The following is a 72089-nucleotide window of genomic DNA, read 5'->3' as shown; positions in this document are numbered from 1 at the left end:
TAGATAAGAGTTCTGACACCATAGGTTTGATAAAAATAAATATGATAGGAAAACTAATAATCTAAGATTTAGAATATGGAACATAAGAACTCTCACTGGTAAATCAATGGAGGTTGTAAATACAATAATTAGGAGAAGAATTAGTATTTTGTGTGTACAATAGATAACATAGGTAAGCGAGGAAATAAAACTGATAGAGAACTCAGATTTTAAGTTATAGTACACAGAAAGAGTAAAGTAAGAAATAGAATGGGTATTGTTATAGATAGTCTGTTAAAGGATGAAGTTGTAGTAGTTAGAAAATAGAAAAAATTATAGCCTTTAAAATGATAGTGACGAAAGAAACTAGGAACATAATTAGCGTATATGCACTGCAAGTAGGATTAAATGAAGCTAAAAAATCAAGGTTTTGAGATGACTTGAATGAAATATTACAAAATATTCCGTCAAATGAAATAATTTTAATAGGAGGTGATCTAAATAGACATATTGGAGTGAAAAATGAGAAATATGAGAGGGTACATAGGGGTTATGGGTTTGGAACGAGAAATAAGGAAGGAAAAACTATATTAGATTTTGTGATAGCATATGGTCTTATATTAGTTAATACGTTTTTTAATAAAAGAGAAGAACACTTAGTCACGTTCAAAAATAAAAATAATAAATCATAAATTAACTTTTTTATGATTAGGAATGTAACGACCCGCCTCCCACTGACTAGGCTGTGAGGCCGATCGTTACATTAATCTGTGCTAACTATTCCATGACCATTATTGAATCTAAGTGCGGAAGCTGTACTAATTAAAATTTTACTAAACTATCATCATTTCTTGGTTCTACATGTGCTAAGGGGTGTAATCTAAACTATTCATGACATATATTACATCCCCCAATGGTCAAGGAACTTAACTAAGAGTTTCTTGCTGATATCAGGCCTCCCAATCGATCCACGGATCGATTGGAATGGCCGGATCGATCCATTGATCGATCCAGGTGGCTACTGTATGTGAGGCTTAGGTTGGATCGATCCAGTGATCGATCCAGCACACTACTGTGCTCGGGCAATATTCTGGATCGATCGGCTGATCGATCCAGACTGGCCAATCGATCCAGTGATCGATCCCAGAGCCTTCTGTTCGCGACCGAATTTGCTGGATCGATCGGCTGATCGATCCAGAGGCCTACTGTTCGCCGTACGAACTTCTCAATCGATCGGCTAATCGATTGAGAAGCCTCCAATCAATCAGCCGATCGATTGAGGTTTCTGATTTCATACCAGAAGTCTGATTTCAGCACTGTTTTGTGCCTCAATCACACATACAAGTTCTAAAATGACTGGAAAACATTCTAACATCACATAACTAAGGTTCTAAGCATGGTAGAGTGCATAATTTACTAGTTCATGGCATTTAAACATACTAAAGTGCGAAACATGGTAAAATGCTAAAAAGTTCCAATGATTTAAACAAAACTTGCTAGATCCCTAAGATCTTTATTCCAAGTTCCATCCACACACATCTTTGCAGCATTGTCCTCCAGCCTCCGCTAGTCCATCTTCCCTTTACCTTTATCTACAGTATAAGGAAAATAGTATCTGTAAGCTTGAGAGCTTAGTAAGAAACCATCTACCTCACAAAACATGCATACGATGCTAGTTATGCTTTGAAAACATGCTATTTGAAAAGAACATACTGAATATGCTAAACATGGCATGGCATACAACACATAGAAATAAAACTGATCATAGCAATAGAACTAATCATAAACTATCATGTTGCATCAACAGAAAACTAAACTGATATAAAACTGAGCTAAGCTAATACTAATATGATGCTAAAGCTGACTGAACTCACATGACTAATTTGTGATGTTTGAAAACTATATTCATAAGTAGATTAAAATAATAATCAAGCTGCTGTTTGGGCCCGGCAACTGTACTTTGCTGTGCGCGCATCCCCAACTAGACCCGGGTTTGCAAGTCCCGAATTTAGTAGGGTTACTAGGTTAGCTAAACCTAGGGACGACTATGGGAGTCCAACCCAATGGATATCTAATCCAGTACAGTGCCACTGAGAAAGTAAAATACTGAACATAAGCTAATAAATTCTTGTCTTACTTTTACTATGTAACGACCCAATTTTCTCTATTTCAAGTTCTAAAAGTCCATAAAAATATTTGGAAATACTTTTAAAATATTCTAGAGATTTTTAGAAATTTTTAGAGTATTTTTACGTAATTTTTGGAGGTCGTTTAGTAGGGTTACAAAAAGAAAGAAGTTTTTAAAAAAAAAAAGTTGTAGAAGCTAGGTTTCGAACCCAGCTCCTCGGACCCAAGCAAAACCAGCCCAACCAGCTGAGCTACACGGTTTTGTTAAAATTATATATTTAGAAATAAATTTATAGCATAGTTAATGATTAGGAAATAAATTTGGAAAAAATGCGTGGCTAAGGGATTGAAGCCGAGACCTCTTGCTTTGGTTAAAAGTCAATTAACCAGCTGTGCCAGCGAGTTTTTTTTGTTAATTAAGGAAAGAACGAGTTATATTTAAAGTATAGTTAGTAATAGAAAACCTAGTTATAAAGGGAATTAGGTTTTGGATTTTCGGAAAAATCAAACATTTTCTCTCAAAATTCTTCTCCTCCTTCTCGCGACGGCGCGCGGCGGTGCTCTCGGGCGAAAGAAGCGACGGAACTAGGGATCGTCTCCGGCGCCGGCTAAGGTTTCCGAGAGGTTTTCTTCACCTCCTTGAGGTCGGCTCATCGAGGGGAGCACGCGGGCGCAGAAGGATCGCCGGATTTGAAGCTTCATCCAAATCCTAGATCTCTTTCTCGGTTGTAAGCCCAAGCAAACCACGGTGAGTTGCTTCTCACCTGCAGTAGGAGTAGTTCCACGAGCTTTGATTCTTCTTTGTTTGTTTTTGGGCACGCTGTACAGAATTGGAATTTCTAGAGGTTTGAGAATAGTTTCGAGTTTTGTTTTGGTGTTTCCTTCGAGTTTTGAAACATGCTATATTGTGGATGTTAGGAGCTTAGTTTTTCTTTCCTTGTCTCGGCACATGCTGAGATGGGGTTGCTAGGGTTTAGTTTTACCTTTCTTGCATTTGATATATGCTGTTTTGGAGCTTGCTAGGGATTTAGTTCCTTCTTTATTTTCGGAGCATGCTATACAGGATTGTTGTTGCTAGTGGGCTAAGTGGTAGTACCGAAATTTACTTGTTGCTTTGTATTGCTGTTGTAGCCTGCTTAAAGAATTCGGTCCTATGCATGTACAGATTTGTTTATCTCGGTTGCTGTTAAATAATTTAGTGAGAATGCATTAGGAAATAATGTTTTTGAGAATTGCTCATTTGTTGCTCGTTATGTATCAGAACGCATGAAGAAAGGTTGTTGAGTATTGCTCTTAATTGCTAACTATGTATCAGAATGCTTTTAGAAATAATTTTGAATTTTTCTAACAATAATATGAGCATGATCAGTTCCCTTTGCCATTAGATGTGCACGGTGATACTTTCTAGTCTCTTTTGCTATTAGAATATTTTGAGCATGCAATTATTAGTTTCTTTGCTATTACATAAGCATGAGTTTCTGTCTTTAAGAACTATAAGCAAGAAAGACTGAGGTCTAGACTTGATTTCAATTCCAGAAGATTGAATATCAAAAGCGCACACAAGGTGTTTGCTTAAATGCCAAGTAAGGGCAAGTATAAAGAAGTTATAGTTAAAAAGAAAGTATTTTACTTTTAAAGGGCATGTACCGGACACAAGATCCAAGGGATGGGCTCCAAGTTGCCCCTAGGCACATGGCCTAGAAGTATCTTAGTAGTTTCGGGATTAGCTACCTCGATTCTTATTAAGAATGCGCGCAAAGTGGTACAATGTCGGGCCCAAAAGAAGTTTATTATTATTTTGAAGTATTAAAGTATAAGTTTTGAAACAAATGAAGCAAGCTTCAAATATGTTTAGAATTAGAAAGTTTAGTTTCTTGTTATTTGAAGCCTGCAGTAGTAGTTTCAGTTGTTTTCCTTGCTACTAGATTATTCAGCATGTTTAGCTTTACATGTTTAGTAGTTTTACATGTTTAGTAGCTTTACATGTTTAGTATTTCAGTTAGTATGATTCCTTTATTGGATTTTGAGCATGATTAGCTATACATGTTTAGTATTTCAGATAGTATGATTCCTTTGCTATTTATGAGCATGAGTAGCTTTACATGTTAGCATTCAGTTTTAGCATGTTTTTATTTATATACATGCATATCGAGTTTTTGTGAGTAGATAGCGCTCACTAAGCTTTATGCTTATAGACTGCACTTCCTCCTACTGCAGATAAAGGAAAGGAAAAGATTTAGCAAGGAAGACGACAAGGTGGTGGTGATGAAGGTGTGTGATGGCTGGACTATGGGGAGATCAAGAGTTTGCTAAGGAATTGTTAAGACTTTTCTGTTTAGAGTTCTTTAGTTTTCTTTAAATGCTATTATGAGTCAAGATTGTAATTAAGTTTATTCCGCATTTGTAGTTGGGTTCTATTGATGGAGTGATATTGTTGTTTGTTATTATTAGGGTAGTTTCCTCCTTTTATTTGTGATATTATACCTGCGTGGTTGTGAAGATATATGTTCCAGCCGCCTGTGGCTGAGTATAGTTTGTTTGTATTGATGATTTAGTCATCGGTACAGGGGAGACTCTGCCGAAATTTTTCGGTAGGGTTTTCCTAGAGATCTTTAATGAACCGGTTAAGTAGAGTTAGTAGATAAGTAACGGTCACTCTTAGAGAGTAGTAGTAGTAGTAAGAAGGGTGGTCGTTACAGTTGGTATCAGAGCAGTTCCCATTCTCCAGCATCACACACACATCAGCATCATCCTTGCCGTCTCCAAGTAAGAAAGTATTTAAGTTCTTTCTTTATTCCTTTCCTTTATTATTATTTGCAGTATAGAGTGATTGCTTATAAGTGCTTAAGTAAGATAAGAGTTTTTGCTGTTTTCTTTCTTCATATACAAATATGTATGTTTAGAAAGGATAGAGAAATGTTTAGAAGTACCTACTCATAGGTGTTGAAAGTCAAGAATCATGTATAAGTAAGATATATCTAGAAAGTATAGTGATAATTTTAAGTTTTCTTTTCCTCTGCCTGACTTGATGGCAAGAAGAGGACGTCCCCGTACCGTTCGTACTGAGGACCGAGTTCAGGAGAACGAAGAGCCTAGAACCCCTGGGCCTATTCTCTCTGCAGTTGTTGCTCAACTTCAGAGACAAGTAGCGAGCAGCAGCAAGTGATTGCCAATCTAATGGTCAATCAGAAGTCAGCTCCTCCCCCTCCCCCAACCATTTCTGTGGAGACCCCAGTGGTGACTGAAGTCCCATCAGTTGCCTTGGAAGTCGCCACAACACCTAGAAGACAAGAAGCATACCTCATCCAGTGGCTGAAACTGAAACCAGAAAGCTTCTCAGGCACGACTGAGCCCTGGGATGCCAGGCTTGGTTCAAAACACTGGAGAGCACCATGGAGCTTCTTGACTGGCCAGAAGCCGAGAAAGTCAAGTGTGCCTCCTTCTGCCTGACTGGAGACGCACGCATGTGGTGGGAGAGAGTAAAGAGCAAGAGGGCAATCAATCAGATGAGATGGATTGATTTTGAGACAGAATTCTACCACGAGTTCTTTCGCCAAAAGATCACCAATAAGCACTACGAGGAGTTTATGGAGTTCAGACAGGGGGATCTGACAGTGGAGGAAGCAGTTAAAAGATTCAACAGGCTAGCTCGTCTCTGCCCAGAACTAGTAAGTACAGAGAAGGAGCGAGTCAGACTAATGCTCAGAATGCTGAATCCTGTGATAACACCTAATGTGAGTAGTGAAACTCACCGACCATAGATTGGTGAAGAGCTGGTCAGCAGGGCATTAGTGAGCACTATCTGAACAGCAATAAGGCACAATAAACGCAACACAAGCCAGTCAAAATAGAAGACAAGACAGTGGGGAAACAGAGACCCCAGTCAAGTAATCAGAACTGGAAGGATAAAGATAACAAAAAAGACCCAAGCAAGAAAACGTTCGGGTAGTCTGTGAATATTCAGAGGTATTTCTAGAAGAGTTACCTGGACTACCTCCCAACAGGGAAGTGGAGCTTGAGATTGAATTGGTTCCTGGTACCGGTCCAATTTCAAAAGCTCCGTATCGCATGTCTCTAGCAGAGCTAAAAGAGTTACAAGAGCAACTTCAGGAGCTACTTGACAAAGGCTTCATCCGCCCTAGTCACTCACCTTGGGGAGCTCCTGTGTTGTTTGTCAAGAAGAAGGATGGATCTATGCGGATGTGCATAGATTATAGGGCTCTGAATCAAGTGACCATCAAGAACAAGTATTCACTGCCCAGAATCGACGACTTATTTGATCAATTGAGAGGGGCAACAATGTTCTCCAAGATAGACATGCCTTTTGGTGTGACTAATGCACCAACGATTTTAATGGACTTGATGAACAGGGTGTTAGAGAATACCTTGACAAATTTGTCATCGTATTCATTGACAACATTCTAGTCTATTCAAGGACCTCAGAGGAACATGACACGCACTTGAGGATAGTATTGCAGACCTTTCAGCAAAAGCAGCTGTATATTAAATTCTCAAAGTGCGAATTCTAGTTAGATCAGGTGGCGTTTTTAGGCCACATAATTTCTAAAGAAGGTATTCAAGTGGATCCAGCCAAAGTAGAAGCGGTCAGCAACTGGAGGAGACCCAAGAATGCCAGGGAGATCAGAAGCTTCCTTGGTTTAGCTGGGTATTACAGGAAATTCGTGGAAGACTTTTCCAGAATAGCCTCTCCACTTACAGCCCTCACCAGAAAGAACAGGAAGTTTGAATGGTCAGACAAATGTGAGCAGAGTTTCCAAGAGCTGAAAAAGAGACTGACCAGTGCTCCTATTCTGACTGTTCCAGAAAGTGACAAGAGTTTTGACATCTACAGTGATGCTTCCAAGATAGGCCTAGGAGCTGTACTCATGCAAGAAGAAAAAGTTATAATTTATGCTTCCAGACAACTCAAAGATTATGAGAAGAACTACCCCACTCATGATCTTGAGCTGACAGCTGTGGTCTTTGCACTGAAACTCTGGCGACATTACCTGTATGGAGTCCAGTGCAGAGTCTTCACAGACCATCAGAGTATTAAGTACTTCTTCACTCAGAAGGACTTAAACATGAGACAGCGTAGGTGGCTGGAGTTGGTCAAAGATTATGACTCCGAAATCCTCTACCATCCAGGCAAAGCTAATAAAGTGGCAGATGCACTAAGCAGAAAATCCAGTGCATCCCTGATGTCTTTGTCATCATTAGCCCTACCACTGCAGAAGGAGTTGTCAGATTTTGGTATGGAAATTATTTATAGGCAATTCTCTGTATTGACTCTAGAGTCAACCCTGCTTGGGGATATACAGAAGAAGCAAAGTGAAGATCCTGATATTCAAAAGATCAAGCAAGGGATACAGAAAGAAGAAAATTTAGAGTTTTGAGTAACAGACAGTGGAATTCTTTATCAGGGGAGTCGCCTTTGTGTTCCTAATGACGAAGAGTTGAGAAAGAAGATTATAGAAGAAGCTCATAGTACACCCTACTCCATGCATCCTGGTTCTACCAAGATGTATCAAGACGTGAAACAGAGATTCTGGTGGTCTGGACTCAAAAGAGATGTAGCTAAATATGTCAGTACTTGCCTGACATGTCAGAGGGTCAAAGCAGAACACCAGAGACCAGGAGGAGTTCTACAGCCTCTTTCTATACCAGAGTGAAAGTGGGAAGACATATCCATGGACTTCATAACAGGTCTCCCAAGAACCACAAATGGATATGATGCGATATGGGTGATAGTGGACAGATTGACTAAGTCTGCTCATTTTCTAGCCATCAGGGTGTCTCACTCTATAGAGCAGTTGGCACAGCTGTATGTTAAAGAGGTGATCAGACTTCACGGAGTTCCTAAATCTATTGTTTCTGATAGAGATGGGCGCTTCACCTCTCACTTTTGGGAGTGTGTTCAGAATGCACTAGGCACTAAACTAAAGTTCAGCACAGCTTTCCATCCACAGACTGATGGACAGACAGAGCGAGTAAATCAGATTCTAGAAGATATGCTCAGAGCTTGTGCACTAGATTTCAAGGGAAGTTGGTGCAAGTATCTGTGCTTAGCTGAGTTTGCCTACAACAATAGCTATCAGGCCACCATCAAGATGGCTCCTTATGAGGCATTGTATGGCAGGAAGTGCAGATCACCCATTTGTTGGCAAGAAGCAGGTGAAAGAAGAGAGATGGAAGTGGAACTGGGCATTCAGACAGAGCTGATAGATGAGACTACTCAGGCTATCCAGAAGATCAGACAGAGGATTGAGACTGCCCAGAGTAGACAGAAAAGTTATGCTGACACACGCCGTAGGCCACTTGAATTCCAACTAGGGGATTCAGTCTTTCTCAAGGTTGCTCCTATGAAGGGAGTGATGAGATTTGACAAGAAGGGAAAATTAAGTCCTCGTTATGTAGGACCTTACCTGATCACAGAAAGGATTGGGAAAGTAGCTTATAAGCTGGATTTACCACGGGACATGTCGGCAATACATAACGTATTTCATGTCTCTATGCTAAAGAGGTGTATTCACGACCCTAGTCAGGTGATTCAGCCTCAATCAGTGCAGATCCAAGAGGATCTTAGCTACGAGAGCAGACCTACACAGATAGTGGACAGAGCAGTCAAGAGATTAAGAAACAAAGAAGTGCCACTAGTGAAGGTCATCTGGCAGAACCAGAAGCACGAGGAAATCACTTGGGAGCGTGAGGACAGTATGAGACAGAAGTATCCAGAATTGTTCTAAGTTCGAGGACGAACTTTTTATAAGGTATGGGGAATTGTAACGACCCAATTTTCCCTATTTCAAGTTCTAAAAGTCCATAAAAATATTTGGAAATACTTTTAAAATATTCTAGAGATTTTTAGGAATTTTTAGAGTATTTTTACGTAATTTTTGGAGGTCGTTTAGTAGGGTTACAAAAAGAAAGAAGTTTTTAAAAAAAAAAAGTTGTAGAAGCTAGGTTTCGAACCCAGCTCCTCGGACCCAAGCAAAACCAGCCCAACCAGCTGAGCTACACGGTTTTGTTAAAATTATATATTTAGAAATAAGTTTATAGCATAGTTAATGATTAGGAAATAAATTTGGAAAAAATGCGCGGCTAAGGGATTGAAGCCAAGACCTCTTGCTTCGGTTAAAAGCCAATTAACCAGCTGTGCCAGCGAGTTTTTTTTGTTAATTAAGGAAAGAACGAGTTATATTTAAAGTATAGTTAGTAATAGAAAACCTAGTTATAAAGGGAATTAGGTTTTGGATTTTCGGAAAAATCAAACATTTTCTCTCAAAATTCTTCTCCTCCTTCTCGCGACGGCGCGCGGCGGTGCTCTCGGGTGAAAGAAGCGACGGAACTAGGGATCGTCTCCGGCGCCGGCTAAGGTTTCCGAGAGGTTTTCTTCACCTCCTTGAGGTCGGCTCGTCGAGGGGAGCACGCGGGCGCAGAAGGATCGCCGGATTTGAAGCTTCATCCAAACCCTAGATCTCTTTCTCGGTTGTAAGCCCAAGCAAACCACGGTGAGTTGCTTCTCACCTGCAGTAGGAGTAGTTCCGCGAGCTTTGATTCTTCTTTGTTTGTTTTTGGGCACGCTGTACAGAATTGGAATTTCTAGAGGTTTGAGAATAGTTTCGAGTTTTGTTTTGGTGTTTCCTTCGAGTTTTGAAACATGCTGTATTGTGGATGTTAGGAGCTTAGTTTTTCTTTCCTTGTCTCGGCACATGCTGAGATGGGGTTGCTAGGGTTTAGTTTTACCTTTCTTGCATTTGATATATGCTGTTTTGGAGCTTGCTAGGGATTTAGTTCCTTCTTTGTTTTCGGAGCATGCTATACAGGATTGTTGTTGCTAGTGGGCTAAGTGGTAGTACCGAAATTTACTTGCTGCTTTGTATTGCTGTTGTAGCCTGCTTAAAGAATTCGGTCCTATGCATGTACAGATTTGTTTATCTCGGTTGCTGTTAAATAATTTAGTGAGAATGCATTAGGAAATAATGTTTTTGAGAATTGCTCATTTGTTGCTCGTTATGTATCAGAACGCATGAAGAAAGGTTGTTGAGTATTGCTCTTAATTGCTAACTATGTATCAGAATGCTTTTAGAAATAATTTTGAATTTTTCTAACAATAATATGAGCATGATCAGTTCCCTTTGCCATTAGATGTGCACGGTGATACTTTCTAGTCTCTTTTGCTATTAGAATATTTTGAGCATGCAATTATTAGTTTCTTTGCTATTACATAAGCATGAGTTTCTGTCTTTAAGAACTATAAGCAAGAAGGACTGAGGTCTAGACTTGATTTCAATTCCAGAAGATTGAATATCAAAAGCGCACACAAGGTGTTTGCTTAAATGCCAAGTAAGGGCAAGTATAAAGAAGTTATAGTTAAAAAGAAAGTATTTTACTTTTAAAGGGCATGTACCGGACACAAGATCCAAGGGATGGGCTCCAAGTTGCCCCTAGGCACATGGCCTAGAAGTATCTTAGTAGTTTCGGGATTAGCTACCTCGATTCTTATTAAGAATGCGCGCAAAGTGGTACAATGCCGGGCCCAAAAGAAGTTTATTATTATTTTGAAGTATTAAAGTATAAGTTTTGAAACAAATGAAGCAAGCTTCAAATATGTTTAGAATTAGAAAGTTTAGTTTCTTGTTATTTGAAGCCTGCAGTAGTAGTTTCAGTTGTTTTCCTTGCTACTAGATTATTCAGCATGTTTAGCTTTACATGTTTAGTAGTTTTACATGTTTAGTAGCTTTACATGTTTAGTATTTCAGTTAGTATGATTCCTTTATTGGATTTTGAGCATGATTAGCTATACATGTTTAGTATTTCAGATAGTATGATTCCTTTGCTATTTATGAGCATGAGTAACTTTACATGTTAGCATTCAGTTTTAGCATGTTTTTATTTATATACATGCATATCGAGTTTTTTTGTGAGTAGATAGCGCTCACTAAGCTTTATGCTTATAGACTGCACTTCCTCCTACTGCAGATAAAGGAAAGGAAAAGATTTAGCAAGGAAGACGACAAGGTGGTGGTGATGAAGGTGTGTGATGGCTGGACTATGGGGAGATCAAGAGTTTGCTAAGGAATTGTTAAGACTTTTCTGTTTAGAGTTCTTTAGTTTTCTTTAAATGCTATTATGAGTCAAGATTGTAATTAAGTTTATTCCGCATTTGTAGTTGGGTTCTATTGATGGAGTGATATTGTTGTTTGTTATTATTAGGGTAGTTTCCTCCTTTTATTTGTGATATTATACCTGCGTGGTTGTGAAGATATATGTTCCAGCCGCCTGTGGCTGAGTATAGTTTGTTTGTATTGATGATTTAGTCATCGATACAGGGGAGACTCTGCCGAAATTTTTCGGTAGGGTTTTCCTAGAGATCTTTAATGAACCGGTTAAGTAGAGTTAGTAGATAAGTAACGGTCACTCTTAGAGAGTAGTTGTAGTAGTAAGAAGGGTGGTCGTTACATACTAGGTTGTCTAAACCCCGAACTAGGTTATCTAAACCTAGAGGCGACTGTGGGAGCCCACCCATTGGACGTCTAGTCCTGTAAAAGCTATAGCAAGACTATATGAGCTGTGTAATGCTCCTATTGCATTTAACTAAGCTATCACAATGCCTAAGTTGCATTTTAGCTGTGCTAGTAATTTAATCGAACACTTGGTATGCGCTAATTCGCATCCTTTGTGCCGAAAAGCTATATACTACTAACTAATTCATGGAATTCACACGGAAGCTACTTATACTACAGGTGAGGGGTTTCTTACCTCCTGTTCGTAATTTCTTACGATTCTAATCGCTAGGTTTTCAGGAGGAGAGATCTCTTCGACGATCTCCTCGCGTCTACGCGTTCCTCTCGCTGAGAGAAACGTCCTCGTCTCGGAGTCGTCGCCGGAAGGTGTCCTTGAAGCCCTAGGAGAGGAACCCTAGGTTTGTTCTTGTGGTTGGCGCCGAAAGAAGGAGAGGGAAAGGGGGCGGCGTGGCTAGGGTGAGAAGAAGGAAAAAATCACGTTCCAAAATAACTCTTCACTTATTAATTCCCTATTTATATTAAGTGGGTAATTTCACCCAACTCTAATATAAATTTAATTGATTCCCTTTTCCTTCAGCACAGCCCTGCTGGGTTCACTTGGTTACTAAAGATATCTATAAGTCGTAGGACCCATAGGTCTCGGGTTCAATTCCCGCATAGGCTATTTTCGTCTTCTATTTATTTTTGCTACTTCCGCTACTCTAAAAATTCCATAAAAATATTCTAAATTTCCAGAAAAATCATAGAATATTTCTAAAATAATTTTGAGAATTTTCGGGCGTTACAAGGAACAATGATATAAAGATTTGTATAAATTGTAAGGTCATCCCTAGAGAAAGCTTAACTACCCAACATATGTTAGTAGTGTTGAATATACGCCTTAAACATAGTATCAATAAAAAAGAAAATATATATTGTTGGATCGAAAGCGCTAGAGGGGGTGAATAGCACTCGTGGCTTTCACTTTCGTTTCAGAAGAATCAGAAATAAAACATGCAGCGAAAATAATAAAAACAAACACAAGAACACCAAGATTTACTTGGTTCGAAGTCTGGAGCGACTCCTACTCCAAGGCCCACGCTCGTTGAGCGTTTACTTTGGGCAATCACTATAAACACGGAAGTTCTTTACAATTTAAGTACAATATTAGAGCAATAGTAAAATTTATACCGATAACAAAAAATAATAAGTTTGAAGCTCCTGGTCATCGGGGTCTTGCTATAGCTTTTCTGGATCATCTTTTGAGCAGCACGGAGAAGATAGATTGCAATTTTGTTGTTGTACTAAGCTGCTGCTCAAGACATGCTTATAAAGCTCATGGAAGGCACCCTCAACAGCATGGAGGGCGCCCTCATCCCCACTGAAACCACAGCGTGAATGAGCTCTGACTTCTTCGCCGCTTATCCGCTCGAGTGCGCCCTCAACCTCCATGGAGGGTGCCCTCGCGCCAGTGTCTAGGGCGCCCTCAAGCTCCATGAGGGCGCCCTCGCTCCAAGCTGCGAGGCAGTCTCCGCATATGACCCGAGGCGCCTCCAAGCTCCATGGAGGGTGCCTCGGGTACTATTCATCCGAGGTAAAGTTGCCCAATTTGCTTCTTGCAAGATACGTTAGTCCAACAAACCAACTATACCCTACAAAATAAAATTAGCACAATATAGACATGTAAAATAAACTATTTGACAGTCATCGGACTGTCCGGTTCTGACTTCGAATTTTTAACCGAAAACCCTAGGTCAAACTGACGTCTATTGTTCCCTCACCGGGGAACCCATCCTCACCTACTCCACTCAGGAGAGTTTACCTGTTGCCAGTTGATCCTCCAAACCAACTTGACTTTTGCTCAGCACCCAAGGCTCCAGGACTTTCCGCTGGACGTCCGCTCTACGACCCGCCCAGTCTTTCACCTGGCTCATGACACTAGGACTTTCCACCTAGAATCCTCGACTCTAGAACTTTTGCCCGAAGCCCTCGACCCGCCAAGACTTCCCGCCTAGGGTTACCACCCCCTAGGACATAGTGTTACCTCCCCCTAGGATTTTCTACCTGTCTAACCGCAGCTAGGACTTTTGCCTAAGTACACTTAGGACTTTTCTGCAAGCTCATTCAAGCACATTAGATAACAAATAACCTTAACTTTGAACTCTTTGCCATTATCAAAACTTAGGTTCGATCGTCGGATGCTTCCCGCACCAACAATCTCCCCTTTTTTGATTATGAAAACAAAATTCAAAGTTAAATAAAACAACAAGTACTCAAAAAGTATAAATGCAATATCAAGAATCAAGTAATTGCAATAACTAGAACATGTTAAGTAATGTAGCAAATTGAACAAAATATTCTAGTTTTCGCTTTTATTTACTTTAACTTTCTTAATTTTCACTTTCCTCTCCCCCTTTGCCATATATCAAAAATATATAAAGTAGAGAAAGGGATGTAAAGAAAAGATAATCTGCTCCCCCTGAAAGACAGCTTGGAGTTGAAATATTAGACTTGAAACGGAAACTTTAGCAAAAATATTTTTCCTTTTTTGTTTGAATTTTTGAAAATGACTTATACATTTGAAAAACATCTAAGGAAGCTTTAAATCTGAATAAAGTACTTAAGTTTTTAAACGATGGAAAAGAGAAGTTTAAATAAGTACTTTACTTAAAAGATATTTAAGATTTTTGATAATACTAAAAAATTTGATCATAATTTTGATTTTAGCTTAAAGAATCTTAAAATCCAAGAAAAACTTTAGTAAGATGTAGTAAAAATTCCAAAATAATTTGAAAAAGATGTTTTTAAGCTGAGTCAAAAATAATTATTTCATAAATTAAAAATTCCAACATTTAGTAAAAAGTTGAGAAAAAATTATAAAAAGGTTTTCAATCACTAAGTAACATAATAATTTTTATTTCGAAAACTAAGTCAAAAGAAAATATCAACTTAGTTTTTAAAAATCCCTTGGTCACTCCCCCTTGATTAATGCCAAAATAATTTTGTTATAAAAATAAAAAAAAAATAGTCCTAGAGTCCAAGCATGAATAACCAAATTATTTACTTACAAACAACTGTTCAACCTTTAGTTACTAGCTGTTTACCAAGAGGTAATAGCTTTCACTTGGTTAGTCAAATTAAGTAAATATTCCAGTTAGTTTTTGACTAAACATGGATCACTTAATTTGATTGATATAAAGTTTATATTTATTGCCCAGACTTATGTCGATGCACAGACATAAGCATTCTGAAGTTCAGGCAGTACCCTATGCATCTCACATCATTCTAAGTATTTTTCATACATAAGCAAGGTAAACCTAGTGTACTTATAAGATGCTCTGGCTAAGAACTAGGGGTACATGCTTTCTAGGGGGTAAATTCCTAGGCTAAATCCAATATTTTGAAAAACTAATAAAATTGGGATTTTGGAAATATTTTTCCTAGAATTTTAAAACTAAGTAACAGATTGAAATAGTAGTAAAGTAAACCCAAGTCTATAAAGTATGTTCATCAAACAGACTAGAACAAACTGTCTAGAGATAGTATGACAAACATATACAAAGCATAGAGAAAATATATGGACTGATCAAGTCGGAGCATCATCAGTAGGTGGTGGTAATGAACACTCAGGGCCCTGCAGAGTCTGAAGAATCTGGTCAAATCTAAAAGTCACGTCATCCCGGAGAGTAGTCATCTCTCCCCGGAGTGTGCTGAAGCCATCCAAGACTGATTGTTATAAATGCATGGAGGACTCCTCGAGATGAGTGAGGTGATCCTCGACGGACAGTGAAGTCGAGGGTCGTGTTGAAGTCGAGGGTCGAGTAGAGGTCGAGGGCTATGCTGGAGGAGAATCCTCAAATAGATCTGCCTCTGTAAACTCTAACCACTCCTCTCCCTCGGCAGGGGCATAAAAATCACCTCCTGCTGGAGCAGCTGGCTGTGGCCCGCCTCTCCAGGCTAGGATCCCCTAAGCTGTAATATCTACATGCACTAGGGCTAACTGACGCTGTCTGAACCCATCATAAGGACTAAGGGAAGTAACCCTCCCCTAGGTCGTGTCTATCTCTAGGGTCGAAAACATATATGTCAAGACATGACAATAGGGCATATGGATCTCGAGCCTAGTGACGAGACCAGAGGCACGTATAATGTTATGGAACATATGTAAAGCTATATCTATGTCCAACCGCTGACAAAGGGCATATAAGAAGAAGGAATGAGAAGGGCGCATCTTCGAAACGTTTCAAGATGCGATCGGCAAAATGCAAGAAGTCAAGACTCAGTACATAATATAGTCCTGGACCCTAAGAGAGATTGACCTGAAGTCAGTCACTACATGTGGTCTCTCCTTCCCAAAAAGATACATATAGATAATATCTAGGGTGATATGGGAGTAGGGCTGTAAAGCCCGAAAAATTCCCGAATTTATTTTAGAATTATTCTATGATTTTTGTGGAATTTTTAGATATTTTTCCGGAATTTTACGAGTATCGGAAGTAGCAAAAAGAATTGGAAACGAAAACGGCCTAAGCGGGAATCGAACCCGAGACCTATGGTTTAAGGGATAATGTTAGTAACCAGTGAACCCAGCAGGGCCGTGCTGAGAGAAAGGAGAAACATTTATATTTATATTAGAGTTGGACCGGAATTACCACATGATATAAATAGGAGGTTTAAGTGGGTTGGTTTATTTCTAATTGGTTCGTGACCTTCTCCAAACCCTCACCGAGACCCTCTCCCTCTCCCGTTTCTTTCTCTCGGCGCAGCAAAACAAAGCAAGGGAAACCTAGGGTTCCTTCCCTAGGATCGTGTGTTCACTTTCCAGCGACAACACCCGTACGAAGTCGGTTCTTCTCCGCGAGAGGAACGCGAGGACGTAAGCGGTTCGTCGAACGGAGCAGTTTTCCGGAAAAACCTAGCGGATAAATCGTAAGAAAACCTTGCGATTGAGGTAAGAAACCCCTCACCTGCAGTATAATTGCTCTCGCTTGTTAGTTTTGGCATTAGTTCTGTAATTTTACAGTTTTCAGTTTTAGGGTGTGCTTTTAGTGCACACCAAGCGTTCGGTAGAATGCTCAGTTCCGAAGGATGCACCAATAGGCGTCCTAACAGCATGTAAAATGAATTAGAAATATTTTACTCAGTTTATTATCAGATATTACAGCTAATGGATCAGATATCCATTGGGTGGGCTCCCACAGTAGCCTCTAGGTTCAGATAACCTAGCTCTAGGTTCGGATAACCTAGAAAGAGCAAGTAAAATAAAAATTAGCTATTTTACTTTTATTCAGTTGGCACTGTACTTGGATCAGATATCCATGGGCTGGACTCCCACAGTCCCTAGGTTCGGATAACCTAGTAACCCGGATTCGGAACTTGCAATCCCGGTCTCGTAGGGATGCGCGCACAGTACAATTGCTGTGGCCCAAGAAGATGTTTAGTATTTTCATCTATTATATGTATAGTTTTCAAATTTGAAACCAATGATGAGAACACAAATTTAGCGTTCAGTTCGGTTCAGGTTCAGTTTACATGATTTGAGTTCGTGTACAGATTTAGATATATACATGACTAGTTCGATGCCATGCTCAGTTTATAAGCATGTTCGGTTTATATGTTATGCCATGCTTTGTGTGATACCATGCCATGCCATGCTTGCATGCTCAGTTTAGTTTCAAACCGCATGTTTTAAAAACATAATCGCATCGTTGCATGTTTTGTGAGGTAGATGGTTTCTTACTAAGCTTATTGGCTTACAGATACTACTTTTCTTATACTGCAGATACCGGTAAGAGAAAAGTGGATTAGCGGAGGCTGGAGGGCGATGCTACGATGATGTGTGTGTGCAAGGGGTCTGGAATAAAGATCCTTGGGATCTATACGTTTTTATTTCAGTTTAGCACTTATCATGTCTAGTTTGATACTTAGTCTTGTTACTAATTGTTCTAGCTTAGTAACTATGTTTTGTTAGCTTATCGTGTTTAGAACATTAGTACTTATATGCTAGAATGTATCTTCATTGTTTTAGAACTATTGTGTGATGTTTTGGCACGCCAAAGTGCTGAAATCGTAACTCGAGTGAAATCGACATCGACGGTGCCTGCACCGATCGTGGTTCGAAGTCAGCCCACCGGATCGGTCCACCGACCGATCCAATGAGATATAAGATGTTATCAGATCCTCCCGGATCGGTCACCGACCGATCCACCGATACAAGAGCCTCGAGGAAATTTCAGTGCATGGATCGGTCACCGACCGATCCAAAGATCGAACGAGGCATCTCGGCGCCTCCGGTGCATCGGTCCGCATCGATCCAGACACACCGGATCGGTCTGCCGACCGATCCAGCCTCTGCTGGATCGTTCCGTAGATCGATCCAGCAGGGCATAGAATCGCAGTAAGATTCATCGATCCGTGGATCGATCAGCAGCTAGCGGGGAAGTTAGTTTGAGTTCCTAGCTCAGATGGGAGGTCAAGCATTCTCCTTAGCACATGTACACCAATCGGAAAGGGTCTTGAATCCTTCCTTATAACAGCATGGGTGCATCAGTTATCAGATTAATAGAGTCAGTTAGTGAAAATTTTATTTTACCTAGTTTTCCGCACAGTACGGCACAGTAGTTTCAGTAGTTAATGTAGCGATCCGGCTCACAGCCTAGTACCCAGGAGTTGGGTCGTTACAAGGGCTCACCAAATGGCAAGTCCCTACTAGAGTGTAAGGAACTAGGGCGCTAAACACGCAAAAGCACAGCGGAAAACATCTAGTTCCTTTCCAATAGATTCATGCAAAAGGAAACCATATACTAAGTATTAATTATCTACATGAGAAAGTTATACCTTTGTTGCGTGCCCTTCGCAATCCCGATTCCAATATTTCTTTAGATGCGGATCTTAGCGCAATCAAGTGGTCGCACATCTATAGTATCTACACGAACAAGTCTCGTTTGTCTCACAAACTCACAAGGTGGAGAATGAAACAACCAAAGGTTGTGCTAGCAACCTTTCTTGGAGGTTTCGGCCAAGTGGAAGAGAGGAGGAGGAAGAAGAGCTAGAGCACCAAAAACTCATCATGAAAATGAATCCAAAAACCCCTTTTTATAGATTCATGAAGTTGCCTCATGCCTTAATGTCAATTGTCTTGATTGACATTAATATTTGTCTTCATCCAATGAATCCAATGCATGTGCAATTCAAATGGTTCACTCTTCATCCAATAAATTCAATGCATACAATGCATGCAATCCATGAGCAATTCAAATTGTTCACTCTTCATCCAATGCATGAGTAACTCAAGTTGTACACTCCTCTTTCTTCATGAATTCAAATTTCATGAAATCATATAATAAGTCCCATTATTCATTAATTAATTCATGAAATCATATAATGAGTCCAACTCATTAATTATTAATCCAATTGATTCAATGAGTCTAATTTGAATTGGACTCAATCCAATAGTTGGATTTAATTGAGTCTTACTCAATGAGTCCAATTTGAATTAGACTTAATCCAATGATTCATCATATGAATCCATCTCCATTGACTTGTTCTTTGTGTGTGACCCAATAAGTTCTCATAACGTTGGCAATGCATCCAAATCAACATTTAATACATAAGCAATGAGTGGCATCTAGCAAGGCATCATTGCTACTCAAGTGACGAGAATGTTGAGAACCGACTTAACCTTTCCGTGGCTATTATCTTGTATGACTCAATCCTTCTATCCTCGATATCTAGATTGATCAATGAGGCATAGACCGTGTCATCCTCTTATCAATCTTTATGTTTCTTGATCTCTAAGTAGGTGCACTCAATTAAATAAGCTCAATATCACATATTGACTTATTTAAGCATGGTCATGCATTCTTGTGTCCTACTAATCAAGGGGCGCATAGATATAACTTCCGTTATATGGAAGGGATAGATCCCATCTACATCACTCACATCCCTCCGCATAATTTATTGTATACCCAGCGATCGACTTTATAGTCCGCCATGTTACGGGTGATGTTTGACGATACCAAAGTATATAACTCCTTATGTAGGGAACCGTAGTGATTTCAGGTCTAAGGACTATTCATACTAATAGATACATGAGAATGTTTATGACACTCATATAACGATCCATGAAACATTCTCATGGTGGGTCATTCAGTATATATTCTCTAATATATACCCATGTATCAACCTGATATCTCATATCCATGACTTGTGAAATTAAGTCATCCGTTGACCTACATGCTAGTCTCAACGCATTAATATTGTCCTTGTATATTAATGCTTGACTAAGAATAGTTAAGAGTAGTGTTCTATGTATATCTATAATATCTCATTATCAATTCAACCAATTGATATGTTGTAAATTAGAACCTCCTACTTTAGAACATTATTATACTTATTCATTCGGCACTAAATTAAAATAAATATAATAACCAACTTCGCCTTTATTAATAATGAAATATGATACAAAAGGAGTCATTTACAATCATCTCATAATTGGTACTAGGGTTAATACTAACATAGAGTAGCATAAAAAGGAACATGTAGATGGCCTAAGTCCTAGACTAGTGCATAAAAGGGTGGGAGAAAACTGAAAATCCCTTCCACCAACTCTAGTGGAGTAAGTCAAATCATCTACTCTATCTAAATTATTATAAAACTGTGCACACATGTCATGATTAACTGGATGGATGTAGTAAACCAGCTTATCTAGCTGGAAGTGTTCAAACATCTGGATGATAGATGGACAAAATTTAGTAAAAAAGAATCTGCTTAAATAACGACATTTTAATGGAGTAAATTTATGTCTAATGAATTCTATCCTATGCCGCTCAGAAGGAAACCTAGCATCAGTGGATGGGGTACTACCAGAGGCAGCATCTACATTCCTTCTCTTCCTATTTTTACACAAGCAAACATATAACAAAAAATATTAAAAAAATACATATTGAAGCAATATAGCGAAATAAGGTATACCTAAGAGGCATTTTGAGGTTGAAAGGGAGAAAATCTGGTCGACGAGGGCTCCTTGGTATGAGTTGTTTCATGGTTGGACCATGAAAACATGAATAGAAAGTTCTCTGTTCGCTGGGAAAAACCGCGTTGAGGGTGCCCTCAACAGCATGTTGGGCGACCTCAATGGCTTATGGGGGGCGCCTACGACTGGTGGGAGGTGTCCTCTAAGGTTTCGACGGGAATTTTCTCTCCGCTCACAAGGGCGCTTCCTTTTACTGTGGAGACGCCTTCGTGAGGCGCCCTATACAAGTTTTAAAAAAAATTATCCATTTATTTATTATTTAGATTACTTGATTTATTAATTAAGTTTAATTTAAGCTAAATTGATTTATTAATTAATTTTATTAATTAAGTTAATATTGATTTATTAATTAAGTTGAAATTGATTAATTAATTTTATTTATTAAGTTAATATCGATTAATTAATTGAGTTAAAATTGATTAATTGATTTTATTTATTAGGTTAATATCGATTAATTAATTGAGTTAAAATTGATTTAGTTGATTTAATTAATTAAGTTAATATTGTTTTAATTTAATTCTAAATTTTACCTAGGTCAATCTCACCCATTTCTAAGTTATCAAGCAGGAAACCTTATGGATTTTATGAGATGGTTAATTTTATCTTTGATTTAAATTATGTCTAAGGATTAATTAACATTTGGGTTAGACTCAGGTTTTTCAATTGGTCAATTAAATATACATTTCAAATATTGGCTTCTAGGTTGTGGCAAGGCACTAGGCCTTCTTGGGTATGGGATCATCCACCACTTCTAGACAAAGCCTTTCAAAGAAATTGGATATTTAATTTTTCTTTTGAAATCCCTAGGTCTAACTAGTCGAGTGTAATTACGCCCAGGTCCTTATCTAGCCTAATCTAAGCATGTATAATAAAAGCAATCATCAAACAATTCTAGAAATGGTCTTCCTATTGGCTCCTCCTGAATTATAGCCTCGATATGGTTTATCAAGGTAATGAATTTGATCCTTGGGGACCCAATATTGTCCAAGTCCAACTTGATTAACCAAGTTCGACTTGGGGACCCATGCTTCGACTAATTTGCTATTTGTTCTGTTAACAAGGGATAAATAAGACTTGTATTTGCGCTTAGTTTTAAATCCAAGCCCGAATCTGTTGTAAACGGCTTGCTGTTTTCCAAGAATCAGATCAAGATTCTTGGAACCTAGAGTAAACCATTTCAATGTTTCCTTTAGTTCTTTAACTTGATCTTTCAGGCTAGAATTCTCTTCCTCAAGCTTTTGGATTTGAGTTGAGGTTCCGGTCTGATCGAGATCAGTCAAGGAGCTAGGGTTAGTCACTTCTTTAAGGGTTGTTACCTCTTTTGAAGTGACTTGACCCAGATATTAGATTTAGCTAACTTATGCAATAAATAATTAACTAAATTGTAAAGTTTATCTATTTGACAAGTACTTACAGCGGGTTAGACCCTTCGAAAATGAATACAAATCCATGGCTTTGCTTGGACTCAGCTTCCGATTTGCTCTCGGTCTCCGATTCATCGACTTGTTCCCGGGTTGTCAGTGCAAGAAAGCTCGTATGTTCGAGCTCTTCATCGGAATCTTCTGATGAGGACTCGTCCCATGTGACTTGTAATGCTTTCTTCTTCCTCTACTTCTTTGCTTCTTTTAGGTTTGGACAATTGGCCTTGACGTGTCCCTTTTGATTGCACCCATAGCAGGTTACTTCGAACTTTATCTTTGGACTTGTTTGTACCTTTTTGGACTGAACCACCTTCTTGATATCCTTCTTTGTGAGCCACTTCTTCTTTCTGTAGAGCTTGCGTACTAGGTTGACGAGTTCGGCTTCTATCTCGTCGTCGTCATTATCTGAGTCCGGTTCTTCTTCGGACTCGGGTTCGATCTAATGCTTCTTTCTTACCACCTTTGTCTTGCTTGTACCTGTAAATAATGCAACACCTTTCTCAGCCGGGGGTGCATTAGTCTGTTCGTGCAATTCAAATTCAGAGAAAAGTTCGTCTAACTTAATTTGAGAGAGAACCTTGGATACTTTGTAAACATCAACCATGGATGCCCACAAAGTGTTCCTCAGAAAGGCATTAAATGCGTACCTTATGACGTCGCGGTTCTCCACTTTCTGTCCGATCGCGTGGAGTCCGTTCAGCAGGTCTTGAATTCGCACGTGAAGTGGCTTGCTATCTCTCCTTCCTGCATTTTGAAGTTATATAATTTGTTAAAGAGTAGATCACGCTTACTTACCTTTGTGTCAGACGTGCCCTCGTGCAACTCGATAGTTTTTCCCACAACTCTTTCACGCTTGAGAATGGGTCGACTCGGTTCATCTCCTCCTTTGTTAGTCCACATTGGAGGGTGCAGGTTGCTTTAGCGTTGGCCTCGACCTTCTTGATTATGCTTGCGTCTTAGTTCTCGCATGTTACCGGTTTTCCTGAGCCGTCGAGTGGAAGTGTGATTCCAGTCTTGATGATCATCCACATCTCGAACTGAGTTTGGAGGTATAACTCCATTCGGCCCTTCCAGTAGCCGAAGTCCTCACCGGTTAAGAGCGGAGGGCGAGCTGTGCTGTAGCCTTCTTGATGGGCCATTATAGCAAAGGAAATCTCGCACACACAAAAAAAATAAAAAACTTGTTCCAAGACCTAGTCTTAAATTAGTAATGCGGGATTAAGAAATTAAAACACGAACTCGAGTGGTGTTGCACTAGCTTCGAGCAAAAATTTCATTTGCGAAAAAAAAACAGATTAGAAGGTAGCAATTATACTGATTCCGATTGACTCCAAAAAATCAGAAAATTACCACGAAAGAAAGAAAAATATTCCTTGAATGGTGGTTTCACCAATTCGAAGAGACCCCGCTCTGATACCAATTGTTGGATCGAAAGCGCTAGAGGGGGTGAATAGCACTCGTGGCTTTCACTTTTGATTCGGAAGAATCAGAAATAAAACATACAGCGGAAATAATAAAAATAAACACACGAACACCAAGATTTACTTGGTTCGGAGCCTGAAGCGACTCCTACTCCAAGGCCCACGCTCGTTGAGCATTTACTTTGGGCAATAATCACTATAAGCACGGAAGTTCTTTACAATTTAAGTACAATATTAGAGCAATAGTAAAATTTATACCGACAACAAAAAATAATAAGTTTGAAGCTCCTGGTCATCGGGGTCTTGCTATAGCTTTTCTGGATCATCTTTTGAGCAGCACAGAGAAAACAGATTACTGCTGCTCGAGACATGCTTATAAAGCTCATGGAGGGCGCCCTCAACAGCATGGAGGGTGCCCTCATCCCCGCCGAAACCGCAGCATGGATGAGCTTTAACTTCTTCACCGCTTATCCACCCGAGGGCGCCCTCGCGCCAGTGTCCAGGACGCCCTCAAGCTCCATGAGGGTGCCCTCACGCCAAGTTGTGAGGCAGTCTCCGCATACGACCCGAGGCGCCTCCAAGCTCCATAGAGGGCACCTCGAGTACTGTTCATCTGAGGCAAAGTTGTCCAATTTGCTTCCTGCAAGATATGTTAGTCCAACAAACCAACTATACCCTGTAAAACAAAGTTAGCACAATATAGACATGTAAAATAAAGTATTTGACAGTCATTGGACTGTCCGATTCTGACTTCGAATTTTCGACCGAAAACCCTAGGTCTAACCGACGCCTACTGTTCCCTCATCGGGGAACGCGTCCTCACCTACTCCACTCAAGAGAGTTTACCTATTGCCAATTGATCCTCTAGACCAACTGAATTTTTTCTCAGCGCCCGAGGCTCCAGGACTTTTCGCTGGGCATCCGCTCCACGACCCGCCCAATCTTTCACCTGGTTCGCGACACTAGGACTTTCCACCTAGAGTCCTCGACTCTAGGACTTTTGCCCAAGCCCTCGACCCGCCAAGACTTCCCACCTAGGGTTACCATCCCCTATGACCTAGGCTTACCTACCCTTAGGGTTTTTCACCTGCCTAACCGCAGCTAGGACTTTTGCCTAAATACACTTAAGACTTTCCTGCAAGCTTATTCAAACATGTTAGATAACAAATAACCTTAACTTTGAACCGTTTGTCATTATCAAAACTTAGGTTCGATCGTCATATGCTTCCCACACCAACATATACGACTCCTAGAATTAAGTGGTGGAAGTTAAAGGATGGGAAACAAAATATATTTAAGCAGAATGTAGGAGTACAAGTATTAGGTAAAATATATAGTATTTTAATACAACATAGGATAAGATGGTATCAAAGTTAAAAATAATAACTAAGAATGTACTCAGTAAATTAAAGAGACATGCACCACTAAGTAAAGAATCTTTATGGTGGATTGAAAAAGTACAAGAGAAAGTGAAGGAAAATGAATAACTTATAAAAAATTATATATTTATAAGAATGAAGAAAACTTTAAAAAAAATATATCCAATATCTAAGAAAGAAGCTAAGAGACTAATAAATGAAGCAAAGAATGAAACTTTTGAATAATTATATCAAAAATTGAATACAAAAGAAGGGAAAAGAAATATTTATAAAATAGCTAAAGTGAGAGAAAGGAAGATAAGAGATCTTATCCAAATAAAATGTATTAAAGATGAATATAATATGGTACTATTAAACGATAGAGAAATAAAAGAGCGGTAGAATAGGTATTTTCATCAACTTTTTAATAAAGATTTAGGTGACCAACTTAACTTAGATAATTTAAGTAGGTCAAATGAGCATAGAAATTTAAATTTTTATTATAGAATTCGAATTTCAGAAGTAGAACAAGCTTTAAATGCTATGCACAATGAAAAAATCGTTGGACCAGATGATATTCCAATAGAAGTATAGAAATATCTAGGGAAATAAGGTATTAAATGACTTATAAAATTATTTAATATGATATTAAAAACGAAAAAAATATTTGATCAATGGATGATAATTACTCTAGTTTCTTTATATAAGAACAAGGGAGACGTATAAAATTGTGTAAACTATAGGAAACTTTGAGTCATACCATGAAACTTTAAGAAAGTAATAGAAAAAAGATTAAGGATACTATGGTGACCGAAAATATATTTTGGTTCATGACTGGAAGGTCGACAATATAAGCTATATATCATTTTAGACAATTAATTAAAAAATATCGAAAGTAAAAACAAGATCTACACATGATATTCCTTGACTTAGAAAAAATATATGATAAAGTCTCAAGAGAAATTATATCAAGAAATCTAAAAATAGAGGAGTTAGAGTAACATATATTAAACTAATTAAGTATATATACGAAGATGTAACGACCAAATTAAAGACTTCAAGCGAAATAACTGAAGTATTTCCAATAAAGATAAAGTTACATCAAGGATCAGCTCTAAGTCTCTATCTTTTTACACTAATTATGGGCAAACTCATTGCATACATTCAAAACACAATACCGTGGTATATGTTGTTTGTAGATGATATTGTTTTAGTAGATAAAATACATGAAGGAATAAATGCTAAACTAAAATCTCGACGGGAAACACTAGAAGGGAAAGGTTTTAGGTTTAGTAGAATGAAGACAGAATATATGGAATTTAAATATAACAATATCAGACATAATGAGATAATTGTTAAGATAATTAGTGTAAAAAGTCTCCAACCTGTCACATCAGGGATTTACACGCTCATTTGGGAAAAGGTTTCAGTGACACTTTTCGACTTGTCTTTTCTTAAGACACTTTGGAAAATGAATATCTGCTTTGAGATGCATGGACAAATGCTAAGGGACAATAAAAGAAGGTCTCCATCTACAGGCGGAGGTATGTGATGCTTCACTATTGAACACACCTTTACTACAACATTTTCACTGTTCTTCTACTTCTCGCGCAAGTTACTGACTTGAGCGTCAGAGGGCCAACGCAGAGACGTCCTCCCTGGCCTGGCACTAACACCATTTGATTTGCACGATTGTGTGGAGTCTTCATCTTGGCAACCTTTAGCCAACATCCCCAGCTTGTAATATTTTTCGCTTTCAGACAAAATCAGTTAAGATAGGAAATGACTAGTTGCCCAAAACCAAGAGCTTTAGATATTTAGGATCATTTTTACAAAATGATAGAACGATTGAGAGAGATGTCTTGCATAGAATATAAGCAAGATCATTAAAATGAAGGAGAGCATCGGGTGTTTTATGTGACCGTAAAGTACCTTTAAAACTTAAAGAAAAATTCTACAAAACTATAGTTAGACATGCTATGTTATATGGAATTGAATGTTGAGCTATGACTGGAGCACATGAGCAATAGATGAGAGTTGCAAAGATGAGGATGTTAAGATGGATATGCGGGCATACAAGAATAAACAAAATAAGAAATATGAGCATTAGAGAGAAAGTTAAAATTACATCTATTGAGAAAAAACTCCGAAAGACATATTTAAGATAGTACGAATATATACTTAGACGAATAATAAATGCTCCAGTTAGGCGATGTAAAACTATGACAACACCTATATCAAACGAGAAAAATCAAAAAAGACTTGGTTGACAATAATAAAATAAGATAAAATTTATTTAAGTATAAATAATGATATAGTAGGAGATAGAGCTCAATAGTATTCATATAGCTGACCCCATCTAGTAGAATAAATCTTAGTTGTTATTGTTGTTATTATTGTTATTTTCAAACCTAACTTAACTACTTAGTCAACTTAATCTAGTCAAATGAAACACGATTCCAATTGACTTAATTACCTCATTGTACAAGTGCACTCAACTCATCCTTATAAGAATTACTTACGTGCCAAGAGGCTTCTCAGAAGGCTCCTCTTCTGAGACTTTATCGTGCCAAAAAGCTACCCTGCTTTCAGTCTTGATACCAAGAGTCTCTCTTCCTACCAAGCATCTGATCCTTTTTTATCTATTAGGATTCCAATCTATTTGATCTATTAGGACTTCAATCTACTAAATATTCAATCCTTTACCACTCAACTTTCAATTAATAAGTATGTGATCCTCCACATACTTGCACTTGCAATACATGTCAAGCTATCCTATACCTAAACACTAGACACTCGTGTGAGAAATCACAGTATCATTCTAACTTAAATTTTGCCTGAACGTCAAAACCACATATTTAGTCATGATTGATTGCACCAACACAACGCTTGCTCCACCTCCAAAAAGAAGCTATTTATAGAGGGATGATTAATTGCACCAACACAACACTTGCTCCTCTCAAAAGAAGCTATTCATAGTGAATTTACACAAGTGATTCACTTAATGTATCACTTCCGTAAAGATTAACCATTGGGGGGTTTAGACGTTGGCACCACCTACTACAGATGGTTTGCATCTGATGTATTTGTTATTAAATTTGCCTACCACTATTTCCTCAAGGGCATGTAAATGGTACTTCTTAGCCTAGCCACTCTCTTGCCTAATTTTGTATGGATGCTTTATTCCCATAGGGTTCTCTTGTAATGATGAATCAACATTTTACTTATTCTTATGTGATATTGTTAGGGGCAAATTACCTTGGGGACCACCCTCAATATGCATCTGGCTAAGTTTCCCGCATTCAAAAACCTGCAGAATGGCCATCTTAATACAAAGCAAATAAAGACCTTGCACATTCATTCGATTGTATGAGGACATGACACTTAAGTAATTAGCACTCAGTCGATATATCATACCACCATGCACAGTTTCACTAATATCGGGTAACTAATAATGAAGATGCATGTACACCACTCAAGTTCACAATTGCACAGAACATGATGTAGTAGGTACAAGATACATGTTGGTCTTTGAAATTTTCCACTAACCACATAGTTCACTCACTCTTCTGAATGAGAAGTCCAATAGATCAATCCGCTGCAAATAAACTCAACATCAATTAAAGGTAACTTTCAATAACATATCCATCCATATATTTGGAGAGTAGTAATACCTTATCAAAACAAACACGCACTGTAAAACACCTGCAACTCCAGTCCACGCGGAGGGACCTTTATCAGTAAGTGTGTCTTGTATGAGTAAGCCCACTGATCCCGCTAAAGAAACAAAAGATACAACATATGACACAAAAAGCCAGAGCTTCAACCTGCAAATTGCAATGACACAAGCTATTATGTATATTCTTTTAAAGAGGCACAGCTATTGTCTGTATTTGATAACTAACTTGTCTACGTATCAAACAAAATGTTACTTTGATAGGTGGTAAAAAAAGGATAAGAAATTGATAATATGACACGTGAATAATACAATAACAATAAGCCTTCATCCGGAGCCTCCACAAGCAAATAATAAATGGGAAAAAAATAATTCAAAATGATGAGGATCCTTATTTTTATTAAAGTGGAACTTTCACAAGAACTTCTTGGTTTCATTGAATCAATTAGTAATTAATTTCATTTAGCACTTATAAATGTCACGTTTTTCAAATAACTCATAGTAAGAGACTCTTTAAGACACAATAGATATCTGATATAAATCTATCTACTATTCAGAAATAGAATAATCATCAATATAACATAGTTGCCTATAACTGCAATGAGAAAGTTCCACAAAACTATAAAACCTTTATCCTAACCCGTGGAATTAGTTATATAGATCCTTCTATATCATTAGACTTAATCCCTACTATATCATCAAATGAATTTTATCTTCTTTTATTATTATTGCTAACCAAGTCTTCTTTTGATCTCAGATCGCCTAACTGAGATATTTAATATGATTTAAAATTTCGAGCCGTATCGAAGTTTCGATTTATGATCAATACAATTATGATACCGTATCGTACCATACCAATATGATTTCAATATTTTTTAAATATGAAATATATTAATTAAAAATAAAAAAATTAATCTAAATATTTTTAAAAAAATAAGATAACTTTTTTAAAAAGAAAAAAATACGAAATCCTCCATATGATAAATACAACAACAATTAAGTCTTATCCCACGAGGTGTAGTCGACTCCATATGGTAAATAAATAAATAAAACTTTTATCAATTTTTTATCGAACCCAGTAGGTAAGTTTTCAAAATACCTAAATCATGTACTATAGTTTCAAAATTATCAAATTACGTACCCACTTCTCATTTTACCCTCGCCCTCAAATCAATTCAATTGGAGAAAAAAATCAGTCGACTTCCCGTCAAATTGATTTCTTTCTGTGTGTTCAAAAAATTCATCCGTCAATTTCCGCCAAAACTAACTGATGGACCTAGAGACCTCGGAATAACATGAAATCAGTTCCTATATGTTTGTATAATTCTCATGATAGTAAAAATGCTATCAAACATCAAATTGACCCAATATATTGAGAACAAAGATTTTTTAAACACGAATGTGTCCGAAAAATTAATTCGTGTTCAAAAAATCATTAATCTCAATATATTAAGTCAATTTGATGTTTGATAACATTTTTACAATCAGGAGAAACACATAGGAACTAGTTTCATGTCATTTCGTGGTATCAAGGTCTAGTCAGTTTCGGCCAAAATTGACTGATGGACCTAGAGACCTCGAAATGGCATGAAACTAGTTCCTATGTATTTATCTAGTTCTCCTTATTGTAAAAATACTATTAAACATCAAATTGACCCAATATATTGAAAAAAGTGATTTTTTTTATACAAATTAATTTTTCGAGCACATTTATGTTTAAAATATTGTTGCTCTCAATATTAGGTCAAATTAATGTTGGAGGGCATGAATATAATCATAAAAACTAAAAGAACTCATAGGATCTAGTTTCACTTCATTCCGAACTCTCTCGGTTCATCAACCGATTTTGGCTAAATGAACCTGAATTGATTTTATTTAGGTTCATTCAGCCATAGTTTTAAAAAAAAATCACTACTCTCAATATATTGTGTAAAATTGATATTTAATACTATTTTACAATCAAGAGAAATAGACGAACACATAGGAACTGATTTCATGTATTCTGAGGTCTATAGGTCCATCAACCAATTTTGGTTGAAACCGACTGATGAACCTAGAGACCTCGAAATGACATGAAAACAGTTCTTATGTGTTCCTCTAGTTCTCCTGATTGTAAAAATATATCAAACATCAATTTGACTCAAGATATTGAGAGGAGTGATTTTTTGAACATGAATGTGTTCGAAAAACAAATTCATGTTCAAAAAATCACTGCTCTCAATATATTGGATCAAAATGATGGTTGATAATATTTTTACAATCAGGAGAACTAGACGAACATATAGGGGCATGTTATTCCGAGGTCTCTAGGTCCATCAACCGAGCCGATTTTGGCCAAAACTGTCTGATAGATTTTTCGAATAGAAAGAATCTGATTCAACTTCAGTCAGCTGATTTTTTTTCCGGTCGAATTGATTTAAGGACGGGGTAAAACAAGAAGTGGGTACGCGATCTGGTAATTTTGAAACTATGGTACATGATTTGGATATTTTGGAAACTTATCTATTGGGTTTGGTAAAAAGCTGAACTTTTATTATATAATTTGAAATTAAATATATATATATATATATATATATATATATATATATATTAAATTAATGGGATAGTTTTATTAGTGTTTGATTAAGCTTGTTGATTATCCTATTTATAGCTAGAAATAGATTAAAATTAACCTAAGTTTAATTCTCAAAACCTAAGTTTTCATTCTACATCACACTCATGTGCCCGTGAGCGTCCCCACCACGGGATCACGGTGGCCTCCGTGACCATGACCCTAAGAAGTTCACAACGAGATCGCAATGACCTCCACAACCTCGTGGAGTTCGCCACGGGATCGCAACACCTCCACTACCCCCCGACGTCCCATAGTGCTTATGCCTGGCGGTGAATGAAACAGTAAATTTCGCCCATTTCGTTCGACACAAAATAAAATTTTAAACCATGTTTATTAGTAGTCTGAGTACATATTCATATAATATTAAATGTGTCTCGGAGTTTTCCCTTAATAAACACAGTCTAGACTCTAATATTCTCATTTCTTATCTCATCTCTTCTCGTATAAACACATCCACTTTAAGATCCTCATCTCTACGACTCTCATCTTTTACTCATGTACTTGATTCGTTTAACACTCAGTTCTACATAGTATAGTAAGTATAAATGTCGTTTTGTAAAACTTCCCTTTAAACTTGAAAAATATTTTACAATCATAAAAACAGCTATCGCTCTCCTCTATTTCAATCTTCTACTTACATCTTATGTAAAACATCTTTATCAATCCCTCAATTCTTTTGTAAAAACAATTCTGCATACTTAAATCTCTCAATTATAGTTAACTCATCATCTCTTATTGAAACAATTGTCTTGTTACGTCTACTACTACTAAAATTAAATTTTACATATTGTCTTTACTAAGTTTAAAACCTTTTATTTTCAGTGATTCCCACAAAGATTCGAGTTTAGAATTTATATCTCATCAACCAAAACAATGATTTGCAAACAAGTATCATGATAACGTATCTTGGATTTGTAGTTCATCCATGACTAATATATAAAATATGAATATGGACTAAGCGTCGATCCTTAATGTAACTCTATATTTATAGGAAATACTTCGGTTAATCCGCCTATAGTCTTCACTCTTGCAATTGTATTGACATACACATCTTCCATTGTTTTAATATATGCTACAATGAATTCTCCTCTAACTTATTTAAATTTTCTAAACTAAGTTGCTCACGAAAACCTTTATTAAAAAGTTTATGAAAATACTTTTTCTATCTTTATTTTATTTCCTCATCCTTTAACTAGTACCCTACTAGATTCATCTTTAATATATATTATTTGACTAAGATCTCTTGTTTTTCTTTATCTCACTTTAGTTATTCTATAAATGCCTCTTTTTCCTTTTTTTTTTTATCAAGCTATGAATATATGCATTCGAAAGTTCCATTCTTGACTTCACTCATTTTCTTCTTAGCCTCTTTCTTAGTTACTGCATACTTTTTAAAGTTTTCTTTATACTTACAAGTATAAAATAACTTATTGACCGTTCATTTTTTTGTCACTTTCTTTTATACCTCCTCATTCCACCAAGATTTTTTCTTTGGTGGTGTCGGTCCTCTTGGCTCACCAAGAATACTGTTGGCCACCATTTTCAAATTTTTTAAGTCATCATATATTTCTATGAATACTTATACTCCTATCCTCTCCTTAAGGATACTTTGTTTTTCATCGTTTAACTTCCACCACTTGATCCTAGAAATCATACACATTTCCCATCTACTAATAATATATTTGAGATGAGTATCTAACACCGTTAACCTATGATTAGGTGGTTAAGTTTTCTCAAGAGATGACCTTACAATTTTTATGAATTTTTTTATTCCTCTTCTTAACTATAAGAAAATCAATTTACAATTTATTGTTCTCACTTTTGATAGTAACCAGGTATTTTCTCTTCTTGAAAAACGTATTAGTTATTATAAGTACATATACTATCACGAAATTCAATATAGATTTTCCTTCTTCGTTTCTTGTTCTAAAACCATAGCCACCATGCACCCTATCATATATATTTTGTACTCCTATATATCCATTTGGATCTCTTATTTAAATCATCTCATTTTGCCAAAAAAAAAAATTGTACTACCTCATCTAGGTCTTCCTAAAATCTAATTTAGTATATTTATCTAATTCTATTTGACGTGCATATATGCTAATTACATTAATAATTTATTCTATTGTCATTATCTTGAGAGTTATAATTATCTCTCTTCCTAACTACTACTACTTCAACTCTTAACAAACAATCTACAATAATATTTCTCGTTTTGCTTTTTCATGTGTACCATAATAATGAGAACGTTAACAACACAATATTAGAGCTCTAATTCCTACCAAGTCAGACCAAGCACACCTTATTAGTCAAGATATGATGTGAATCAAATAACAAAATTAGCATATTGGTAGCCTTTTCATGTGTTACGGCCTTTTCATGTGTTGCTTAGTGTGTATTTATATGCATCACTAGCAAAAATTTTAATAACTAGCTCCAACTTTAGCTATGAGTCTAAAATATTCACTACAATTATTTTCTATCATCAATATTGATGTTCATCGGAGCATAGCAAGATCTCTCGATTTCAAACATGTTTTGCAACATGTGTAAACAGATGTAGACACAGAACGACTCTTGCAATTATATTTGCCAAAGATCACTTATGTATGCATATAACTCGCTCACGTAGCTTTCGTCTTTTAATGTCATTGTTGAAACATATAAGGGCTTTCACCATTTGTATTCTTTCAAAAATATATATTACCTTCAAATAGTTGCTCCACTAAAAGATTGACTTTCTTTATAAGTGTGTGCGCGCGCATGTGTGCGCGCGCACGCAAGCATATGTGCGCGTACGTGCGTGTGTGCGAAATAGGAGGGAGTCAAAGAAAGGAAAAGAAAATTCACAAAACATGTATTTTATTTTCACTCCAATTTATTCAACTTGTCTACTTAGAAAGAATAGGAAAGAAATAATAATTAACTATTTGTATTTAATAGATGCTTAAATTTCATTTTCCATTATTTTTGTGTCCGCTTGATTGGACAAAAGTGAGATAGAGAAATTAGATCAAATTAAATTCCTTCCTAATCTTGATTTCCTTTTAAGTGAATAAGAGAATTAGTTTATTTTCCTCCTATTTCCATCCAAGCAACAAATTATTAGAGTGCTTCTAGATATATACCATGTCAAGATGTCTTCGATTAACATGTTATATTTCACCTTTTCAAATTAGAATTGATATATTTGATTTATGAATCTTAAAAATATATTTTATAAGAAAGTTGGCCTAACAGAATAAGAATATATACCACCCTTCCTGCTTGCTCAATGATTTTCTTTTGTTTGCTTCATGAAATCTTTCTTTTTAAGGACTCAGCTATGTGGACTCATACAAATCATTAACCAACCTATCTGTCGAGAAAAGTTATCATATTTATCACAATATAACTACCTCTCTTTCAATAAATTTTCTTGTATTTTTTTTTTTGGTTAGAAGTTTGAGAATTTTGCATCCAAGTATAAATCCAAAAAAAACATATTAGAACATCCATAATATTTAACTCTGCCATCTAAACTTACAGCTAAAAATATGAATCGAATATAATATTACTTCATTATATTTTAAAAATTTTGTTTTCATAACTATTCAGCTACATGATCATCAGTTCTATTTTCATCTAATAAAAACACTAATCATTCTTAAACTATGTAGTACTAATTAAAAACTGAGAAGAGAATAAATAGGAAAAAATTCAATGATAGCAGCATAAATTAATTTTTAAAAATTAGTAGTTTACAAACTTTGCCACAATCATCTCAATCAAATTCAGCAATATTATTATGTGTAAATATATCACTCATAAAAATTTTGTTTTCATAACTATTCAGCTACATCACTCATACAAAGAACAAATATAAAACTTTCTTGATATCTTTTATTCAAGTCACAACAATATTTTTAAAAATTTGTGCCCAGAAATAAAATAATAAATATACATGATAACATTTCTAACTTTTCTACATTTTTAGTTAATTATTTTAAACCATCTCCATCATAAAAAATTGAAAATATGACATGCACAAGAAATATATATATATATATATATATATAAAAGAAAAATTAGATTTTAAAAGTTCTATTGTAGCACCATTTTTGGAGCATTGTCAAAGATAATAAAAACCCTCTATCACTTATACAATAAGATAACTTTATCGCAGAAATACTAGAAGAAATTAAAGAGCCTCTTAACAATAAACGGGCAAAAAGTAGCAATGGTAGATTTTAATATGAATTGTTGATGAAGAAAAAAAATGCTAGACTTAAGAAAATATCTACAAGTTGTGTTAAATTAATCTATCAATAATACTTAACTGTTAATACACAAGATACAGGTCATATACCATGATAAGTTATCATGTTTCTTTAATAAAAGAGTAGACATGTTTCATTGATGGATTATTTCTAACGTACATCTCCAAGAGCTTCATATCAATTTATTCAATAACAACAACCAAGGCTTATCCTACTAAGTAGGATCATCAATATGGATCCTTTTACGCTATTGAGATCTATCTCCTATTATATTATTTATACTTAAATAAATTTTATCTTGTTTTATTGTTGTTAATCAAGTCTTTATTTTTATCTTTCTCTTCTTCGTTTGACATGTGTGTTTGTCATAATTTCACATCGCCTAACTGGAGCATTTATTGGTCGTCTAAGTACATACCCGTACCATCTTAAACGTGTCTCTCGAAGTTTTCCCTCAATAAATGCAACTTCGACTTTCTCTTTAATGCTCTCATTTTATATTCTATCCATCCTCGTATATCTATACATCCACCTTAACATCCTCATCTCTGCAACTCTCATCTTCCACTTATGTGCTCAAGTCATAACCCAACATTCATCTTCATATAACATAGCAGATCAAACTGGAACTTTCCTTTAAGTTTTAGAGGTGTTTTCCTTCATTTCAACCCTCCTACTTGTATTCTATGTAAAACATCTTTCTCAGTCCCTCTATCATTTTAAAAAATGATCATAAATATTTAAAAATCTCGATTCCGAACAACTCATCATCTCCTATCTTAACAATTGTCTCATTACGTCTAATATTTTTGAACTTAAATTTCATATATTTTGTCTTTATTCTACTAAGCCTAAACTCTTTCTCTTCTAGTGTTTCCCACCAAGATTTTAGTTTAGCATTTACTCCTCCACGTGTTTCATCTACCAAAACAATATCATCTGTGAACAACATGCACTACGGTACTATGTCTTGAATGTGTGTAGTGAGTTCGTTCATAATTAGTGCAAAAAGATAAAGACTTATAGTTGATCCTTGATGTAACCCTATCTTTATTGGAAATGTTTTATTTACTCCGTCTAAAGTCTTTACTCGTTACATCTTCGTACATATCCTTAATTAATTCAATACATATTATGCTAACACCTCTCTTTTCCAGAATTCTCAATATAATTACTCTTGGGACTCTATCATAAACTTTTTTTAAATCAATGAATATCATGTGTAGATATTGTTTTTACTCCCGATATCTTTCAATTAGTTGTCTAAGATGTATAACTTCTATTGTCGACCTTTCAACCCAAATTGATTTTCGGTCACCGTAGTCCTCTTCCTTAATTTTTTCTATTACTTTTTTCAAAAATTTCATAGTATGACTCATTAGTTCAATACCCCTATAGTTTGCACAATTTTATATATATCCCTTATTCTTATATAATGAAAATAGAGTATTTACCCTCCATTAATCAGGTAGTTTTTTCATTTTCAATATCATGTTAAACAATTTTGTAAGTTATTCAATACCTTATTTCCCTAGGCACTTCCATACCTCTATCGAAATATCATCTAGTACATTGTGCGTCTCAATTAAAGTTTGTTCTACTTTTGAAGTTTGAATTATACGATAAAAAATTAAATTTTTATACTCATTTGACATACTTAAATTACCTAAGTTAAATTAGTCATCTAAACCTTCATTAAAAAGTTAATAAAAATATCTCTTCCACCGCTCTTTTATTTCTTCATCATTTACTAGTACCCTATTATATTCATCTTTAATACATTTTATTTAGATAAAACCACTTGTCTTCCTTTCTCTTACTTTAGTTATTCTATAAATATTTTTTCTCCTTCTTTTGTATCCATTATTGATATAATAGTTTAAAAGTTTTATTTTTTGCTTCATTCACTATGTTCTTAATCTCTTTCTTGGCTATTATATATAAGTTGTTTGTTTTCCTTCACTTTCTCTCGTACTTTCTTATTCCACCACCAAGATTCCTTATTTAGTGGTGCATGTCCTTTTGACTCACCGAATGCACTTTTAGCTATTATTTTCAACTTTGATATCATCTTATCCCGTCATATTAGAGTCACTATATATTTCACCTAATACTTGTGCTCCTACCTTCTCCTTAAATAAATTTTGCTTCCCATCCTTTAACTTCAGCCACCTAATTCTAAGAGTTATACATAATTTTTTCTATTGATATTATGCTTGAGGCATATATGCAATACTACTAACCTACGTTGGGTAGTTAAGCTTTCTCTAGAGATAACCTTGTAATCTTTACAAATCTTTCTATCATTCTTAACCGTAAGAAAATCAATTTGCGATTTATTATTCTCATTTTTGAATGTAACTAAGTGTTTTCTCTTTTTTTTAAAAAATGTATTAGCTAATATATGCTATCGTAAAATTTAATATAGTTTTCCATTCTTCATTTCTCGTTCCAAACCCATAACCCCATGTATCCTCTCATATTTCTCATTTTTCACTCTGACATGCTCATTTAGATCACCTCCTATTAAAATCATTTCATTTGGCAGAATGTTTTATAAGATTTCATCTAAGTCGTCCCAAAACCTTGATTTGATAGATTCATCTAATCCTACTTGTGGTGCATATACGCTAATTATGTTTATAGTTTCTCTCGCCACTATTATCTTAAGGGTTATAATTCGATCCCATTTTCTAACTACTTGTACAACTTCATCATTTAACGAACTATCTACAACAATACTAACTCCATTTCTTGTTTTATTCTTTCTTGTGTAGTAATAACTAAAACCCGTGTATTCTATCATCTTTACCTTCTCACCTACCAATTTTATCTCTTGTACACACAAAATACTAATTATTTTCATAATCATTGTATCTACTACCTCCATTGATTTATCAGTGAGGGTTCTTATGTTCCATGTTATAAATCTTAGACTATTAGTTTTCCTATCATATTTGTTCTTATCCAACCTATGGTGTGAAAACTCTTGCCTATTTAACACTACACTCAAGTTCTCATGGAGATATAGTTGTCCTTGCCGATACAAACCCTGTAACGCGAACTCACATATTTAGCATTATACCCAAGTTCTAGAGATGTAACAGTCCTTGCCGAGACATTACAATCGAACTCTGCAACGCATTCCTTACCGGGAACAACCTAGCATTAGCACAATAATTTAATGGATTCATTCATTGAACATTTGTCATAGTTTGAACACTAGCTGGCAACCTAACGCAACCCTCTCCCTTTATCCAGGCTTGGGACCGGCCATGACTAATTCATCATGGGTGGAGTTCTTCATATCAATTTATTATCAAAGAGTTTTATGTTATGTCAATTTAGTATTAGAGTGAATTTGTGCTATATCAATTTGATATTAGAGTGTTTAATACTATCACTCTAGTATGGGACTAAGGCTAAGCTAAACTCAAGGATGAGAGGATCTAGACGGTGGGTAGAAATGTCAGACTGATAAAAGAGGAACTATAACAACTAGATTGATGTCTCCAAGTTCCATAGCTATGCTTCTTGAGTTTCAAGTGCTAGGTGGAATGAAGGGTGGGTTCTTTAGTCATACATGGCTATCTTGGGAATTTCTTGAGGGCCTTACACGAGGAGACTCCCCTTACCCATGTGACGACATTTTAGGGAATAAAATGTCAAATAACATGGACTTGTGATGTCAGATACTCTAGGAGCATACGCCTCCTCTATCTTTGTTTTAGGGCTTTTATATGTTGCCTTTTTTTGTCTTTTTAAATTATCCACATCATTATATCTAATGTAAGATAAAATTGGAGGTGATATTGATGACTTTGGTGACTAGGGTAGACCAAATCAGATCACTTACAGAGGCAACCTTGGTGGACCTGGAACAAGTTCTACTTGTGGCATCAGAGTTTCTCTCCCTCTTTAAAGCCAACGCGCTTTGAAGACAACAGGTAGCAGGCAGAAAATTGCTACCTTTAACCTTGCTTACAATAACCTCAAATTTATCTCTTATTAAACACATCAAAACAACCTAGCCAAAAGCAACATTGCGCCAACAATATATATTTATAAAAAGCCAAAGATTCTTACATGCCTCATTAATATTAGATATAGTACTTTTAAGTCCCAAAGTTCTCCATCAATTTATTATCTGTTAGTATGCTTACTAAATCCTTAAATTGTTGTGCAGCTTCCTACCCTACCCATTGTATTTTTGGACAAAGCAAATGATTGGTGGAGGTTATGAATTTAATGGAATATAGTTTACTACTTAGGCAAATAACTTGCCCCTGATGCTTTTTCTACCACAATCATAATTTTATATTTATGTCATTACCGTTTTAATCCTCTCTATGTCCAAACCTAGAGATCTAGTCAACATTTCACCTTCACTAATTTTCAATGTGACAAATGTGTTAGATAAATGTATATACTAGAAACATACAACCACCCCAAATTTATCTTTTATCAAACACATCAAATAACCATAGTCAAATCATCACTTGAGAGCGTTGTTGCACCAACAATATATATTTATAAAAGTGCAAAGATTCTTCCATGCCTCATTAACATTAGATATCGTACTTTTAAGTCCCAAGGTTATCTATGAATTTACTACTTTTAGTATGCTTACAAATTCCTTAAATTGTTATGTAGCTTCCTACCCTACCCATTGTATTTCTGGACAAAGAAAATGATTTTGATGAAGGCTATGAATTTAATGGAATCTACTACTTAGACAAACAAGTTTCCCCCCTAAAGCTCTTTCTATCACAATCATAATTTTATATTTATGGCATTATCATGTTAATCATCTCTTTATGTCCAAACCTACAGATCTACTCAAGATATCCCCTTCGCTAAATTTCAACGTGGACATGTGTGTTAGATAAATATCATTATGTGCCATTCCCAATTAGTACTTACAAAGTTATTTCTTTCCCCACACTTTGGCATGTGGCGCTCAAGTGCTTAGGTCGTAATGGTGGTTTTAGTTATTTCTTATCCTATTGCACATGTACAATTGTTCAAAACTCATTATGAGATTTTTGAAGTATTTAAAAAGTTTATTATCAAATAAAGCTAGAATTTTTCACTTCTATTAAAAATTTATAGACTGATAATGCTCTCAAATTCAAGCAATCAATCTTTAATACAACAAAACAGTTATTGTGGGATTAGCTATAGGAATCCTCTTACATATTAAACTTGATCTACTCTATCAAAATTTTATCTTATTTTAATATTACTAACCAAGTATTTTTTAATCTTGCTTCCTCAATTAAAATACATATTTATCATGGTCTTACATCATCTAATTCGGACATTTATTGGTCGCATACATATCAATACCATCTTAAATGCGTCTCTCATATTTTTTTTCTTCAATAGGTGCAACCCAACTCTCTCTAATATTGTTTTTTCTTATCCAGCCCCTTCTTGTATAAGTACACCCACTTTAACATCTTCATCTTTGTGACTCATTTTTTTGCTCGTGTACTCGATTCATAGTCCAACATTCAACTCTGTATAACATAGAAGGTATAATCATCATTTGTAAAACTTCTCTTTAAGCTTTAAAGGCATCTTACGATCACAAAGAACATGGGGCCTCCTCAAATGCAATCATCATATTTGTATCATATGTAAAACATCTCCATCTGTTAGTACCACAAGGTAGTTTTAATGTGATCAACCAAATCAGGTTAGGTCCTATTGATTTTTAACTCCTGTGTCTAAGTGTGCAGGAACTTAAGAGCACGGGAAGTCGAGTGAAAGACACAGCTAGTGAGAAGGACGACACAGGAAAGAGCTGACGGGCTCAGTGCGTCTGAGGGAAGAGGTGCTGCAGAAGAGTACGCTAGCGGACGAGAAGGAGGCGCACGGCGTTTCCAAGAGACGAGAAGTCGGAGTAGAAGACTGCTCGAAGGCCGGAAAATGAGTTCGGGTGAGTCCTATTCCGGATGGCCGAAATCACCCGAGCAAGCGGAGCTGGAGCGAGAGCGGAAGACCCGGACCCAAGCGAGCAAAGCCGGAGCAAGAACTCGAACCAAACAAGTTAACATAAGGTTAACTTTGGTCCGGGCGCCCGGACGGTCCGGGCGCCCGGACCATGAAAATTATTCAGAACGCGTCAAACATGATGTCGCAACAGGGATAAAATTTTATCCCCCTCCAGGCGCCTAGAAATATAACCCTGGTCCTAGAAGTTTAGACAAAACACTTGTAAACAACTTCCTTTGTCTAGCTTTACATTTTGAGTGCTTTAACTGCTATAAGAGGCTTCTCCGTCTAAAAGAAACTTTGATAGTGAGCTTCAACTTCCTTTGATTAACAACGTCCCCGATTGTAACCAAGTAAACATCGTTGTGCCTCTTCTTTCTAGTTTCTTATTTATTTTATGCAAGTATTAGTTTAATTAAGCTATAACGTTCGAGGAAGGTTCGTGTTATTTTTGCAGGGCTATTCACCCCCCTCTAGTCGGCCACCAAGGGTCCTACAATTAGTATCAGAGCGAGGTTCACTTCATGAGGACTAACCGTCAAACAAAGCACACTAGATGGCCGGATAGAGAATCAACCCACCGAAGTTCGAGGGGAAATTCGCATGCTGGAAGAAAAAGATGGAGGTATTTTTTTAAAACATATTTTGAATTATTAATAATTATGAAATATGATTTTGTAGCCCCAAAAGACAAAGAAAAATATGAATGAACGAAGGAGCAAACTGACTTCATGGCAGACGGCAAAGCAGAGTTTCATCTGCTTAGCATTTACCACCTCAAGAAGTCAACCGTATCGGCGAAGCCTACGAGTCAGCCAAGGAGCTCTGGGAGAAATTCTTGGAATTACACGAAGGGGCCTCGGAGGCAAAACTAGCGAGATAGGACCTGCTCTGGAACCATATCAACAACCTCCGGTTAGAAGAAGACGAAGTCGTCGCACACCTCCACTTAAGAATCAAGGAACTCATTATCGGACTCACGAATCTCGGAGAAAAGGTAAGCAACCAAGATTCTAAGGTACGCGCTTACCGCATTTCTTAGAACCACTGAATAACCATCATTAGTAGATGTTTATTATATATCTAAGGATCTAAAATCAAGTACTCTAGAAGAAATGTTTTCAACTTTTGAAATCCATGAAACGAGATGTGCAGATCTGAAGAAAGAGCCAGAACACAATATTGCCTTAAAGGCAAAGATGGACGGACGAGATTCTGAATTTTCTCTCGAGGACGGTGAAATGGCATTCATGGTAAGTAGATTTAAAAAATTATTTAAATCTAAAAGATTTAATAAAGTGCAGGGTACAAAAAAGAAAAGAAAGGTAAAGTGCTATCACTGCAATGAAGGGCACGTGAAAGATAACTGCCCAAAATTAAAGAACAAGGACAAAGATAAGGAAAAGAATATAAAGGCAGCCCAGAACAAGTATAAAACTCTAAAGGCGACATGGGACAAAACATCGTCTGAATCAGAGATCGAAGCAATCGCCGGACTTGCGCTAGTGGCAAGTCACCAAGAAGACGAAGACGAAGCAAGCTCGTCCGAAATGAGCATTGAAAGCATCGATAAAGAGGGAGCAACATCGGAAGAAAGCAGCACTTCAGGGGAGCTTCAGATTACAGGAACGACAAGGTAAGTCAGGTACGGTTTCTTCCTCCTGACAAGTCATTTCAGTTTATAAAACTAGTATCGAAAATTTGTTGTAAGTTAGAAAAAAAAAATAAAAAGTTAAAATCAACCTTATCTATATCTTATCGATTAGAAGATCTCAACAAAATTAAAACTAAAAATGAAAAACTGAAAATAGAAATAGAGGATCTTGAAAAATTGAAAATTGAGAATGCAAATATAAGGATCAAATAGAAAATTTAAAAAAAAAAATCTGCATGTTTAAATTTGTCTGCTTCAAATTTCAGGAACTATAAAGGGTTAAATTGGCAATTCAGATATTACAAAGGGAAAATTAGAAAATTATCAAGAAAATATATTCCTCAAAAATTTTTAATTAATCTAGTAGGAATGAACCTATATTGGGTTTCAAAAACATGCTTAGTAGATAAAGTTAAATAGTTAATTTCTTTAAAAGACTGTCTAGAAAATGATTGTTGTTCCAATATCCAAGAAGGTCTAGCCTCGCCATAACCTGGATGTCAATTTGTGAAATAAAATGTTTAATTGACTAACTGTGAAGCATTTAATCAATTTAACTTATGCTTTAAATAGTTTATCAAAATTTCTGTTAGAAAAATTCTGATCGTTAAAATTTATTTAACAAAAATCATATTTGTTAGAGTTATTTTAGCAAATTTATTTCTCTCTGAGACTTTATCTAAACAATCTATTAGAAAATTTTCTATGAATTAGTTATCTAAAAGTAAATTTAAAAAAAAAATCCTTAAACTTTAATTTTAGATTTTCCAAAATCATTTTAAAAGTGACCTATTTAATGTGATCAAAGGAGGAGAAGGAAAAATTAAGTATAGGGGGAGGGGTAATTTAATTTTTTTCACATTATTGAGTTGCAAATTTATTACCATGTTATTATTTCTTTATGTTTGTTTACCATAACTTAACTTGGATTGTTCACATCAAAAAAGGGGAGATTGTTAGTACCCCAAGGTAGTTTTAATGTTATCAACCAAGTTAGGTTAGGTCTTGTTGGTTTTTAACCCTTGTGTCTAAGTGTGTAGGAATTTAGGAGGAAATCGAGGAAAAGACGCAACTAGCGAAAAAGACGGCACGGGAGAGAGCTGATGGGCTCGGTGCGTCTGAGGAATGAGGTGCTGCAGAAGACAAAAATTGCTTGAAGCCCTTGAAAGAGGCTTTAAACGATGGTTTTTGATAGATCTCTAAACGAGCTTCGATTCGATATATTGTGCATCCCGTGATTTAATCTGAGTCAAAAGCTATGGTCGCTTAAAGTTCAGATCCTCCTACATGCCCTGGATTGAAAAGAACTCGCCCTTGAATTTAGAGTAGTGTCAGGTGATAGCCCAGGAAGAAAATTCTTTGCATCAACTCGACAATTGTTTGTTGTGGGCATATGCGTGCTAGATATAAACTAACATGTTTGGCTACTGAAAAATATATACAAAATGCTCCTGTTATCTCTGTTGATATACTAGAATCACAATCTTCAATCCCATTAGTGATCAAAAAGTCAAGGACTAGAACAATGTTTCTATTATTCCAAGCAATTGTATTCCATAGCTTCTCTATCTCATAAGGAAATTGATCTCCATGTTTCCATGTCACATAGTAGAGGTTTTTCAACAATCGTTGTTCCAACCAAAATTAGATTCCCAAAGTTTCACAAAATTTAGATTTTCAATCCAAGGAGCAATGCATGTTAGGACCTGATGCTGAGCAATTATGTGGCATTGCATAATTTCTTCACAAAGAAGCTCACTAAGTTCAAGATGGTCTTTAGGAAGTTTTGAGGAGTTTGTACTATTGATAAGAGTGGAAGGTTGCCAACAACTGACACCTAGTATAATCCTCAGCCACTCACATATATATATAGGGTCTCACATATATATATAGGGTCTCACATATATATATAGGGTCTCCAACATTTGAAGGGCATTATTACGAATTTGCTCGATTGATCAACTACTATATAGAGGATTAGACTAAATAGTCTCTAAAACTCACATTTTGTAACTTCTTCGCACATGTAGACCTCGTCTAGTACACTGAAGTAACCATCAACTATTGAAGAATCTGGAGAATAGCATTGATCAATGCAAGTAGGAAATAACTCCATATTTGTTTGCAAAAGATTTTTTAAGGCAATTTTTGCTAGAAGGACCTGGAGATGACCATTTTTGTGCCTATCACGTCCAACAATCACCCGACCTCCATCTCCTATGTACTTTGAATATGATGGAGTTCGAAGATCCATAGGCAAATAACTAAATGGAGAACGGCGGGTTGGTTCCATATATAAATTGTTGATCCCAAATATAACACGACCACTTATCTTCCTCGCATTATCATCAAAAGAAGGTTCATACAAGGCAATTGCATTCATAGAGGTCCATTGTACAACCTCCACTTGTTCAACTACCTCCTTATCAAAGAAAAATTTATCTATACTCTCATGATCTAATGTGCTGTCCTAACTCGTAACACTCAACCTCCCTGTGATAATCATTGCTGCTTTCACAATTTGTATCATCAATATTGGTTGCCAACCAATTATCCCCGAATTGCCCTTGGGAGTCAATAGACTCTTGCGAATGACTAAAGTCTCATGATCATCAACATAAAGCACCTCATCAACTTCATCATCGTCATAAAACAACTCGTTAAACACCTCGGTCTTGTCTTCCATATCTTCCTCAATCAACAAATTTTTGCCCTTTTGATTAGCAGGTTTCTACAATCAGTTGTCCTATGCCTCCTCACCCCAACGAAAACACTTGATAGGGTGTAGTGGTTGTTGCATAGGACATAATCCTAAGGGTGAACAAGTCGACTGTTTTGGTCATCCCTAATCACTGGTTTCTTGTTCTATTATTTTTCAATAGCCAGAGCACACTAGTAGGCCTCTGAAACAGTCCACAACGAATGCAAACTAAAGACAACTTAGCGCAACCCCCTAAATATTGTGCCATCATTTGCTCCTGTCTCAGATAGATTATTACGAGCAATCAACAAGTAAAACTCCTTCATATAATCATCTGACCGATCTTGCACCTGCCTCAACTCATGAAGTCGTTGGAGCTGAGTTCGAGTGTAACCGAAGGGAAGAAAATAACTCATCTTCTTTTTCATCTTCTTACAATCAGTGATCTCGACTTCGTCTTGTCTATCACGTGATCATCACAACTACTCCCACCACGCTGATGCTTAGCCTTTAAGTTTAATGACAATCAATTTTACCTTCATACGATCAAGCTTCCTTATAATAAAAAATTCTCTCCACTTCTCGGGTAGATCAACACAAAAATCGAAGTCTCCATATCGTTCGTCTCAATCAACTCAAAGTTTGAAATTTCCATATTAATAATTTCGAATAAGAATCAAGATAAGTGATCTCACGATTTTCAAGATCACGTGCCAGAGTTAATTATGCAACTTGCCTCTGTAAATCATCAATCATCACATCCTAAACACTACCATCACGGTGTTGGGCTTCCTCAATCGGAACCTATCTATTACGATCACGACCACGACGACCTTCCATCTGATGTACTCTGATAACATCGAACAGAATAGCGATTATTCTAGAGTCTGGTTTTCACAAAGAAATTTCATAGAGGATAAGAAATCATCAAATGCAGAGACGTCGTCTCTAGGTTTAACCGAAAAAATTGATTCAAAAACAAAAGATAATCCTAACATCAACTAAGCATTAGTTTAAATAGTCTCAAAACCCTAAAGATACAAAAGATGAAAATAACCCTAAAACAATGATAAAAATTGTTCAGAGCCTCCGAAAAGGCTTTAAATGATGTTTTTCGAGCCTAAGAGTAGACCATTATAAGTTACACCCAGCAATCAATTGTAGATCTCTGAACGAACTTTGATTCGATATATCGTCATGTGATTCAACCCGAGTAAAAAATTACGGCATCTCAAAGTTCGGATCGTCCTGCATTAACTATTTTAAGAGTTATAATTTTATTTCCCTTCCTAACTACTACTACTTCGTCTTTTAATGAATTATCTACAACAAATCCTACTCTGTTTATGATTTTACTCTTTTGTATGTACCATAACTTAAAATCTCAGTTTTTTATCATAATTATTTTCTCCTCTACCCATTTTATCTCTTATAAATATAAAATAGTAATTTCTCTCCTAATCATCATATCTACTACCTTTATTACTTTGACTGTGAGCATTCCTACATTTTATGTTCTAGATTTAAGTCGATCGATATTCTTATAATATTTATTCTTATCAAACTTACAGTGTGAAAACTCTTGCATATTTAACACTGCACCCAAGTTCTCATGAAAAAGTAATGATCTTTGCTAAAATGTTGCAGTCGAATCCTACAACGCGTTCCTTGTGAGGAAGCACCTAGCATTAAAACAATAGTTTGATGGATCTATACATGATATTTGTTTTTTTTAAGTTGACAATCTAACGCAACTGCCCTCTTTTATCCGGGCTTGGGATCGGTCATGATGGAATTTATTCATCTTAGGTGGAGTTGAAATCAATCTTTAATATTTTCTTTATTTCATAAGGTATCATTCATCAAACTACATGTATATACCTCAGTAAAATAGTGTCATTGAACATAAGAATTGACATCTACTTAGGGGGCGTTTGGTTCTTTCCTAGGAATAGGAATCGGAATGGGAATCATTGTATTGTGGAATGGGAATGGGTATGAGCATGGATATCACTCTTAAAAGCAATGTTTGGTTAGTTGTATATCTTCTATCGGAATAAATCAAAGTTTCCTTTTTTACCCTTAAAGGAAAATAAGAGAAAAAATTAGATGTGAGAGAAAGATGAATGTGAGAGAAAAATATGATGAAAGAGAATGATGAGAGAGAAGGTATTATGAGAGAGAAAGTGTGATAAGAAAGAATGAAGAGAGAGAAAGTGTGATGAGAGAAAATGAAAAAAGAGAGTGTGATTGGAGAGAGCATGATGAGAGAAAATATGATGTGAGAGAAAGTATGATAGGAGAGGATGAAGAGAGAGAAAATATAGTGAGAAAAAAATGAGGAGAGAGTGTATCATGAGAGATATTGAGGAGAGTGAATATGATGGGAGAGATTGAGGAGAGAGAAAGTATGATGAGAGAGAAAGTGTGTTGAGTAAAAAAGGAGTAAGTGTGATAAGAGAGATTGAGGAGAGAGAAAGTATGATGAGAGAGAAAGTATAATGAGAGAGAAAGTGTGTTGAGGAAAAAAGGAGTATGTGTGATAAGAGAGATTGAGGAGAGAGAAAGTATGATGAGAGAGACAGTGTGTTGAGGAAAAAAGGAGGAAGTGTGATAAGAGAGATTGAGGAGAGAGAAAGTATAATGAGAGAGAAAGTGTGATGAGAAAAAAAAGAGTGTGATGGGAGAGAGAAAATATGATGAGAGAGAAAGTGTGATGAGGAAAAAAAGAAAGAAGAGAATGCGATGGAAGAGATTGAGGAGGAAGAAAGTGTAATGAGAAAAAAAGAGGAAAGAGAGTGTGATAGGAGAGATTAAGGAGAGAGAAAGTGTGTGATAAAATGATGAGAGAGAAACTATGATGAGAGAGAAAATATAATGAGAGAGAATAAGGAGAGATAAGTGATATGAAAGAAAAAATAAATAAATATATTTTGATATCTAATATTAATGGAGAAAAATTTAGTTTTAAGTCAAGGGTATTTTTGGAATAAGGGAATATTTTGATTGATGAAAATAGGGCAATGGCTCATTAAAGGGGGGTACATGGGAATGAGTTATTACCCAATTTCAAGGATTCATTCCCTTATTTGTATTCCTATTCCTATAATCCAAACATTAACAATGGGAATCAATGATTCTCATTCCCATTCCCCACTCCTATTACCCTAAACCAAACGCCCCCTTAATATTACATACTACTATGATATTTTACATAGATTATAATATTTTTTTGTGAGTACCCAAACAATAGTCAGGATATGTGATTCTCACCCCCATCAACCCATGTTATCTTATAAATTATGTCTTCTTTTGAACTCAATGGTAAAATATTTTTCATATTATCCTAATCAACTTACCTTTACTTATCATTGAAAGTTTTTGATTACTTAAACCTAATACATGTCCAAGGACTAGAACATAAGGAATTTGATTTATTCATTATATCTTTCTTGGATGTTTTTGCATAAAAAAGTATTGTATGTGTTATAATCTAGTTCTCATCAATTTTAAAACTCCATTGAAGTCACCTTTTTTTAGACTATACCATAAGAGCCTCAATATCTCCCCAAATTGTCCATGTGGGACTAAAGGAGCCACCCTTTAGCCCTCCCTTCCTGCTTCTAAAGAAGGACCAATCTAGCTAAATGGTGTCATAAATTCACTTCTAGAAAGATTCATGACAATACATGTCTCTTGTATTGAGTAGCACAAACAAAAATTAATAACTACAGACATGGATACAATGCCCTCCTTTTAGAAACATAACAATATCTATGATGTCATTTAACAAACTGCAAAAACTAGTAATGACAAGTTCCAAAAACCAAAGAAATAAAGATCTTCTAGACTTGCACCAACAAAACTTGACTTTTGCCATAAAAAAAAAAACAAGCACCTTATGTGCAACAAATGTCACTTTGAATGCAAACCAAAAGCCATCTTTGCACTTACTCATCCTAGTTTTCAAGGACTTCATCACAATGACAAATTAGGAGAGATTGGATTGGCCAATCTGGTAAAAATTTCCAAGTAAAATAATATATTAAAATTTTAAAAGAAAAATGTCTTCATTGGTAAATCAGTAATATCAAATTGTACATGGCATTATCGGTCATCTTGACTATATTCCATAATTCCCCAGAAGAAGATTATAAACAATGAAACATTGTTCATTTGTTCTCTTCAAATATAACAGCTTTCAAAAAACTTCATGGTGCTTTGTATTTTGATGACAAGATAATCAAATTCTACAAGACCATATAATGATCTCAATACTAGTTTCTCCTTACATTTATTTTTAACCAAGTATTATGTTAAGACGTATGCTCAAATATCAGTTAAAAGAATGGTTAAACTCAACACGGCTCGATTAGTTTTAGTTCCTTTGGCAATAAGTTTGTAGAGATTCACAAAGAACTGAATAAAGACAACCCAATCGATAACACAAGTAAAGTTAAAGTCTAGAGAATAAGCATAAGAACACGACTGAATTAACTGAAAAGGCAAGCAGCAACAACATCAAAAAAAAAAAGTTGCAAAAGCAAAGCAACAGCAATCAGAACCGGCGTTAAAAAATTTAAGCTCGTTGTCAACAAAATTAACTGAGGCACCGACCTAACCAAGAACCCCAATTGGAAATCCAAAAGCTATCAATCAACGTGACCGGAAAAAAAAAGATTTAGACAGACAGAAAGATCATACCTCCATTCGCTCTCTCCGTACGGCGAGTAGTAATCGTACCCAATTTCGTTTCTGTCGACGCAATTGAACATGAGTGCCGCAAGCGAAGCAAAGATCCCTGGAAATCAAGAGTCAATTAGGACCCTAACAAGTCGGATAGAAATGAACAAAGATGTTGAAGAGGAGGACGGTTTTACCGGGGAGGTAATGGAGGAAAGAGACCTTGACGGCGCTGCAGACGACGGCGTCGACCCAAAACCACCACCCAGCGCCGAACACAGCCCCGGCGAATCCCGGTCCCATTATCTCCCATATTAACCCTAGGTTGCCCATAGATTCTTTCGTCGTCGTTCCCCTGTTCCCTGCTATCTCCGCACCCTCGCTTCGCGATGACTTCGCTTTGGTCCGGCAAACAAATCCCTATTTATTTATCTTATAATTTATAGCTTAATTAATCTGCAATTACAGTTAGGACACCGATTTTCAACTAAATACTATGAAAATTTTCATCTTAAAGTATTATCCACGAAATATTCATGCGATAAATATACTATTATTACATATTTTTATTTTATTTAATTATTGGTTTATCTATAAGTATCGCTGATTAGCTGACTACTACTTTATATTTAGCTATTAAATTGAACATCACTTTAGTAAAGAATTTATATAATGCAGGTATGAATTTATTAGAATCATATTTTTCAAAATGATATTACGTATTTTTTTAGTATTATAATTCTTATGATATTTAGTATAGAATAAAATTTGGACATTAAAGAATAAATATTGAAACAATTTCAAAAAGTATTTAGTTTATATTTTTTGAATTATATATTTACATGGACAGGATAATTTAATATGGGCTATCAAATTTTAGATTAACAAATCAATAATATTAATTAAATTAAGAAATTTTCTATAAAAGAATTATAGTTTATGTGGAAATATAGATTTTTATACCATCATTCTGATACCTTTAGATTTGTTTTAAAGACATTTAATAATAATACTTAAAACTACCTATGCAATTTATAATTTTAGCGGAATTAATATTTTTGAAAGTTATATGAAATTTATGATTATAATTTTTGAGAAATAAAATTAAAATGTATAGATATAGAAATGTAATTAATTGAATTATAGGTAGTGTATTTGGGTTTAAGTATTTAAATTATATTTATATACTTAAATAAAAATAATGACAATTGATAGGATTAAAATAGGAAGTCTTCATAAAATTAGGTGGTGTTTGGTTCTCTCTTAATAATCGGAATAGGAATAGGTATCAAGTATTGTGGAATGAGAATGGATATGAACTTTGGTATTATTCTTAAAAATAATATTTAGTTAATTGAATATTTTCAATCGGAATGAACCTAAATTTTCTTTTTTACTCTTAGAGGAAAATAAGAGAAAAAATTAGATGAGAGAAAAAGTTGAATGTGAGATAAACATATGATGAGAGAGAAAGTGTAATGAGAGAGAAAGTATAATGAAAAGAATGAAGAGAGAGAAAGTATAATGAGAAAAAATGAGAAAAGATAGCGTGATAGGAGAGATCACGAACACTTTTGCAAAGAAAACATCACGACATACATTTAGGACTAATAGTGTTTGGTCTAAGAGCACTTACTAAAAAAACATATGAGTCAAAGTATTTTTAGTCCTTTACAACTCAAGATTTTCTGACTATGATAAGGGAGTTATTGGACTCATTGAAGTAGATATGAATAGTAATTTAGGAATTACCTGTTTCTGTCCAAACTTCAATATTGTAACGACCCGCCTCCTACAGACTAATCTGTGAGGCCGGGGGTTACATTTGCTAAACTATTTTATGCGGAAAGCTGAAATACAATATGCGGGAAGCTGAAGTAATTTAAATCCCCTGCTAATTGCTATAAAATCTGGAATTTATATTCCAGATACACTTCATTGTTATACATATGCTAAAGAAGGAACCTAAACTTTCTATTTGACCAAAGAGCTTAAATCAGACTTTCTAATCGATCAGCTGATCGATTGGAGTTATTTAATCGATCCACTGATCGATTCAACATGCTACTGTGCACGGAGGTCAATTCTGAATCGATCGGCTGATCGATCCAGCCTGGCCAATCGATCTGATAATCGATTCAGAGGCGTTCTGTACGCGGGGAGTTCTCCCATTCGATCGGCTGATCGATTGAGAAACCTCAATCGATCAGCTGATCGATTCAACAGCTCACTGTACGCGGAAGTTGCGTTTCAATCGATCGGCTGATCGATCGACGACTTCTCAATCGATCAGCTGATCGACTCAGTTGCTCTCTGTTCGCGGGGAATTACTTCCCAATCGATCAGCCGATCGATTGGGGTTTCTGATTTCACTGAAATCCCACACGAACTCATACAGAACTTTCAGAACTCAACTAAAACATAAAACAATACTACTAGGCATGTTATTACTCATACCATACTATCTAATATCAAGACAATTAACAGTCTAAGCATGGCATAACATATAGTTTCACGATTCCTGATACTTAACATCCTAAAAGTGCAGAAAAACAACAACATAAGGAATTACTAAGTTTTTAATCTTTGCTAGTCCCAAAAATCTTTATTCCAGGTTCCTTCTCACACACATCTTATCGCATTGTCCTTCAGCCTCCGCTAATCCATCTTCCCTTTACATTTATCTGCAGTATAAGGAAAAGGAAACTATAAGCTCGGGAGCTTAGTAAGAATCATCTACCTCACAAAACATGCATTCGATGAAATCATGTTTTTAAAAGATGCTATTTGAAATACATGCTGATGATCATACTGAAAATGCTAAAAACATGGCATATGGACATGTAAGTCATGGCAATCAAATATTGAACATAAAACTAATTGTTGTATCATCAAGGGAACTAAACCGATACATAAGTTAAGCTAAAACCTATGTTAGGTTAATGTTGAAACTGTACTGTATTCACATAGCTGATTTGTGAAGTTTTGAAAACTACTTTCATAATAGGTAAAAATAATAATCATGCTGCTGATGGGCCCGACAACTGTACTTGCTATGCGCGCATCCCTAACTAGACCCGAGGTAGCAAATCCGAATCTAGTAGGGTTTACTAGGTTATCTAAACCTAGGGACGACTATGGGAGCCCAACCCAAGGACAACTGAGAGTGCAGTACAGAGCCACTGACAAAAGTAAAATACTGTTCATAACTTAATTATCTTATCTTGCTCTTACTAGGTTATCTGAACCTAGAGCTAGGTTATCTGAACCTAGAGGCGACTATGGGAACCCACCCATTGAACCATAGTCCCATATAAACTAAACCAAGACTAAGTATGTTATTTAAAATGCTTCTATGACAGTTAACTGAGCTATTAAAATGTCTACTGTAGCATATAACTGTACTAGTCATTTTATCTAGCACTTGGTGTGCTCTAATTCTACATACGGCTGAACTAAGAATGTAGAAACATATGATTAGTTACTTATACTGCAGGTGAGGGGTTACTTACTTCCTGCGCTAGATTTCTTACAATTTCGATCGCTAGGTTTCCGGAGAAAAAGATCTCTTCGGCGATCTTCTTACATCTACACCTTCTTCTCGCGGAGAGGAGCGTCATGGAACCCTAGGTTTTCTTGGGTTTGTGCGCCGAGAGGGTGGAGAAGAGAGAGAGGTTCGGCGGTGAGGGTTTGAGGGTGAGGAGGAGTTGTCGATCTAAAATAATAATCTTCCACTTAAATTTCCTATTTATATTAAGTGATTAATACAACCCAACTCGATCATAAATATAATTTCTCTCCTCTTCTTTCAGCACACCCCTGCTGGGGCCCCCTGGTTACTAAGGTCATCTATAAATCGTAGGGTCTAATGGTCTCGGGTTCAATTCCCGCTTAGGCTATTTTACGTTTTTATTAATTTTGCTATTTCTGCTACTCCAAAAATTTCATAAAAATATTCTAAAATTCCAGAAAAATAATAGAATATTTCTAAAATTAATTTGAGAATTTTCGGGCGTTACAATCCCCCATACCTTATAAAAAGTTCATCCTCGAACTTAAAATAACTCTGGGTACTTCTGTCTCATACTAGCTTCTGTCTCCTAAGCTGCCTCTTCTGTTGTGTGATTTTGTCAAATGACTTTTACTAATGGTACTTCCTTGTTCCGCAATTTCTTAACTGCTCGGTCTACTATCTGAATAGGCCGACTGTCATAGCTGAGGTCTTCGCGGACTTGTACCGACTGAGGCTCAATCACCTGGGTGGCATCTGGTATATGCTTCTTCAGCATAGAGACATGAAATACGTTATGGATAGCTGACATCTCCTAGAGTAGCTCTAGCTCATATGCTACCTTGTCAACTCTTCTGGTGATAAGGTATGGTCCCACATATCTGGGACTTAATTTGTCCTTCTTCCCAAAACGCATTGCTCCCTTCATGGGAGCCACTCGGAGGAATATTGTATCCCCAACTGAAAACTCTAAAGGTCAGCGTCGTGTATAAGCATAGCTTTTCTGGCGGCTCTGAGCTGTCTCTATCCTCTGGCGGATCTGCTGTATAGCTGTAGTGGTATCTGCTACTAGATTTGTCTGAAGTTCTAGTTCTTTCTGTTCACCACTTTCATGTCAGCAGATTGGAGATCTACACCTCCGCCGTAGAGAGCCTCGTAGGGTGCCATGCTGATAGTGGCCTGATAGCTATTGTTGTATGTAAATTCTGCTAAACACAGATATTAGCACAAACTTCCCTTGAAGTCTAGGGCACACGCTCGGAGCATATCTTCGAGTACCTGATTTACTCGCTCCGTCTGACCATCTGTCTGGGGATGGAAAGTTGTGCTAAACTTTAACCTGGTGCCCAATGCTGACTGTACACACTCCCAGAAGTTGTTGGGTTTTTCGGGCCGCGAAAATCGCTTTTCGCGTCGCGGAAACCCCGAATTACCCAAAGCCATAGATCCGTGCAAGGAAAACCAAACGAAAATTACGAGTACGAGTTTCAAAACTTCTAGATCTACTCCTAGATCTATGTATTAAGAAGTATACCATGAAGTGTGCCCTTTCGCGTTTCCGCTCGTCCAAGGAATTACCGGATCTCTAGACCGTCAAGCGCCGGTCCTCTAGAAGTATCCACACGGACACGTAGGTGGAGAAAACCTCACACAAAGGTGTGCTAGCACCTTGGTAAGATTCGGCCAAGCAAGGAGGAGAGGGAGAGGGAGAGCTTGAGAGGAAGAAGATGCAATAATCACACTTGAATAAAATCAAATTTCATTCACCACTTTTGTGTGGCCGGCCACTCCATGGAGTGTAACTCCCATTCCACATTAATCCCAATTATTGTGAAGCCATTAAGAGGTATTTTGTAACTCCTATGATGTGGCACATCATGAAGATGTGGACCATTACCATTGGTCCACATCTTGCCACTTCACAATGATGTGGCAAATGAGTAACCTCCACTCATTTAATGTGGCTAACTCACATTAAATGCAATGGAGGCTTGTAACCTCCATGAGGTGGCAAAGCAAGATGATGTGGAGCAACACTATTGGTCCACATCTTGCCACCTCACTCATGATGTGGCAAAGAGTCAAGTCAAACTTGACTCTTCCTCTTCCTCTCTAGTCAAGTCAAACTTGACTCAATCTCTCTCATGGTTGATCTAATCTAACCATTTGATTCAAGCCAACTTAATATAATGAATATAATTCATTAAATTAAATTGATCTAATGAGTCATAATCTAAATTAGACTCATTAAATACATGAATCAACTTGAGTCTAACTCAAGTAGCCCAATTTGGATTACTCTTAATCCAATTTGATTCATCAAATGAATCTAATCCTCTTGGTTCATCGTATGAACCAAATCTCCATCTAATTGTCCTTAGTATGTGACCCTATAGGTTCTTGTAACGTTAGCAATGCCCTAAACCCATTTAGGAGCATAAGTAATGAGCGGTATCTAGCAACACATCATTACTACCCAAGTTACAAGAATGTTGAGATCCAACATCACCTTGTGCCTAATTGTGACTCCTCACAATATGTGACATTTTCCTTCTATCCTAGACATCTAGATTGATCAATATGAGGCATAGACCGTGTCATTCTCTAATCAATCTAAATCTTGAACTCCAAGTAGACTCACTCGATCAAATGAGCTCAACATCTAATGTTGACTCATTTGGGCATGACCATGCACTTAGTGGTCTCACTCTATCAAGAATACCGATATCGCTCCCGTCATATGGGAGGGATAGATCCCATCTACATCACTCACATCCCTCTACATAATTCGTTATATACCCAGTAATCGCCTTTATAGTCTACCCAGTTACGGGTGACGTTTGACGAAACCAAAGTACATAACTCCTTATGTAGGGATCCATGGTGACTTCAGGTCTAAGGACTAATAGTCATACTAATAGTCACATGAGAAAGTATATGACACTCATATAACGATCCATGATACTTTCTCATGGCGGGTCATTCAGTATACATTCTCCAATGTATACCCATGTGTCAGCTTGATATCTCTATATCCATGACTTGTGAGATCAAGTCATCGAGCTGACCTACATGCTAGTCTTATTGCATTAACATTGTCTCTGAATGTTAATACTCGACTAGGAATGATTTAGAGTAGTGTTCCCTATATCATCTCACTATCGGTTCAACTAACCGATTGATATAGGTGAGAACCATCTACTCAAGGACATTATTATACTTAATTTATTTGGCACCAATACAAGTAAGTATAATAACCAAAATCCAAATGCTTTTATTAATATACAAGAATATGATACAATGAGTCCATACAATCATCAAATGATTGGCTCTAGGGCTCTAACTAACAATCTCCCACTAGCACTAGTGCCAATCAGTATAGGCTCTAAGGCCTAATGACCTAGTGTGACCATCATGCTTTCTCTGTGCCAAAGCCTTGGTCAAGGGATCTGCGATGTTAGCCTCTGTAGGTACTCTGCAAATCTTCACATCTCCTCTATCGATAATCTCTCGAATGAGATGGAAGCGCCGTAGTATGTGCTTGGTCCGCTGGTGTGAGCGAGGTTCCTTCGCCTGTGCTATAGCTCCATTGTTGTCACAATAGAGCTCAACTGGGTCAGCGATGCTAGGAACCACCCCAAGTTCAGCCGGATCCAAACTGCCTCCTTTGCGCCTCTCATGCAGCAATATACTCGGCTTCTGTTGTAGAATCAGCTACTGTATCCTGCTTCGAACTCTTCCAGTTGATAGCACCACCATTAATGCAAAATACGAACCCCGACTGCGATCTATAGTCATCCTGGTCGGTCTGGAAGCTAGCATCACTGTAACCCTTTACAGCTAGCTCATCATTGCCTCTATATATTAAGAAATATTCTTTAGTCCTTCTTAAGTACTTAAGAATATTCTTGACCGCTATCCAGTGACTTTCACCTGGATCTGACTGGTATCTGCTCGTCATGCTCAAAGCATACGAGACATCAAGTCGAGTACATAGCATGGCGTACATGATCGATCCTATGGCTGAGGCATAAGGGATCTGATCCATGTGGTCTCTCTCCTCTCTAAAAGAGGGACCTTGAGTTTTCGAAAGACTCACGCCATGTGACATCGGCAGAAATCCCTTCTTGGAGTTCTGTATGGCAAACCGAAGGAGTACCTTGTCAATATATGTACTCTGACTTAGGCCAAGCAATCTCTTAGATCTATCTCTATAGATCTGTATCCCTAGAATGCGGGATGCCTCACCTAAGTCCTTCATTGAGAAGCAACTCCCTAGCCAGGTCTTGACAGACTGAAGCATAGGGATGTCCTTCCCAATCAGTAGTATGTCATCCACATACAATATGAGGAAGACAACTATATCCCCTACAACCTTCTTATAGACACAAGGCTCATCTTCGTTCTTGATGAAACCAAACTGTTTGATTGCATCATCGAATCGAAGATTTCAGCTCCGAGAAGCTTGCTTTAGTCCATAAATGGACCTATGCAGCTTGCATCAGTATGATGTGGATCTACAAAACCCTCGGGTTGTGTCATGTACACATCCTCGGTTTCCATTCGAAACGCGATTTTGACATCCATCCGCCATATCTCATAGTCATGGTAGGTCGCAATAGCAAGCATGATCCGAATGGACTTAAACATCGCCATCGAGAAAAGGTTTCATCATAGTCAATACCATGAATCTGTTTGAAACCTTTAGCTACCAAGCGACCCTTATAAATAAGTCCATCCATGTCTTTTCTTAAAGACCCACTTACACCCAATGGTTTTACCCCTTCGTGGATCAACCAAAGTCCATACTTGGTTGGTGTACATGGATTCCATTTCGGATCTCATGGCCTCTAGCCATTTCTGGAATCTGGTCTCACAGCTTCCCGATAGGTGGTAGGCTCATCCTCTATGAGCATAACGTCATCATGGTCGACAAGAGAAATGAGTATCTCTCAGTGACGACGTACCTATCGGACCTGCAAAGAGGTATGTCTACTTGAACCGGTTGTTGTTCCTCAACTCCTTGTGGAACAAGATCATCCACAACACTTTGTGGTTCCAGCTCAACTTCCATCGAGGCATCGGTGCTATTGTTCGCATCTTAAACTTCTTCAAGATCGAACGCTCTCCCACTAGTCTTTCTAGAAACGAAGTCCCTTTCTAGAAAGACCCCGTCTTGCCACAACTACCTTGTGCTGACCGAATGTAGAAGTAATATCCTTAGTTTCCTTGGGATATCCGATGAAATAGTACTTGTCGGATTTGGGTCCCAATTTGTCCGAGACTTGACGTCGAACGTAAGCCTCACAGCCCCAAATCCTCATGAAAGACACCGGCATCTCTCAGTCCATATCATATATGGTGTCTTTATCACGGCCTGGATGGAACTCGGTTGAGAATGAAAGTTGCTGTCTAGAGCATATCCCCATAGATATGTGGAAGATCTGTGACTCATCATAGATCGTACCATATCTTATAGGGTACGATTCCTCCTTTCGGATACACCATTCCACCGTGGTGTTCCAGAGGAGTGAGTTGGGATAGAATCCCACACTCACCAAATAGTCACGAAACTCATGGCTTAAGTATTCACCACCTCGATCCGATCAAGTATTTTAATACTCTTGCCAAGTCGGTTCCGTACTTCATTCTTGAATTCTATGAACTTTTCAAAGGATTCGGACTTGTGTCATCAAGTACACATAACCATATCTCCTGAAATCAATAAATGTGATGAAGTATCTATAACCGCCTATAGCAGACATATCAAGGGCCACATACATCACTATGTATGAGTCCTAACAAATCAGTCACTCTCTTGGGCCCACTAAAGGGAGTCTTGGTCATCTTGCCTCGTAGGCACTCTCATATCTCATATGATTCAAAATCAAATGAGTCTAGCAAACCATCCTTATGGTCTGGGATAATTTATATGATCTAAGCGACAGTGCTGAGATAGGTGTGGTTCATATCGCTCGATTTGAACCTCTTGGTACTAACGTTATAGATAGAGCTCTCAAGGTCTAGAATATAGAGTCCATTCATCGAGGTGCACTACAATAGAACATATCGTTTAAATAGTAACAACATTTGTTCTTTATTATAACTAGAATCTTTTCTTGTCCAAACAAGAAACCGATATAATATTCTTAGTTAATGCGGACACATAACAACAATCGTCTAACTCTAGTATAAGCCCAGGGCAGAGATAGAAAATAAGTCTCTACAACAAATAGCAACAACCCGTGCTCCATTGCCTACTCGTAGGTCTATCTCGCCCTTTGTCAATGCTCTGCTATTTCTCAGTGCTTGTACATTAGTACAAATGTGCGAAGCACATCCGGTATCTAATACCCACGACGAAGAAATAGAGAGGTTGACTTCTATAACATTTATACCTGAAGTAGAAATCTTATTTCTCTTCTTGTTAAGATCTTCCAGGTATCCTGTGAAGTTCCTCTTCTAGTGCCCTGCTTGTCCTTGATATAGTTGATGAAGATGTTCAACCATATCGTAAGCACACATCAACTCATGTTGCTTCTGAAGCTCAGAGTTCATGGTTGCGAGCATTAGACAGGACACATCTAATGCGTCATCTTGATGCTTCTTGTAAGCATCCCGGTCAGCTCGCGTGGCAGTGGCAGGAGGAGCCTCCGGAATGGGCTGCTCCAGAACGTACAGTTTACGTTCCTGAGTGAGAACTATTCTCAGGTTCCTGTACCAGTCCAGGAAATTTGCTCCGTTGAGCTTGTCCTTCTTAAGGACAGAACGCAAGGAGAAAGAGTTCGTATTCGACGTCATAGTTATCTACAACAGAAAAATTTGCAGAAATAAATATCATATTCTTAAAATCATTTAATTAGGCCTTTAATTAAATGATGCTCCCACTGAATTCTATAATTCTTGTGGGACAAGATCCACATCATACTAATCCTTGAGTTAGCTTTGGCTAATACGCCCAAGGCTTAGCATGATCGGTAGGTAACGATTACCAATTACATCTCTATGCAACTCTTGTTTATAGAATCAATATCCGCATTTATATTAAAACTCGAGTTAGCTTTGGCTAATACGCCCGAGAGTTAATATAGATGTGATTTTGACCTATCTTTTCCAACCGTTGGAATAATGCCTATAGTTGACTCGATCCAACCGAGTAACTAGGAATACTCAATCTAATTGAGTTTGTATTCACCCATGCGTTGATAGGCGGGACCAAGATTGTCCCTCCGTACCCTACCAAGATAATATGTATTGCTCTGCTTTGGCAGATTCAACAATACATGTGATCGAGGTAGTGATAGGTATCACGGCACGGTTAGGCATTTAGAGTTGGTTCGATCGAGATCTAATCTAATCAAAAAAAGATGCATCTTATGCACGACTTAGATCTAATCTAATCGCAAGGGTGCATCATGTGCACGACTTAGATCTAATCTAATCGTAAGACACTAATTAATTAACTACTTATTAAATATGCATCACATACACAAGCAATTAATTAATCTATTTGTGATTTAGTCATGGCCCCACTACGATCTTCTCAAGCCAATGAGAAGATCGAATGGTCAACCTAGGGTCAGCAGCTTCTCCAAGCTCCTCCCTTTGACCACCTTGTGTTGCTCGTGCCCGCCTCGGAACTCCGTCTCGTGTGGACCCTCCACCGCTCCAATTTATACATTACAATTTGAAACTCGAGTTACATTCGAGTCTAACTAATTTACAACAAGAATATAAGAGAAGGCACGACGCGCAGGTCGCGAATATAATACAACACTCGCAAACACATAACGGCACGCATGCCGTATTATGAATTACAACACAATCCAATCACATCGGGTTTTTGGGCCATGACTATCACAAAATTTAATATATAATTCAAAATTATATATTTGTCATAATTTTCTATAATTTTAAAAATAATTTTTACAATTTTTACGAGTAAAATTTCGGGCGCAATCGCGGAACGGATCCCCTTGCGGGGCCAGGGGCATCGCCCCTACCCGCGATCTAACCATCGCGAGGGTTCCTTTGCGATCCAACAGCGCCTAAACCTGCTGTCCCAAAACGATTTGGGCCGAGACATTGCCGCTTCAGAAAAATCTTCCCGGCGGGTTCGTTTTTAGCGATTTCGGGTGCAATCGCGGAGCAAATCCCCTTGCGGGGTTAGGGGCAGTACCCCTACCCGCGATCTAACCATCACGAGTTGCTCCTAAGCGATCTAATGGCACCCAAGCCCGCTGTCCCAAAAAATTTTGGGGCGAAACGAAGCCGTTTTGGAAAAATCTTTCCGGTAGCCGAAGCCTACAAGCGTCTAAACACTTGTGCTTCGATTACTCGAGAAAAATACTCATAAAAACCCAAAAATCATAATTTTACAGAAAATTACAGAAACTTTAGTTTTCGTAAAACCAAAAAATAAACTCGTACTCGCCTTGCACGTGGCTCTGATACCACTGTTGGGTTTTTCGGGCCGCGAAAACCACTTTTCGCTTCGCGAAAACCCCGAATTACCCAAAGCCGTAGATCCGTGCAAGGAAAACCAAACGAAAATTATGAGTACGAGTTTCAAAACTTCTAGATCTACTCCTAGATCTATGTGTTAAGAAGTATACCTTGAAGCGTGCCCTTTCGCGTTCCCGCTCGTCCAAGGAATTGCCGGATCTCTAGACCGTGAAGCGTCGGTCCTCTAGAAGTATCCACACGGACACGTAGGTGGAGAAAACCTCACACAAAGGTGTGCTAGCACCTTGGTAAGATTCGGCCAAGCAAGGAGGAGAGGGAGAGCTTGAGAGGAAGAAGATGTAATAATCACACTTGAATAAAATCAAATTTCATTCACCACTTTTGTGTGGCCGGCCACTCCATGGAGTGTAACTCCCATTCCACATTAATCACAATTAATGTGAAGCCATTAAGAGGTGTTTTGTAACTCCTATGATGTGACACATCATGAAGATGTGGACCATTATCATTGGTCCACATCTTGCCACTTCACAATGATGTGGCAAATGAGTAACCTCCACTCATTTAATGTGGCTAACTCACATTAAATGCAATGGAGGCTTGTAACCTCCATGAGGTGGCAAAGCAAGATGATGTGGAGCAACACTATTGGTCCACATCTTGCCACCTCACTCATGATGTGGCAAAGAGTCAAGTCAAACTTGACTCTTCCTCTTCCTCTCTAGTCAAGTCAAACTTGACTCAATCTCTCTCATGGTTGATCTAATCTAACCATTTGATTCAAGTCAACTTAATATAATGAATATAATTCATTAAATTAAATTGATCTAATGAGTCATAATCTAAATTAGACTCATTAAATACATGAATCAACTTGAGTCTAACTCAAGTAGCCCAATTTGGATTACTCTTAATCCAATTTGATTCATCAAATGAATCTAATCCTCTTGGTTCATCGTATGAACCAAATCTCCATCTAATTGTCCTTAGTGTGTGACCCTATAGGTTCTTGTAACGTTGGCAATGCCCTAAACCTATTTAGGAGCATAAGTAATGAGCGGTATCTAGCAACACATCATTACTACCCAAGTTACAAGAATGTTGAGATCCAACATCACCTTGTGACTACTAATTATGACTCCTCACAATATGTGACATTTTCCTTCTATCCTAGACATCTAGATTGATCAATGTGAGGCATAGACCGTGTCATCCTCTAATCAATCTAAATCTTGAACTCCAAGTAGACTCACTCGATCAAATGAGCTCAACATCTAATGTTGACTCATTTGGGCATGACCATGCACTTAGTGGTCTCACTCTATCAAGAATACCGATATCGCTCCCGTCATATGGGAGGGATAGATCCCATCTACATCACTCACATCCCTCTACATAATTCATTATATACCCAGTAATCACCTTTATAGTCCACCCAGTTACGGGTGACGTTTGACGAAACCAAAGTACATAACTCCTTATGTAGGGATCCATGGTGACTTCAGGTCTAAGGACTAATAGTCATACTAATAGTCACATGAGAAAGTATATGACACTCATATAACGATCCATGATACTTTCTCATGGCGGGTCATTCAGTATATATTCTCCAATGTATACCCATGTGTCAGCTTGATATCTCTATATCCATGACTTGTGAGATCAAGTCATCGAGCTGACCTACATGCTAGTCTTATTGCATTAACATTGTCCCTGAATGTTAATACTCGACTATGAATGATTTAGAGTAGTGTTCCCTATATCATCTCACTATCGGTTCAACTAACCAATTGATATAGGTGAGAACCATCTACTCAAGGACATTATTATACTTAGTTTATTTGGCACCAATATAAGTAAGTATAATAACCAAAATCCAAATGCCATTATTAATATATAAAAATATGATACAATGAGTCCATACAATCATCAAATGATTGGCTCTAGGGCTCTAACTAACAGAAGTGTGACGTGAATCTACTGTCTCTGTCTGATATAATGGTCCGTGAGACTCCATGCAGCCTGACAATCTCCTTGAGATATAACTTAGCTAGTTGCTCCATGGAGTAGGATATCCTAATAGCTAAGAAGTGGGCTGATTTAGTCAACCTGTCGACTATTACCCAGATGGTGTCGAAACCATTCGTGGTTCTGGGTAGTCCCACTATGAAGTCCATGGAAATATCTTCCCACTTCCATTCTGGAATCTGAATAGGCTGCAGAACTCCTCCTGGTCTCTGGTGTTCTGCCTTGACCCTCTGATAGGTTAGACAGGTACTGACATATCTAGCGATGTCTCTCTCATTCCAAGCCACCAAAAACGTCTCTTTAGGTCTTGGTACATCTTGGTGGAACCACGATACATCACATAAGGAGTCTTGTGAGCCTCGTCTAGGATCTTTCTCCGTAGTTCCTCCTGATCCGGAACGCATAATCTGTCACCAAAATACAATACCCCACTATCAGATACTCTGAACTCTCCACTTTTTGATTCAGCTAACCCTTGCTTGATTTTCTGAGTTTCAGGGTCCTGATCCTGAGCTGTCTGGATGTCACCAAGCAGGGTAGATGCTAAGGTCATAGTAGAGAGTTGTCTAACTATAAGTTTGAGACCGAAATATGTAGTTTCCTTTTGTAGGGGCGGTGACATAGCTGCTAGGGATAGTAAGGTGACACTGGACTTCCTACTAAGTGTGTCAGCCACCTTATTGGCCTTTCCTGGGTGGTAGAGGATGTCTATGTCATAGTCTTTGACTAGCTCAAGCCATCTATGCTGTCGCATATTCAGATCCTTCTGAGTGAAGAAGTACTTCAGACTCTGATGATCTGTATACACTTTGCACTGAGCTCCATACAAGTAATGTCTCCAAATTTTTAGGGCGAAGACAACTGCTGCAAGCTCAAGGTCGTGAGTAGGGTAGTTCCTCTCATAGTCCTTGAGTTGTCTGGAGGCATAGGCGATCACCTTGCTATTTTGCATCAGTACTGCTCCTAGTCCTAATTTAGAGGCATCACTGTAAATATCAAAGTTGTCTGTGTTTTCTGGCAGAGTCAGAATGAGAGCACTGGTCAATCTTCTTTTTAGCTCGATGAAACTGTTCTTACAGTCCTCTATCCATTGAAATTTTCTATTCTTCCTGGTGAGAGCTGTCAATGGGGAGGCTATCCTGGAGAAATCCTCTACAAATTTCCTGTAATAGCCTGCTAGTCCCAGAAAGCTTCTGATTTCACTAGCGTTCTTAGGTCTTTTCCAGTTACTCACAGCCTCTATCTTACTGGGGTCTACCATGACACCATCTTTGGAGATGATGTGACCCAGAAAGGATACCTGATCGAGCCAGAATTCACATTTCGTGAACTTGGCGTACAGCTGGTTCTGCTGAAGGGTCTGCAGTACTGTCTTCAGGTGCTCTGCGTGTTCTTCCTGAGTTCCAGAATACATAAGAATGTCGTTGATGAACACGATAACAAACTTATCTAAGCATTCTCTGAATACTCTATTCATGAGGTCCATGAAAGTAGCTGGAGCATTCGTCATGCCAAAGGGCATGACTACGAACTTATAATGTCCGTATCTAGTCCTGAAAGCTGTCTTGGGTATATCGCCTTCCTTAACTCTCACCTGGTGATATCCCGATCTGAGGTCTATTTTAGAGAACACTGCTGCTCCCTTTAGCTGATCAAACATGTCATCTATCCTGGGAAGAGGATACCTGTTTTTAATCGTGACCTGGTTTAGTGCCCGGTAGTCTATACACAGGCGCATGGTCCCGTCCTTCTTCTTCACGAACAATACAGGCGCTCCCCATGGTGAGTGACTAGGGCGTATGAAACCCTTGTCGAGCAGCTCCTGTAGTTTCTCCTGAAGTTCCTTCAGTTCTGTTGGAGCCATACGGTAGGGTGCTTTGAAGATGGGATTTGTACCGGGGATAAGTTCTATCTCAAATTCAATCTCCCTGTCTGGTGCTAGGCCTGGTAACTCCTCAGGGAAGACTGCTGGGTAGTCACATACAACTCAGACCTCTTCTAGCTTTTGGTCCTTGTCCTGACTGGTACTGACTACATGTGCTAGGAATCCTGTACATCCTGAATCCAGTAGTTTCTGTGTTTTCAGAGCTGAGAGAAACTTCTTGGCCTTTCTCTTTGGTTCTCCGATGTACCCAAACTGCACTCCTGCTTCAGGTTGGAATACAACTTTCTGTTTACGGCACTCTATGGAGACACCGTACTTGCTCAGAAAGTCCATTCCCAAGATGACATCGTAGTCAGCCATCTCTAGCACTATCAGATCACCAAAAAGCTCTCGGCCCGCTATAATGACTGGCACTACTCGTAGCCAGTGCGTGGATGCCATAATCTCTCCTGAAGGTAGTGTTGTCAAAAACTGACCACTGAGTATCTCTGGAGGTATTGCTAACTTTTCGGCGAACGTCCTGGATATATAAGAATGGATTGCCCAGTATCGGATAAGACAGTTGCACTTTGCTGTAAAATACTGATCTGACCTGTAACAACTGTCGAGGCATTCGCTACGTCCTCTCTGGTGAGTGAGTAGATCCTCGCGTTCGTCGTGGCTGAGGGGGCTTTTAGTCTGCCTAGCTGATGCGTGGACCATCTAAAGCATCCTGCATCTGGTGCGGCTGTGCTGGCTTGCCTCCGTACTGAATAGGTTGTGGTGAGGGAAAGCTGGTCTTGTTCGGGTATTGTTTAGTCATATGCCCTTCCTGGCCACATTCGAAGCATCCTCATGTGCCCTTGCGACAAACTCCGGGGTGGAATTTCTCACAAATAGAACACTTGGGATAGCTAGGTTGTTTACTAACTGGTCCTCCTTTTGGGTAACTCCCTGGTTTACGTTTGTTACTGGAGTTCCCTTTCCAGTTAGAGCTGTGGCCTTGGTGTTTCTGAGTACCTGAGCCTCCTTGGCCTTTGGACTCTGAGAGGGCTTGCTTCTGCTGTTTGATGCTATTCTGGTAATGCTCGGTGATCAGAGAACTACTTACCAGTTCTTCAGTGGTTTGCAGCCTATGTACGCCGCTGGCCACATTCAGTGCTATTTCCGGCCTTAGCATTTTGAGCATCAATCGGACTCGTTCTCTTTCAGTGCTGACTAGTTCGGGGCATAGACGAGCCAGTCTGTTGAATTTCTTCACGGCCTCCTCAACTGAAAGGTTGCCCTGGCGAAATTCAGTGAACTCGTCGTAGTGGCGGTTTGTGGCCCGTATGTGAAAGAACTCCTCAAAGAATTCTCTCTCGAAGTTGGCCCATGTCATCTGGTTCACTGGGCGCTTCGCTTTAATTCTCTCCCACCACATACGTGTGTCTCCTGCCAGGCAGAAGGAGGCACATTTCACCTTTTCATACTCTGGCCAGTCTAGAAGCTCCATTGTACTCTCCATTGTTTTGAACCAGGCTTGGGCATCCCATGGTTCACTGGTGTCCGAGAAGTTCTCTGGCTTGATTTTCTGCCACTGGATCAGATAGGCTTCTCTTCTTGCCCCTGCTGCTGGGGTTGTTGGTGTTGTAGGCTGGACTGGTTGGACCTCTGTAACTACTGGGGTTGCTATGTTAGGTTCCGGGGCGACAGTGGGAGTGTTCTGCTGATTAGCCCTTAGGGTGGCTATCTCCTGTTGCTGTTCAGCTAGTTGCTTCTGTAACTGAACCACTACTGCTGTAAGGTTTGGGGGAGGCACTGAGCTGTCTGCCTCAAGCTAGGGCTCAGTAGCTGGTGCCCTTTTAGCTGGGCGTCCATGTACCATTTTCTAGAGAGATAGAGGACATACATAACTAATACAATCATGTTTATCTAACTACTACTATCATGTTAGATGCTATCATATATGTACATGCTTCAGTTATCTATAAACATGAAAGCAAGAAACATAAATAAAGTGAGAGATATTCTTACTTGGAAGCTGTAGGTTCAATGCTGATGTGTGTGTGGAGGAAATATGGAACTTGCTCTGATACCACTCTATAATGACCCGCCTCCTACTGACTAATCTGTGAGGCCGGGGGTTACATTTGCTAAACTATTTTATGCGGAAAGTTAAAATACAATGTGCGAGAAGCTGAAGTAATTTAAATCCCCTGCTAATTGCTATAAAATCTGGAATTTATATTCCAGATACACTTCATTCTTGTACATATGCTAAGAAAGGAACCTAAACTTTCTATTTGACCAAAGAGCTTAAATTAGACTTTCCAATCGATCAGCTGATCGATTGGAGTTATTTGATCGATACACTGATCAAATCAACGTGCTACTGTGCACAGAGGTCAATTCTGAATCGATCGGCTGATCGATCCAGCCTGGCCAATCAATCCGATAATCGATTCAGAGGCGTTCTGTACGCGGGGAGTTCTCCCATTCGATCGGCTGATCGATTGAGAAACCTCAATCGATCAGCTGATCGATTCAACAGTTCACTATACGCGGAAGTCGCGTTTCAATCGATCGGCTGATCAATCGAGGACTTCTCAATCGATCAGCTGATCGACTCAGTTGCTCTCTGTTCACGGGGAATTACTTCCCAATCGATCGGCTGATCGATTGGGGTTTCTAATTTCACTGAAATCCCACACGAACTCATACAGAACTTTCAGAACTCAACTAAAACATAAAACAATACTACTAGGCATGTTATTACTCATAACATACTATCTAATATCAAGACAATTAACAGTCTAAGCATGGCATAACATATAGTTTCACGATTCCTGATACTTAACATCCTAAAAGTGCAGAAAAACAACAACATAAGGAATTACTAAGTTTTTAATCTTTGCTAGTCCTAAAAATCTTCATTCCAGGTTCCTTCTCACACACATCTTATCGCATTGCCCTTCCGCCTCCGCTAATCCATCTTCCCTTTACCTTTATCTGCAGTATAAGGAAAAGGAAACTATAAGCTCGGGAGCTTAGTAAGAACCATCTACCTCACAAAACATGCATTCGATGAAATCATATTTTTAAAAGATGCTATTTGAAATACATGCTGATGATCATACTGAAAATGCTAAAAACATGGCATATGGACATGTAAGTCATGACAATCAAATACTGAACATAAAACTAATTGTTGTATCATCAAGGGAACTAAATCAATACATAAGTTAAGCTAAAACCTATGTTAGGTTAATGTTGAAACTGTACTATATTCACATAGCTGATTTGTGAAGTTTTGAAAACTACTTTCATAATAGGTAAAAATAATAATCATGCTGCTGATGGGCCCGACAATTATACTTGCTATGCGCGCATCCCTAACTAGACCCGAGGTAGCAAATCCCGAATCTAGTAGGGTTTACTAGGTTATCTAAACCTAGGGACGACTATGGAAGCCCAACCCAAGGAAAACTGAGAGTCCAGTACAGAGTCACTGACAAAAGTAAAATACTGTTCATAACTGAATTATCTTATCTTGCTCTTACTAGGATATCTAAACCTAGAGCTAGGTTATCTGAACCTAGAGGCGACTATGGGAGCCCACCCATTGGACCGTAGTCCCATATAAACTGAACCAAGACTAAGTATGCTATTTAAAATGCTTCTATGGCATTTAACTGAGCTATTAAAATGTCTACTGTAGCATATAACTGTACTAGTCATTTTATCGAGCACTTGGTGTGCTTTAATTCTACATACGACTGAACTAAGAATGTAGAAACATACGATTAGCTACTTATACTGCAGTGAGGGGTTACTTACTTCCTGCTCTAGATTTCTTACAATTTCGATCGCTAGGTTTCCGGAGAAGAAGATCTCTTCGGCAATCTTCTTACGTCTACACCTTCTTCTCGCGGAGAGAAGCGTCCTCGTATCGAAGTCGTTGTCGGAAGGTGCTCCTACGACCCTAGGGATGGAACCCTAGGTTTTCTTGGGTTTGTGCGCCGAGAGGGTGGAGAAGAGAGAGAGGTTCGGCGGTGAGGGTTTGAGGGTGAGGAGGAGTTGTCGATCCAAAATAATAATCTCCCACTTAAATTCCCTATTTATATTAAATGATTAATACAACCCAACTCGATCATAAATATAATTTCTCTCCTCTTCTTTCAGCACACCCCTGCTAGGGCCCCCTGGTTACTAAAGTCATCTATAAATCGTAGGGTCTAATGGTCTCGGGTTCAATTCTCACTTAGGTTATTTTACATTTTTATTAATTTTGCTACTTCTGCTACTCCAAAAATTCCATAAAAATATTCTAAAATTCCAGAAAAATAATAGAATATTTCTAAAATTAATTTGAGAATTTTCGGGCGTTACAATCCCCCATACCTTATAAAAAGTTCGTTCTCAAACTTAAAATAACTCTGGGTACTTCTATCTCATACTAGCTTCTGTCTCCCAAGTTGCCTCTTCTGTTGTGTGATTTTGCCAAATGACTTTTACTAATGGTACTTCCTTCTCCGCAATTTCTTAACTGCTCGGTCTACTATCTGAATAGGCCGACTGTCATAGCTGAGGTCTTCGCGGACTTGTACCGACTTAGGCTCAATCACCTGGGTGGCATCTGGGATATGCTTCTTCAGCATAGAGACATGAAATACGTTATGGATAGCTGACATCTCCTGGGGTAGCTCTAGCTCATATGCTACCTTGCCAACTCTTCTGGTGATAAGGTATGGTCCCACATATCTGAGACTTAATTTGCCCTTCTTCCCAAAACGCATTACTCCCTTCATGGGAGCCACTCGGAGGAATACTGTATCCCCAACTAAAAACTCTAAAGGTCGGCGCTGTGTATCAGCATAGCTTTTCTAGGGGCTCTAAGCTGTCTCTATCCTCTGGCGGATCTGCTGTATAGCTGCTGTGGTATCTGCTACTAGATCTGTCTGAAGTTCTAGTTCTTTATGTTCACCACTTTCATGCCAGCAGATTGGAGATATATATCTCCGCCCGTAGAGAGCCTCGTAGGGTGTCATGCCGATAGTGGCCTGATAGCTATTCTTGTATGTAAATTCTGCTAAACACAGATATTTGCACCAACTTCTCTTGAAGTCTAGGGCACACGCTCGGAGCATATCTTCGAGTACCTGATTTACTCGCTCCGTCTGACCATCTGTCTGGGGATGGAAAGTTATGCTAAACTTTAACCTGGTGCCCAATGCTGACTGTACACACTCCCAGAAGTGTGACGTGAATCTACTGTCTCTGTCTGATATAATGGTCCGTGGGACTCCATGTAGCCTGACAATCTCCTTGAGATACAACTGAGCTAGTTGCTCCATGGAGTAGGATATCCTGATAGCTAAGAAGTGGGCTGATTTAGTTAACCTGTCGACTATTACCCAGATGGCGTCGAAACCATTCGTGGTTCTGGGTAGTCCCACTATGAAGTCCATGGAAATATCTTCCCACTTACATTCTGGAATCTGAATAGGCTGCAGAACTATGGATTATAGAGAAGGACATTCTCCAAGAACAAAGATTACCCCATATACTAATAATAATCCTTTGTTGAAAATAATAGGAAAAAGGAGACCACTTGAAATTACTTATTTTGAAAAAAAAATCGGTCTTATTAAATGTTGGAGAATGCGATGATCCATAACTTTATAATACTTATTTAGAACAGTAGATAGTCTCTGTGAAAAGAGATTATCAAGCCAAACATGAACTAGATATAGAAACAGGAGAAGTCATGATAAGAATAGGGGAAAATTAGCTAGCCAATGT

At 37.6% G+C, this 72089-nt stretch overlaps 1 protein-coding gene across 1 annotated transcript; it reads right to left on the bottom strand.

Annotated features, from left to right (window-relative positions):
• Nucleotides 1–28172: 28172 nt before the first annotated feature.
• LOC122027204 (transmembrane protein 50A-like) lies at nucleotides 28173–50869 on the bottom strand. Its single transcript, XM_042586118.1, has 4 exons — nucleotides 50634–50869; nucleotides 50458–50554; nucleotides 28521–28673; nucleotides 28173–28444 (listed from the first exon to the last, which is right to left on the bottom strand). The coding sequence occupies exons 1-4, from the start codon at nucleotides 50767–50769 to the stop codon at nucleotides 28408–28410; spliced, it is 423 nt and encodes a 140-aa protein (XP_042442052.1). The 5' UTR covers nucleotides 50770–50869; the 3' UTR covers nucleotides 28173–28407.
• Nucleotides 50870–72089: the final 21220 nt, after the last annotated feature.

The sequence above is a fragment of the Zingiber officinale genome, chromosome 10A (genome assembly GCF_018446385.1).
Source record: "Zingiber officinale cultivar Zhangliang chromosome 10A, Zo_v1.1, whole genome shotgun sequence".
Taxonomy (NCBI): Eukaryota; Viridiplantae; Streptophyta; class Magnoliopsida; order Zingiberales; family Zingiberaceae; genus Zingiber; species Zingiber officinale.
This window is presented reverse-complemented; position numbering and strand designations above follow the sequence as displayed.

What these genes read in the sequence shown, in the direction of transcription:
- LOC122027204 (XM_042586118.1), bottom strand. Translation starts at nt 50,769, where the DNA reads ATGGGCAACCTAGGGTTAATATGGGAGATAATGGGACCGGGATTCGCC. An exon ending in TTTCCTCCATTACCTCCCCG is followed by an intron (nt 50,555 to 50,633) that starts GTAAAACCGTCC and finishes CTTGATTTCCAG; the next exon opens with GGATCTTTGCTTCGCTTGCG. An exon ending in TACGGAGAGAGCGAATGGAG is followed by an intron (nt 28,674 to 50,457) that starts GTATGATCTTTC and finishes TGCAATTTGCAG; the next exon opens with GTTGAAGCTCTGGCTTTTTG.